Genomic DNA, 71,677 nt, shown 5'->3' with positions numbered 1-71,677 from the left:
CTAAGCAAGACTCTACTTTTGGAGATATCAGTGCAATTGATTTGATTTTGATTGGTGTCATGGGATTACACTCGGTTTATGCCAGAATGATTGAGAGGCAAATCACACCCCTGTCTCTCTTTGCATAGGTATTCTCTAGCATCATGACTTTGAAAATCTGGTGGCAAAAAAAAGTTTTAGACCTCTAACATCAAGTTCTGTGCAGTTAGTGTGTGCTGGTAGTTCAAGGACCATGCTTGAAGTTTAGTTGCACATGTTAAAAAAAGTTAGGGGACACTGAACATAACTTTAGAAATATTGGGTGCTCTTTGTAGATTCCAAGTTTCGTACAGTCGGGGTCCCATATGGGTTTGTGGAGGAGGACAACTTGTTTTAATGCATTATTCATTGATAACTAGCTAAACAGATTGGAGCTTTGGAAGTCAAACTTAGATTTCACATTTTCAACCACAGACAATGCGTTGCTCCGGAATCCTCTTTCAATGAGTTTTTTATTTGTTGTTTCAAACCAATTACCTTGGAAGAATAGTAAGTGAAGAAAATTAATATCCTGATGTGTGCAGGATGTGTGCATTCCTGCTCTGCCCCAGCTGAGTGACAAGTGGAATAAATATCAATTTCCCCTTGCACAGGTTGTTAGAGACATGCGCGCTGAACTGAACAATGACCGCTTCGATATCGTCGTGCTTGGGTTCAGACCTGGCAGTGTGGTTGTTGATTTTCTCTCCCTGTTGCCAAAAGAAGAGCCTGTGGATGTTTATTTTATATGGACCAGCCTGACTAAAATTATAAGGAACGAGTTTGGGAACCAAACTAAAGTAATGGTGCAACGTAAGCGATGCTGAAACAGCTTCTCTGTAATGGTGTGGGGACTAAAGGGTCAGATCTACTGCTTTTAAGATGATAAATTAACTTCTTTCTTTTAAGAAATTCAAATAGTTCAAGTAACCTACTTAAACATTCACTGAACACATAGTGATTTCATACAGATTATGGATCTATTTTAAAGAGTGATTACGTATACCCAATTCCAGATTCAAAGGATGGGTCCTCTTCACACTAAAGGATCTAAAGACTCTGAGATTCCATCAAGAAAATCCTCAGAGCAGCTGTTATGGGTGTCACCAAGAGATCACAAGAACCCTCAGAAAAGATTTCTAGTTAACAAATCTTCACTACATACAAAAACATTTTCAATATTATTCAAAAGTTTCAAAGCTGCCAAGCAGTAAAACACAGCTGTCACTTAGGGCTCCAGGATTTCTTACACCCACTTTTTACTGTTCCTAGCTAACATTTCTAAAATGTGTTTTGAATTTTCAGCTCTGTCTGTTCAGCCATCAACTGACAACTATTCCTCCTGGAGAGTAGCAGTGATTGTCCTTGGAGTTTTACTTGGAGTTGCATTAGTGCTGATTCTCTTGGCAATACTGTTTTACATCTATGTGAGGAGAAGATCAGGTAAATACTTGGTTGAACCCTCAGGACTCATGGGAATGTTTGTCTACAAGCACTTCTAGGACAAACCATCAGTTTCACTTAAGTATTTTGGGTAAGGCAGAAGATTAATATATTTGTCTTAAAATTCAATGTTAATTGTTTATATTAACTTAGGATAGTTCTACCCTCTCCTTTACAATGTCCATCATCAAATTCCTCAGCTTCTAACAACACCTAATGGATCTTCCTTTAAACAGGTATGGAATTTTTCACATTGTACATGTGGTAGAGTGAGAAACAGAGAAACTTCTCTTCAGCCTATCCCCTGTAGGTACTGCAATGCCTCCTAACACTGGAAATCTAAGAGAGACACGATCCAAACTACTCAATACTGTCTTGTATTTAGGTGACACTGAAAACAGGGTGGCTGAGCCTGGTAGCTGTGTCAGGTCACCTGAATGCCCAGCTGAGCCCAGAGTCATCCTGTTGGGCTTTGTGTACTTGGCCAAGGGTGATTCACCTCCCCCGAGACTTTTATCACCAAATAAAGATGCCTCTTTCTTTCCTGTGACTGCAGAATGGGCCCAGGGTAACTAGTGTTCTAGCATATACATCTTGGTTAGGAGCTTGGAGAAAAATGGGATACATCTCAGTTATGTGGGCTGGCTATAGAAGTCCAGTGGACCAGAAATATGATTTGGAGGCTTCTGAATTTGGAGTTTCCTTTAATTGTTGGGCTATGAAGAAATAACTGCTTATAGGTCAAAAGCATAGCATGCTAAACACAGATGTGGCTTCACAGCATGGCCTTAATATATTATGGGATGGGGGAAGGGAAACAATAGGTTAATTTGAACCAAAAGTATTTTTCTCACCTGTTTTTGCCTGTTAAAAATGGTTGGCTGAGCAAGGACGTGCCATATAGTGCAATTTTGTCCTGCCCTTGGTAATTCTAAAGTAGAGTAGAAGCAGCTCCTGTGGCATTGGAGCAGACCTTGCTTTAGATTTCTTAAGCAATTAGAAGAAACGACCTTTACCTTTTCCCACCACTCTTAGCTGCAGTCCTGGTGAAGTTGCAGTCTGTTTCTCCTAGTGTGTAGTTTTTCCTGCTTGGAATGTGCTGAACAGATGACAAAGGGCAGTTTACTGCTGTACACATTTGCAGCAGGATTTATGGGTTTCATTTCAAAGCAGCTCTCCCTGTATCTGTGTATTTTGTCAGTCTGCCTACGCTCGGAGTTCCTGTTGAGACACTGAGTACCCCGTGATGTTGAGGCCCTGGCTCATGCCCCCTGAGCAGCCCTGGGTTTTGGGGATTATGTTATAGTTATTTGGCACAGGTTAGAGTAAGGTGGTGCCAGAACTGCAGCACAGGGTGGGAGCTCAGCAGAGTGGTGGTGCACAAGCAGCTCTGCTCTGCTCCGTGTGCAGCCAGTGTTCATTCTTTTTATCCCTCCTTCCCTGTGCTATAGCACAGCTCCCTGCCAAGGACCCTGTCTGGAGTATTAATTTTAGTAGCAGGGACCTATGAAACAGGGTCTTGCATGCCTTGCTCTCCCTTTGCTTCCATGTAGTGTCAATTTGTCTGTCCTGCTTAGGTCTGAGGTGTGGAGTCACAGCCACCCCACTGATGGAAAGAGAGCGTGATTAGTATTTGGTAAACATATATTATGTGGCTTTTAAATATAGCTAGCTCTGGTGTTCCATTCACTGAGTAGTCACTCAACAATGTATTCTGTCAGTCAATACAAGTTCCCCAGGGAGCTCTGTTGAAAATACAAATGAGTGCTCTTGCTTATGTTAATACTCTTTTATTTGTTCTTTGAGGGATCTACTTTGAATAGCAAATCCTCATTGCCAGTAAAGCTTTCTGATGTCCTTGTAAATAGTGTTAAATAAAGACCATGTACAGCAGGCTTGTACTATAGAATCCTGGGATTGTTCATGCAAAATGTATTTAACATACCTGGAAAAAAAAAAAGTGGTATTTTAAACTATTTTCTCAAAGATGCTTTCCAAATAAAATCTTTATTTTTACAATTGTGCATTCTGAAGGAATCTGCTGTTCTTGTTTTGTCGTGTAAATTGGAGCCTCTTCTACCTGGGGGGGGGAGGGTGGCCAGTGCAGTCCACAACAGAGCTAACCTTGGTATGATTAAACAGAGGATGATGTCTTTGAGCTAGATTAAACAAGAGAGAAGATCTACTGAATCTAGTTTTTTTACCTTCTACTTCATTAAAAATCCCCCCTACCACCACAGTGTGTAGTCTAGACTCTGCCAACTCCCTGAAAATGAGAGCAAGAGAAGCCAGATCTGCCCTTTCCACAGAGGATCACTTCCTCCTTTCCAAACAGCATTGATGGGCTCCTCATGCATATTCCCTTCTCAGAGAGAGGCAGCAAGTGGGACAGAGAAATATATGGCTGAGGATAAGACACTCAAAAGCATCTAGTTATCCCACTCTGAATCCTGATATCAGTGGGATTTAAGCAATTCCTCCATTTTTGTGTGTCAGGATGTCTGTGACTGAGAAAGGGCATTTTGCCTGTATCAAACTCACTTTTTTTCCCCCTGGAACTGACTGACACTATGATCCAGAAAAACTTGAGCTACCTACCAATCCCTCCATGCACGCTGTGATCAAGGCCAAGGTCTTAGGAAATAGTGTTCTGTTCCTATTGGAACTGAGGAGATGAGACCCAAGTCTTCAGCTGATTTTTTTTTAACAATTGCACCTTTCCACAGTTTATTATTCCAGCTTCTGTCAATAACCAAAAGCTTTTGCTTCATGAGTATGAGAAAATCATGGTGCTCTGGAACCAGAACCACACCCAGCTGTTGAATGCATTCCCAAGGGCACAGGCAGTTTAAGACTGGATAAAGCCAAGCCTTGGTTGTGCAGTTGCCATCTCCTATCTAATTGGGATTATTTAGGCTATGCTAGGAATTTCCCTTAGTGCCCTTGTCGTTGGAGATTTGTGATGGAACAACACCTGGAAAGGAAGGAGAAAGCAATAGGACATGATCTCAGTCTTAACAAAACAGTCCTGGGAAACACTGGGAATGCCATGCCTGCCCTGCTGTCCCCCACCCTGTGACAAGCCAGGTGCCAAAGGAACAGAAGGAACTGGGGATTAATACAGGAGCAGAAGTTCCCTCTGCAGGGAGCTGGCTCTGCCATGTGCTGGAATAAAGACTGGAGTGAGAGACTAAAGGGTCTAGAGACACTCAAGTTACACAAATCAGCAACAAGAGGGGTCAGAGTCACAAATAACATAGCAATGTGCCTTCCCCAAACTTAGCTGCTTGCTTTTCTCGTCTCAAACAGCAAGAAAATGCTGTAGGACTTCAGGTCATCCTAAGTACACATTGACCTATAGCCTAAGGAGTGCATGGGTGCCCTCAGCATAGCCTGGAAAAAGGAACTGTGGGATTTGGGTCAGGCAGCTGGTGCCAGGAAATGGGCACGAGCTGCTGACACATCAGCCAGCCCCCTCCCCAGGCCCACATTCCCTGCACAGGATATTGCAGGGATCTACCACTGGCTGTGCTTAGTCCTCATCATTGACTTGGTAATAAAAAACCTGCTGGCATCAGCTTCCAAGTGTACTAATGTGGAAAAAATCCAGGAATAGAAATATTACTGTGGGTAATCCAACAATTTTGGACACTTTTATGGGAGCTGAGCTGTCCAATGCCATCACATTCTGGGGACCCAAATCAATAACATCCCTGTTTAGCTAGCATTAAATGCATCAAGCTGGTGTAGCTGCCTGCTGCAAACCCAGTTTCTCCTTTCTGAGCAGATGCAGGCTGTGCTGCTGCTGAAAAGGAGTAGGATTTAAACATTTTTGGTGTATAAACACACCAATCAGCCATTTGTTTCCAGAGTTAACTGGTTCTTTTAAGGACTCAGTTTCCAAAGAGTCAAAAAATGTAGGGCTGTGTGCAACTTCTGGTCAGAAAGCTTGCAGTGAAAAACTGGGATCTGTCCAGCTCACATTCACTTTGCTGTCACATGGCCCCAGTTAAAAGTCTGCCCTGAGGAAATGAAGTTCTTTTTGTGCTGTAGGTCACATCTCTCTCCAGTTGTCTTGATGTGGGGGACGCCTGAACTTTGCATGGTCAAATATATGTGAAATTGGGCTAGAAACTGTAGCAATAATTGATGTTTTAATTCAGGGAAATAGAAGCTGTTGGTGCTGGTGTTGTACACTCCCTGTTCTAAGCCCACCACGATCCTGTACTGGCAGCAACACAACACAGGTTAGGCAGGATTAGAAACCACTCAAAATGATTTTAGGATGGCTTGGTCCTGTCAGGTGTTTGAGGCATTTCCTACACCACCATTTGACTCACAGAAGACAAGTTCAGCTTCTTTTTCTGCACTTCAGGGCTCTCCCAGTTTGGGTGAATTGTTGCACAGTCAGCACAGGTGTGGGGTCCCACAGCAGATGTGCACAGTCAACCAAAAAATATTTAATGGATTAATTAGAAAAGGGGATGCATGTGTGTGGGCTGACTTCAAAGCCACTTCACTGCCTATTATTCCTTCTTCTTACCTTCCAGCTTCATAAACAAACCTTTTTTTCTTTGAAATTATTTTTAAATGTGAGGCTGAATGAATATAACACTACATCTGAGCCTCCATAAATCTTGTCAACACCTTGATTAGACATGGAAAACTCTCCATCCAGGAAGGAGTGGGGTCAGAAAGTCCTGCACTGTGTAGCTGGAGCCACCAGATAGCGCTCCCTGTACCGGCATCAGCTGCTCCAAGACCTGTTTGAACCAAAATCTTCAGTAATTCCCGAATTTTTAGCTCAGAACAGGGCAGCCTGGAAACTCACTTCCTTCCAGTGGATTTTACAATGCTTATGTGCACTTCAGTTCTCTCTTCAAGCCGTGCATTCTTTCCCAGCACATAAGATAGCCGGAGAGTTGGGAAATCAGTAAGTTTTACTTCTCTGGAGAGGTGACACGGAGCAAGGAGAGGCTGGGCAGGCAAGGGGAGCTGCACATCCTGCAGGTCACCTTGGCTGTGCCCTGGCAGCAGCTCTGGGGCCGTGCTGTCACAGGCATGAGGAGCCATGCAGCTCTCTAGTTACACATGCACTTAAGCTCCTGGGGGAATCACAGCCAAAAAAGGCAGGGATAAAGATGTCTGTGGGAATGATCCTACCTGTGTCCCTGAGCACCTAAATAGCAGCCTAAAGCAGAGCCCTGAACCCTCAGAAAATACTCAAAAAAAGGGTTTTTTTTGCTCCACAAACTTCTCTTCCACTTGCTTTTTTACATTCTGTGTTGGTGCACGGTGAAGTGAGGACATCACAACTCAGGGAGTCAGGGAGCCAGGAGCAGTCACCTGCCTGCCCCTGAGGCCCTGATGTGTTTGTTGGACACTGCCAAAGCCACCTCGTTGTCACTGTGGTCAGGTACTGACAGCATTTCCTAAACTTTTATTTGTCTCATTGCTACAATAAGCTACTCAACTCAGTAAAAGGCTAATTGTCTATCAAATACCTTTGAAATCTTTATTTGATTTCTCTTCTCATAATCAGAAAGCTTAAGCAGCCTACAGAGTCTTTACTTTTTCAGTTGTTCCTTGTGAAGATTTTCACATTGGATTCAGGGAAATTTAAGTAAATTAATATTTTTTTAAAAATATAATTTCATGAGCCAAATGGCCAAATAATCTGTGTAAAAAACACCCAATGAATCAAAAGCATAATTAAATATTAGCTTTTGGCTAATTAAAAAATGTGATATTCCAGCTGTCACTTTCCTTCTCTGTCAGTAAGGTAATTTCCCATGTCTAATCATTCCCCTTGTCTAAGGACAGGCATAGCTGCAGAGAGAAGCTATCAGTGAGCTTCCTCTTGAGTATCACATAAAAGAGACTGATTATTGTGCCATTAGTTATTAAATCCTAATTTGCATTTAAGGAAAAGACCCTTTTTTTCTTCACTTTTGCTGGACAGTGCCTAAATCCGTGCCTGGTACTTGCTGAATTCATGTCTGGAACAAGGAAATAAGAAGATGGGTTGGCAACAGATGGCAACAGGAGGTCATCAAGAACTGCTGTGCTGCTCAGCTTATAGGGCAAGTGATGTGCCATAACCCTACAGCCATGGGCTAGTGAACAGCCCTAAAGTGCCAAAGGGATGAGCAGAATAATCTCTCTTTTCTGTCTTTCCAGAAGAAATGGACTTGGGAATAGCAGCTCATCCTTGGCCTGGGGGCTGCCACCAGCAGGGCTGCCCAGGAGGAAGGAACTCCTTCTTGCAGGAATCAGAGCTTTGTCCCTTCCAGGGATGCAGCTGTGTTTGCTGTGTGATGCTGTGACAGGGGTGAGGCATCTGTCTCGCCTCGGGCTGGCCTCTGCTCTCAACAGAGAAAAATGAGCACCACCAGGACATGATTCATGTGCTCTGTGTCTACTTCAGATGAGATGAAATCACCCAGAAATGGCTGTTTCTCTCCACTGACTCCAAAGGGAACATAGAGCAACACGAATTCATAGACACCTCCATTATAACACAGCTACAGGGACTCAGGAAAAGACCCCCCTTCCCAAATTCCATCAGTTGGAAGAAGGTACCAGCCTTGTCTGTCATGCCAGCACCTGATGAGGTGGGTCCTCAAATCTGTGGCATTACAGGCCTGGGCAGGGCATTATTTTGGGTCATGAAGAAAGAGCAGGAGTTGTAGCAAGCGTGGGGAGTTGAGCAGCAGCAGCAGTACCTGGCAGGGACAAAGCTGGCACTAGAATTTTTCTCTGTTTTCCAGGATTTTGCCATAAGAGTCTATTTACCACAGCTCCTTTTATGAGTGGTGTTTCTCCTCTCCTCTTTGCTTTGAGTATCACAGAATCACAGAACCATTTAGGTTGGAAAAGACTTCTAAGGTCATTGAGTCCAATCTGTGCCCAATCCCCACCTTGTCACCCAGCCCAGAACACTGAGTGCCATGTCCAGTTGTTCCTTGAACACCTCCAGGGATGTTGACTCAACCACCTCCCTGGGCAGCTCATTCCAGTGCTTAACAATCCTTTCCATGAACAAATTGTGAGCAGCCTGAACCTCCCTTGCTACAGCTTGAGGCAATGTCCTCTAGTTCTGAATAACTGCATAAATGAGATGGGTCTTGCTAACAAGATTTTGGTCCTGTGTGGGACAGGATGTAGATCCCTCATGTCTTTCCATCCCATATCCCTCTCACCATGCCTGTTGAATTCATCTTTACCTCAAGACACACACATATTACAGAAAATGCACGCCTGCACGTGCCCTTGTCCCCCCTGCACACAGAGCTGCAGCCCGATCCTGTGTTTTGGCAAAGACTGGGCAACCCAGGAGCTAACAAAGGGAAGGGTGTGTGCAGATTATGCCGGAGGAGAGGGGAAGACAGAAAAAAAGGATTAAAGCAAGGATAAGCTGAAAAATTCTTTAATGCTAAATTACTGCATGCTGGTCAAGCTAAAAAAACTGAGGAGAGTTGTGAGGGCTTCCATCTTCATGGCAGGTCACTGCCCAGGCTCCTGCACGGAGCCCTCGGAGCAGAGAGGAAGCAGGGGTGTGTTCTGAGTGTGAAAGCCTGACAGGAGACACCTGCTCTGATTCTCACTGCCAGCAACCTGCCTGCCTCAAACAAGCAGCTGGCAGCAGCAGGTGGCTCAGCTGATACTGAGATGGAAACCAGATAAACCCCTCCTCCTCCTTTTTTTTTTTTTTAAATATATTTTGTCTAGGTACTAAGGTTTGTGGTTGGCCTGTTGGTTACAATGAGTGTGCTCATACTGCTCTGTGAAAAATTTCCTCACTTCTAGCAAAAAGTGCTGAAAAACCTAGTTAGAAAAGAGAATAAATTTGCAGGTTTATGCCATGCTTGAAAATTCCCTTTTCTTTGAGTTGTTCAGTCTCATGCTAGGAACTGGTTCCTGCTTTGCTGTAACACCTCTGTACTCGGGTTGTCCTTAATGCCTTTTGCAACACGAGGGTGCAAAGGCATGTGAGGTATTTACAGTTCTCTCAAAGGAAAATATGGTCTAGGCTGTCACTGCCAAAACAAAAACCCTAGCAAAGGAAGCTCTTGGGTCACTGTAAAGAGGAATCTGATTTTGTTCAGCTTGTGCAATGGTCAGAAGTGACTGATATGCTAAATATGAGGAAGCAGTGTTTTCTGCTTTGTCCTACAGCTTGTATTGCAATTGTCTCTGTCTCCTTCTCTTTTATTAAAAGATCTTTCCAAGGGTAGCCAGGAACAGTCGCCCTTTTCATTCTCTACATTGCACAATGCAGTCTGTAATTATTTCATTATGATTTTAATTAGTCTTTCTTTCATTAAGGTTACAATCACCACATATCATGATTGACTTATTTATTTAGTTGCCTACTAAGCTCTTAAAAGAGCTGAGAGAGTTGAGGGGCTTAAAAGAGAGTGAAATGGCTACTCAGTTTCAGAATTACCTCTGACACAGACTCAAGAGTACAAAACTAGTTCTCATTTTTTTTCAGGCCCAAAACTTTACATTGGAAAACTGCCAAATTCAAAGGCCCTGTAGGATCCTGCTTGATTTCCTGTCAGTTCAGACTGGCCAGGGAGACTGCAGGTGCCAGCCTTCAATCTGCTTCAAATAGGCTGGAGAGCTCGACAGTGAAAACTTCCAGCCATGACTTCCCTGAAGGCTCCTTCCTTCCCTATCCACCTTCTCCTCTTCCCCTTTGCTTCCCAACAAAAGGCTCTGCAAAAGTGGAAGAGTAACTTGAATAAAATGAAGATGTTTCCATCAGTCAGTGGGGTTGTCATAGTCATCTGGCCTGTCCTCTTCTACTCAAAAAAGTTATCTCAGCCAAGTCTGAGGAATTGCTGTATAAGGTTGGGATGCTCAGTGTGTGCTCCTGCCCTTAACAACACGCCCTGCTGTCATGGAGCATTTGTTACACCATGAGCACGTACATGACTGGTTGCAAGGAGCTTCTCACCACGGGTGCTACATCTGGAAACTCCAGATGTCCACAGAGCATGCACAGGTGAGGTGGAAAGTCGATCTAAATGGTTCAAAACAGAAAAGGGAAACAGCAGGATGCTTACTGTCCATGTGCTACACAGAGTGCACCTTGGTGGAAATAAAAGTAGAGAGATTTTAGCTGTATTCTGCAGCTGTCAGTGCTGAACCAGTGCTGGAATCTTTAAGAACTATTGACTTGGTAACTTGTAAAAACATTGTGATCAACACAGGGTAGCTGTGTGTTTTCTGTCTCACTGGACCAGAAGCCAGTGGCTGCTGAGGGACCACTGATGCTAGTTCTGTTCAGGAAAGAATAGAATAGAATTCTATTTAAATTTATATTCTATTTATTTTATAATTCTCTTCTATATAGATGGAATGGAATGGAATGGAATGGAATAGAATAGAATAGAATAGAATAGAATAGAATAGAATAGAGTAGGTTGAAAGGGGCCTTAAAAATCATCCAGTTCCAACCCCTTGCCATGGGCAGGGATACCTTCCTGTAGACCAGGTTGCTCAGAGCCCCATCCAACCTGGCCTTGATCTCTTCCAGGGACGGGGATTGCACAACTCAACATGTGATACAGCTACATTCTTGTGAGGTTTGACTTAGTATCCTATCCTAATCTGTCCAACACTGTACAGTATCACAAAAATAACATAAATAGTTTAGCAAGAGGTAAACTAACATCCCTCAAGGCATTTATCACTGGGAAAGCTGCTAATGGGCATGTTTTGATTAAGATTGCACTGGAAGTGGTGTTAGGCCTGAAGAGATTAAATATTTGAATCAGTGATTTGGAAGTAAATATAACTCCTCTGCTGATTAAGGTGTGTGACTTAAGCAGAATGGTAAACAAAGAGGCAAGAATGGCTGCAATGCAACGATCTTGACTTCTTGATAAGCTTGACTCACTTAAGGGAAAAGTATTTAAGCAGCTGACTGCCCAAATGCACTTTTAGGAATAAGGAATGAAGCCTCCAGAACAGGAGGCTGTATCCCAGCAGGAATGGATTCAGCAAAGGATTTGGCAGTGGAAGGATAAGCAGGTCAGCCTGAGCTCCCACAGTTACACCGTGGCCGAAAAAGGTTAATGGGATGCTTGGATTAACAGCGCACAAGCAGGGCAGGAGCAGGTGATGTTAACTCCGAACATGGCATTAGTGGGATCAACACTGAAATGCTACATCAGGTTTTGGCATCAACTGCTCTAAAGAAAGGCTGGGAAGATGCAAAAAAGGAGCCACAAATGATTGGATGGCAGCAGAAACTGCCACAAAGGGAGCCCTAAAGGGTTCAGTGCATTTAGTTTATACAAAAAAAAAAAAAAAAGATTGGACAGAACTTTATTATGTCTTTGCTGTTGTTTTGAGGTATTTTCCTTCTTGGGACTGGGAGAGGGGAAAGTACCAAGCTGCAAAGGGCTTTTACACCTGGTTAAATACACATGTAAACAAATGGTTGAAAATTGGGGTAGATATACAAATAATTTTACAGCAAATGACAAACTGGTGGGGAAAAACTATCAAAGGTAACCTTGCTCTCCTCTGATTTGATACCTTCAAATAAAGCCAGGAGAGCTGCCCAGAAGTGAGGTGACTCCCACAGAGAGGAACTGCTTGGCTGAAGGACTGGTGGGATTCCAGGGACCAGATTAGCAGATATGACCAGATATGATAGTGACATGTGCCAGCCTATCAGTGGTCAAATGTGCATGAATTAGGAACGGTTCATCATGAAAGGTTTTCATGTCAGGCCTGTGGACTGACTGAGGAAGTCAGACACTACTGAATTCTGGCTGTGAGGTTTGTAATGGTACCAATTAATTTGCAGGATTCCAAGCTCACCACTCTCAAGCCTGTTTGAGCTGTGCCAGGGACTCCAAGGAGCTCATCTCTCCAAACTGACAGACTGTCACTCTAATAACCATGACAAATCTGAGTGTAGTGCAGGGCCTGCAGTTTGGCTCCCTCGTGGGTAATGACAGCTCTGCCTCCTTGAGAACCTCCCTGGTGACCAAGCACCTTCTGCAGAGTGCATCACAGTCGAAAATCCCAAATTTTCTGTGCATCTGCTGCCAGTCATGTCCAAACCCACCTGGGGCAGACAGCTTGGGAAAAGGACTCTTTCCTCCTGACGTGGATGGTCAGAGTGCCCATCTGCCAGGCACAGTCACTGCTCCACCCAACCCGCAGCAGGTGGGGTTTTTCAGTGTCTCCTGCCCTTTGTAGAAGAGCTGAATATCCTGAGATGAAACTGTGGATTTCACGAAGCTGTTCTGCTTCATACAGGAAAAAAGAGGAAGGTGGTATTCACATCCCTTCCCCAGCTGGCATCTAGTTGCATTTTCAAAGCAGAACAACTGTGAGGGGAAAGGCACACAAAACTTTCCCCACAGAATACTTAACAGCAGTGACTCAGGCCTTGTCCTGTCCCATCAGGCATGCTCAAAACCTTTCTCGAAACAGAGCAGTGACTGAATTTGAAATTTACTTTTTTCAGCTCTGGGATGAGTGCTCAGGGGCAGGGCTGTTGGGTGCTGTGGGATAGGTGCTGTGGGATAGGTGCTGCTTGCAGCTTTCAGTGAGAAAAACATGAGTTTGGGTCATGGCTGAATCATGTTTGGGTCATGTTTCCCTTTGGAAACAGCTTTCAGGTACTAAGTCCAAGCCAAATCCTCCAGGCATGAATCTTTCCCTGGCATTTCCTTCTGCCTAACTTTTCCTGGTGATGCCTGTGTCCCCCTTTCCCAGGTGCTTGACTCTATCCCTTGGCACTGCACAGGGAAGCTGAGCTAAAGAATTTCAGGAGATTGGTGCCATGGCTTATTTTCACATTGCCCTGCGAATTGAGACCGCAGCCTTTTCATCAGACTGCAAGAATATTTTCACCTCATCTGCTCACAACAGGTTTGCTGAAGGTTTTCCCCTTGGCTATCACTGCATGAGTGCTATCACTTGCTTCCCTGTGCCCAGACCCTGAGGCTACACTATGGGAAAGTGCAGTTTAGGGAGATATGATGCTTAAAACCCATCTGTGGTTTCCAGTCATTAGTCTGAGCAATGCATACATGTCTGGTTATAACCAGGGCAGTATGATTTGAGGGGGACTGCACTGGAGGAATGCAGAAATATGCCCAAAATAGCCTCTGTGCTGGGCACCTTTTCCCTAGAGCCCTTGTCTTCTTCCAGCATGAAGAAAAAATTGCTATTTCTTCCTTCATGGTAACTGAGGGAAGGTAAATTTGGTGCGAGCGTGCTCTGTTTACACCAACTGGAAGCAGTAAGTCATATAAATTATGCCAAATCTCTGACAAAATAACTCTATTTGTTCGAGCAGGAAGCCTGGCAATGTGTTTTCTTGCTCTCTCCTAGCACACCTTGGGATCAGCTGGCTACTGAGTCCTACTTAGATCCAGACTAATGAACCTCTGCTCTTGCAGAGGTGAGCTAAGCCATTGTACCTATGATTTGTTCTTCCCGGTGCTACACCCCTTCAGTTTGCTTGATCCAAAAAAAATATAACCCCCTGTACACCTACTGATTGCCATGAGTGCCACAGGGAGCAGCCACAGAAATGAACTGCAGCTAAACTGGTCAGAAAAAGGTTGATGTTGTGCCCTTGAATTTCTTGCCTGTGCATCTCGGGAGAGGGACATTCCAGTACCCAGATGTAAAAATACAGATAAAATCTGGTGAGAAATGAGCATGTGAAACCTCTTGTGTTATTCCTGGAAATGGCAGTTGAAGACAAATGTGGTTTAAGACACAGCTCAGGTGGCATCCATCTCTGTAACACTGGCCATGGCTGTTCCAAGTGAAGTGTCTGGAGCCCTCCCCACCTGACAGAGATGCTAAGAGGGACCCAGAATCCCTCCCAAATCAAGGTCAATATTTAAGGAAAGCCTGAATTTTCTTTTGTGGGTGCCCATTTCTCTCCAATTTCTCCAAGATTCTCACTCTTTTGAAAGAGAATCCACATGACTAGCTCAGATACCAATTTTCCAGGCAGCTAAAATTAGACATGAATCCCACCCATTACACAGAGTATACCTAACCTGAAAGGAAGGACTGATTATGTTCTTCAATATTAAATAGATCTGAAGGCAGATCTGTTTAAACTGACTGATCGCATTCTTCTCAAATAGAATTATGTGAATGTTTCCAATATGGATAGGGAAGTATTAATGTCATGTACAGAAAGACATGACAAAATTCAGAGGGGTTATGACTGTTGTTCCAATAAATAGGGAAGGCAACCAACAGGAAGGACCACAGCTGTGAAATCAAATCTTCTGGGGAGGGTAACTTTGAAGTCAGAACCGAAGCATTCTCAGGGTAGACAGTGTCTTTGAGACATTAGAAGATTTTATGAAAAATATGTGAAATTATACCTTCCCCTCCCTTTTTTTTTACACCCTGAAAATCTGTAATTTGGCCAAACTGCCTTATTTGGCAAGAACTACAAGAGCCACACCCCAGATTATGCCTTAGACAGTTACTCAAATGATGGTTATAAAATATGGGGGGGGGGGGGGGGGAAATTACGGCTCTCCTTATATTTTGGTCTCCAATATGATTTTACCTTTTTTGCAGATTCTTTCCCTGCAAAACCCGAGAGAGAAAACTTCAGGTCTAGTGGCTGAAGTCGAGCAGGATCCAGGGAGTTTGGATCAGACACAACACAAGCCCTGAGCTTCCATGGGGCCCTGTCTGGATGCCAGGCACCCACCAAAGCCACTCTGTCACTGCCCTCCACAGCAGACAGAGGAGAGAAAATACAATGTTCATGAGTTAAGGGCACAGAGAAACCACTCACTAAATATCATATCCGTAAAACAGACTCATCTTGGGAATATTAATTGAATTTATTACCAACAAGATCAGAGCAGGATAACGAGAAGTAAAAACAGATCTTAAAAACCCATCCTCCCACCCCTCCCTCCTTCCCAGCTCTGCCTCCTCCCCCAGCGCTGCGGGGAGAGAGGAATGGGGGTTATGGTCAGTCCATCACACGCTGTTCCTGCCCCTCCTCAGGCAGGGGAGTCCTTCCCACGGGACAGGTTCTCCACGAACTTCTCCAATACGAGTCCCTCCCACGGGAGACAGTTCTCCAGGAATTCCTCCAGCCCGAGTCCATCCCACGGGCAACAGTTCTCCACAAACTGCTGCAGTGTGGGTCACTCTTCCGCGGGGTGCAGTCTCTCAAGGCCAGGCTGCTCCAACCCCGGTCCCCCATGGGGTCACAAGTCCCACCAGGAAACCTGCTCCAGCCTGGGCTCCTCTCTCCACGGGTCCTCTCGGAGTTGCCTGGGGGCCGTGCCACGGCAGCCACCTCCATCTGATGCCTTTTCCTGGTCTTAAAATCAAGACTCATACATGGTTAGAAGGGGGAAAGGGATTTTACCTTGGGATTTATTTTAAGGATCCTTAGGTGCACACGTCCAGGTCATGTGCATCGAGATGCACCCTGCCGAGTCTATCTCCCCAACATTGGGTATAACATTATGGGTTTTACTAATTGCAGATCTATCAAAGATTCCCCAATGAGAGGCTCGAGTGAGCCCCCCTCCCCAAGGAACCTTCCCCTGGATGGTTCTCTCTTGGTTTACAGAATGTGTTCTGGAGAGGACCTTGGGCTCTGGGGCACACTGATCCCTGGCTACGAAGCGTCTAAAATGTTGAGTCTCTCAGCTTGACAAACAAGTCTAAGAATGTAGGCAAAAAGCACTAGGAATACAGAAGTTGTAAAAAGGTATATCAGGGGTATAAAAGAAAAGGCAAAAAATCTTCATGGCATCACATCCCACACTTCCTTCGTCCCACAGGTGAAGCCGGGCACGGCTGCCCCGCCCGGGGAGCTGGCGGGACACCGGGGAACATCACACGAACGCACGAATCACGGCAGAGACAGCACACTGGGACACATCCCCCAAACGCAGGGCCTCCGGGAGAGGCGGGGCCGCGGGAATCACCACGCGAACGCAGCGGAGAGAAGCGGAGTAGAACGTTTGGCTCAGCGCGTTAGAACGCTGCGCTTGCAGCGGCCGCAGCGCGGGTTCGATCCCCGCTCCCCGCGGCTCTACCGGCCGGTTCATCTGAGCAGCGGCAGTGTCGGTGTGGCGCAGTGCGGCTCCGGTACAGCTCCCGCGGTGCCCACCCTCGCACCATCCCCGCCGGGGAAGTGACACGAGCGCGGACCGGACCCTCCGTCGTGTCGTGCAGCTGCCGAGATGCTCCTCGCTCCGTCCCGCCCCGCGCAAGACGCCGCGTACGGCGCTCCATAAGCGGCGAGCCCGCGGCCCCCCGGCACGGGGGTTCAGTAGAAGTAGTAGGATTAGATGTAGTAGTGAGCAGCGCAAGACTGCGAAGGAAAAATGAGTCTCTGCCGGAGAAGGAAGAAAGGAAAAGAAGGAAAAAAACCCGATCACCTCCTGCTTCGGAAGCACAACTAGCTGCAATACTGGGAGAAAAAAAATCTCCCTTTTCGTGAAAATTAATTATTCTCTGCCTCTAAAGCACTGAATTGTTTTCCCCTTCCCTGTTCTCTCCTTTCCTCTTGTCCCTTTTTCTCCAGTGGAGACTCACAGCTGCCAGAAAGCCAGGGGCTCAGAATCAAACCGTATTTTTTTTCTGCCTCACCTTTCAGCCTTTCAAACTTGTATTCTTTCCACTTTTTATTTCCCTAAACCTACAGAAATAACTGGGGCAGGGACTAAGAAGACAGGAAACATACTCCAGAAGCGATCCAAACCAGTATGTGTTTTCAAATGGCAAAATGATGCTCTGTCCACAGCAAACTGTTGTTGGGATTTAATTCCAGCAAATAATTGCATGAGCGTTTCACAGTGAGCAGTTTGGTTTTGCTCTCAGCTTGACTCTTTAGGAATATTTATCCTGAAATATTTTCCAGAAAACTCCTTAAACTCTGCCCTGAGCAGCTTAAATTAACGGCAAACTGCAAATTACTAAAGCTGAGGTATGGTTTTAATGACAATTCCATCTAAAATATTTTGCCTTTTCCCGTTCTAACTTTCCCTTTCTCATCTGCCTCCTCCACACTTCTCGCTGGGCTTTTCCCACATGTTGTATCCCAGCAGTGAAGTCCACAGCGGCCTTTGCATTTCCCAAGGCTGCAGCACTTCCATAGAGGAACTCGTTCTTGCAGAGACACCAGAGCTGCCAGTGCTGCACTAAAATGCCTCCCGTGCCTCTGCTGTTCCTCTGCCCTCTCTTGCCGTTGGTGCATTTCCACTTTTCCCTGCCCTTCCCAGTGCATTTCTGCTTGCAGTGTTCTTTTTCCTTCCTGTGGGCTGCACCAGTCTACACTCTGTAATGCTTATCCTGCTGGAAAGCCTGGAAGCTACTACTATTTCCTCATCTATTTTAGGAGTCAGATTTTTGTCCCTGCCTGCCTGTCCTCACCTTCACTTGTAACTTCCCTTTTTTTTTTTGTCCTCGATTTTTTTTTAACACGGTTTTATATCTCTTTTTTTTTTTTTTTTTCCCTTCACACACAGTTGTGTTCTTGATCTCTTTTGTCTGCAGGGACCAGGGGATCACCTGTAAAGTTAATGGAAGAGTTAATGAGGGAATGTAGGAATGCAGGAGACGGCTATTTTTAGCGTGCTTCATCTTATGTAATCTTTTTTTTTTCCTCCCCTGTGTGGTATCAAAATAGATACCAAAATACCAAATAGAACTCGGTTTCTGATAAACCTGTTTTAAGTCTCAGTGTTTTACAAGAAGCCCCTGTAGATACTGATACTGCAGCCACCATGATAAAAATAAATGCTGTGGATCTGGTCATGTACATTTGCTCAGGAAAAACTCACGTGGAAGGCAGCACCTTGGTACCACAAACTTGTTACGGACAGAGCTGAAACTTTGGTTTGTGCAGCAGATTTCAGTTTTTGTACATTTCAGTTTCGCTCCAGCCTTTATGTTGCTTTCCTTGCTTCTCTCTGAACCTTTAGGAAGTTAAAACAGAGGATAGCAAACATCGTGCTGGGTCTGTATCACACATTCACTAGGATCAGGGTATGGCTTCCTCTCTCTCTGTGTCTAGTTCCCCTTCAGAGTTAAAATGATGTTTTTAAGTATTTTGGTTTACCCTGTAAGTGCCTTAAACATACACATCAGTATTTCACAGCCCTTTTCAGGTCCTGTATGGAGATGATGAAGCTTTCACAATGTTCTAAGTGTAAATACAAGAGACAAGCTTGAATAAATTTTGGGTGCTACAGACACATGCTCCAAATCAAGTTAGCTAAAACCCTGGGATCCTCACTGGAAGAATGTGTCATAATTTCTCTTTATTCCTAATATTAGGAGATAATTGTCTTTAAAATGTCTACTCAAACACAGTTTAAGCCTTCAGTGAGGACTTCTGGATGGGCCCATCCAAGTTTGGTGTGGTATTCTCCAGCAGGTAGCTATTTCTTCCCTAATAAATGAGTTATGAGTAAATAACTTTCTGCAACATCTAAGGACTGAATCCAAGACTGAGCTTAGAGAGTCTCCACACTATTCCTTGACAATGGGTTGCAGTGCATGATAAATTTTGCATGTTTCCAAGGGGGAATCTTTCCTCATGGAAGAGATTCCTACTGAGGGTTGTTATTAGCACATTCAGGAGAGACAATCACATGAGGAAATCCTTGAGCCAAGAACAGCTGTGGGCTGGGAGAGCATCGGGCAGACATTTGGTAGAAGCCAACCCTGTGCTTAAGCGCTTGTTTGCACATGTAGCATGCATCTCCCTCTTGTCAGGAAGGAGGATACTGCAGGGCAGGGACCCCATCTGACCTGGCACAGATGTTCTGTGCAGCAGTTCCCTCCCTGCAGCGCTGCGCTGCCTGTGGTAAACACCCCTCCACAGCTCTGCAGGGATAAAATACTTACTTGCCTCCCAGGGGCTTTGTGAAGCTTATCCCGTGTCTGTACAATGCTACACGAGTTCCAGCCACGGTGGGAAGCTCCCTGATTAGAAGATTCCTCTCAGATTATGAGCTCCTGTATAAATGTTTGGTAGTTGCTTTGAATCCAGTTCTCAGATTCCTGCTATATTTTATCCCCTCTTTCTGCTGCTTCCAGAGGAATTGAGAGGGAGCCTCAGCACACACCTAAAACAGTCCCAGCAGGTATGGGAACGCTCAGATGGCTGGTGGGTTTTTCAGCATCTGGCTTCTTGGCAAACTGGTCAGGCAGAGCCTTCTGTCCCCAGGTAGCACAGGGAATAAATCTAACTCGAAGGCTAGACATGGATCAAGATTGAAGCCAGCAGTGCAGCACAGCCCCAATGCCATGTGAACACCACCCACTGCCTTTCATGTGCAGGACCTCAGTGTCAGCAGGGAGGTGTCAGAGGATGAACCAAGCTCTGCTCCATGGTGCCCAGAAACAGGACAAGAGGAATGGGCAGGAACTGATGCCCAGGAAGTTCCACCTGAACATGAGGAAGAGCTTCTGTCCCGTACAGAGACCGAGCACTGAACAGATTGTCCAGAAAGGGTATGGAGTCTCCCTCTTTGGAGATATTCCAGAACCATCTGGACACAATCCTGTGCCGTGTGCTCTGCGATGACCCTGCTTGAGCAGGGAGGTGGGACCAGGTGATCCACTGTGGTCTCTTCCAGCCTGACCATTCAGCGATTTAGTGATTGTGTGACCTCGCTGAAATTCAGGTCTTTGCTGTGAGGAGTAAATGAATGGAGAATGTAACTCAGTGACAAGTTTTCTTTCTCTCCATTCCTGACTACAATGGCTTGCTCATAAATCGGTGGGTAGCAGTCCCAGGGCCAGAAGAGCCGTCTCGTCCTCGTGAAGGCGGGATGGCAAGAGGCGAAATTAGATGGTGCTTCTACTCTCCGTTTCCTCAGGGAATGCCTCCGGAAGACCATCAGGAAGCCCATCCCTGCCCGGAGCGTGGGGACAGTGCTGGCAGCCCCTCTCATGACGTCCCGGCGAGCGACCTTCGGTGCCCCAGTCCCCGGGACAAGCATCTGCCGCGTGTTTCGGCAGAGCCACGGCCACCAGCGGGTTGGGGACACGCTGCCCACCTTCCCCAGTGCCGAGGGGTGCCCCAACCCCGCCGCTCCCCCTATCCCCGGAGGGGTGGGCCGGGGCGGGGGCGGCCCCAGCTGCATCCCTGCCCGCCCGCCTCCCGCAGCCAGTCGGGGCGGAGAGGCGGCACTCGAGGGCTCCTCCGCCAGCAGCCGGGCGGGCAGCGGTGCACATGGCATGTCTGATGGCGGCTTTCTCCCTGGGCAGCGCTTTGGTAAGGAGCGCCCTGCCTTCCCTCCCTGGGGCCGCGGCGAGCGCCGGGCGGGGGGCGAGGTGCGGGGCTGGGGGATGGAGATGGAGATGGAGCGAGGGCTCCGCGGGGAGCTCCCGAGACGCTTCCCGAGGGAAAAGCAGGGTCGGAGGGTGCGTCCGGGGCTACGTCCCGCCGCGGGGTGCAGGATGGAGGATGAGGGATGCGAGATGCGGGGTGAGGGATGCGAGTGTGCGAGCGGCCGGCGGCGCACGGCGGGACTTGACCGCTAGTTACCTCTGTCTGTAGCTAAGGCGGGGGGATTATCGCCGAGCATGCTCCCTGCGCCGCTGCGCCCCGCCGGCTTCCCAGCGGATTTGCGGAGGGACCGTAACCTTTGCATAACACCCGGGGCCGGCGGGGGACGGAGCGGGCAGAGCCCGCAGGACCCTCCTGCTGCTGCGACCGTGCGGGCGCTGCCGTCCCCGCCGGGCGCCGGGAGCGGCCCGGCTCCTCCGCGGCTCCATCAAACTACATGGGAAATACCCCAAACTGTCCAAAAGCAGCCGAGAGGTGAGCGCGGTGCTGCGGAGCGGCCGCTCGCGGTGCCCGGCGCGCAGGGCTCGGTGCGGGCACAGCTCGGCGTGCGGGGCTGGGCATCACTGCGGGGTGGCAGCGGAGAAGAGAGGGGGCCGCGGGTGTTGGGGCCTCCGGAGGGGGTTCAGGTGTGTCTGTGCCTTACACACGGCTTGGGTAAGTCCGTGGCTGTCGTAGCCACGGGGTTGCCCGGCTTTTTCCAAGCGAAGGTGATCCCAAGAGCGGGAGGCGTTTGGAGCGTGCCAGGTGCTCCGGGGGGATCCTCACCCGTAGCAGGTGGTCCCTGGAGGAGGCAGGTGTGTGAACAGGCAGCTCGGTGCACAGAGTGACTGAAATTGTTTAATGTCCCGGTAACAAAAGTCGTTGGCTTCATGCTTTCAGATAATTGAGTAGTCAGAGGCAAGGATCTTGTCCAAAGGGTATTTCTTTTTGAATCGATCTAAACTGGAGAAGCTCTGACTGTCACCTGAATAATCAAGGTGACCTGCTCATTGAGAGTTAGAGTTTGGCTATTCCCTCCGATGTGCGAAGGTGCTCAGTGGTTCCTCGGAACAAAACAGATGATGAGTGCCATAGTAAGCCTTGAAAACATTCAGGGAAGAATATTGTTAACTCACCTTCTCTTAGGTTTTAGGGAAGTTCCCCTGCCTTAATGTTGAGTTCTAAGATGTTTCACATTACTCTTGTTATGTTCAAATTACATACCATGGCAGTCAACTATTTAAGAATTTGACAGTAAGTGTTACTGGATACCAGACCTCTAAGTAAGTAGAGAGCACGATTAAAATCTCTTCCCTGAGAAAATGTGGTGAGCAGAGCTGCTTTTTTTCCCAGAACTTGGGGCTTGTGCACGAAGAATCTGAATACACCAGCTATGGAGTGGTTATGCAGGAGTACTTTTTTTTCATCAGTGATTATGTAGGACTGTGGTTTTCTTTAATGTTTTTGCCAGCATTCATGACAAATGACTGATCTGAGCTGTGCTGCTGTTATAGCAAAAATGGGAAGACCAGGAACCATGAGAGAGAGGATGGAAGTGGCACAGGGAAGAGGGGGCAGTGTCACTTCTTATCTGAATTGGACAAATGGAGGGAAACAGTGGCAGGACCCGCAGCTCTGTTTGCATTCATGCATTGAAAAGTAGTGCAGCACATCTGCTTTCCAAGAGATAACTTTGTATATCCTTGGGCAGATGCGTTAGCGTGGAAAGCCTGGCACTTAAGCCATCTACAGAAGTCCTTTCCTATACGAATCTGCATTAAAAATACGAAATTTCCTAATAGACAACTGTGCAGATGTTCAGCTCTGCTTATGACATCCACCAAACAGATGACAGCCAACAGCCTCTGAACTGTTCAAAATTCTGTTTAGCTGAAGAAAATTCATTACTGTTTTTTCTTTTGAGCTTACACACATCCTGTTCATATTGGTGCAAGGCACCTGTGCTGGTAAAAGGAATGGAAAAAAAATCCAGATTTTGTATGCATAATTTAAAAAAAGAAGAGGAAGGCTGTTGTCATGGTCAGGGGAGAAGGGGAAGGAGATGTAGTCCAAAAAGTGCCAAGTGGAATTGCACCGAATGCTGTGATAGGCAAATATAGCAAGAGGTATGGCTGTGAGCACAGAACTTTGACCTTACAGTGTCAGTGGTGCAAGAACTGGAGCAGGGTTTGTATGTTTATGGAGCTGATAAGATTGCCATTAGTTACCACTATTGAGCATGGAAAGAACTCAAGGATTTTGGGTGCAAAGCATTGTGCTTTCCTAAAAGACCTCCAGAAAAACCTTTTTTTTACTTTTACTGTTGTCCCAGGTTTCGAAGTCTCCAGAACTGTCAGTGCAGGAGAAAGGGAGGCAGGGAACAGTATATTTCAAAATTCTCAGAAATATCATTTCACCTTTACAGAAGCATAGGCTGATCCAGAGGAACGAGAGCTTTTGGACATTTTGAGTGGCTGTCTTTTGAAATGTCTGCACAAGTAATTGTTCAGCCAGCTCCCTTCCCCCTTCAGCTCTGTCCCAAGCTCTGGAATCAGAGTAACGAGAACCAAATTCCTGAAGTGCATGAGAAACCAAATACAATGGGGACTAAACTTATAAATATATTAATCTGGTGCAAGATCTGAAAGGAAAACTAGTGCTAAAGGGACTGTATGTGCTGCAAGAGCTCTTTAACCTCTTTTGTCAAGGCTCAGGCAGAATGAACAGAAGATTGCTTTATTTTACTCCTCTTCCACCTTTCAGCACATTACGGTGCCAGATTCTTGCATTGTCTACAGAATAATTCCTCTGATGCAGAAGGCTTTGCAACATGTTCCTAAACAAAAGTCTGTGAACTTTCTGCACTTCCCCTGCAGGGTGGCAGCAGTTCTGGTTGCACCATGGCCGAGCCAAAGTCCGTGTGTGTTTCGGTGGACGAGGTGGTCTCCAATGGCACAGACACCCAGGACATTCGACTCATGAATGGACACCTAAAAAAAGTGGACAATGCTCTGACAGAAGCTCACAGGTTCTCCTACCTGCCCCGTAGGCCAGCTGTGAACATCGAGTTTAAAGAACTGTCCTACTCTATCCAGGAAGGGCCATGGTGGAGAAAGAAAGGTGAGGAAAACAAGGTTTCATCCACGAGAAGCTGTAGATGCAGTAGTTCATACAACTGCTTATTTCTGCCTCCCAATTCTTAAGTATTTGATGTAAATATAGTATTGTTGTGCTGCCAAATATCTGTCCTGTGATCCTGCCTGTCTACAGTTTATTGTTGAGGGTGGGTAGAGCATGCAGGAGTTTAAAGATGGGGGTGGGGGAAATGAGGAGGCTTTGTTTTTTACTCCTGCAGTTGGCTGTTTTGTGAAATGGTTGTTTTTTCAGTACTCTTTCAGAACAGTGAGTATCTCAGAATTTCAGAAGGCATTAGACACCAGGATAAAAATTCTTTTCTTTAAAGGCTGTGTTTGGAAAGAAGTGCTGTGAGCTACAGGTCTCTCTGCAGCTTGGATGGGTCTCTCTAAGCTTATAATTTCTTTGATGAAATCACTGGCTCTTGCTGGGACTGAATCCTGTGGTTTAGTCAAGGACCAGGATGCTCTTTGGGTAGCTCCTTTGCTGGTACACACTGCAAAGAGTTCACAGCCTGCAACACAGGCCATACCAAAAGGTATTGGGCACTTCTTAAGGAAAGAGAAGTGTTGGGAGTAAGAACTCTCAACTCTCTTTTTTATATAGTCTTGGCTGATTCCAGTTCTGAAAGGTGGCTCTGTCCTTTCTCCTCTGCTTGGCATCTATTCCTTTAATACCTTCATTTGCTTTGTGTAACCGTGTGTTTCCTAGAGAGTTTTGGGGGTTTTTTGGGTGTGTGTGACTAGTCCTCTCTGAAAGGAAAACTAGGTCGTGCAGTAAATTCCTGCCAGCGAAAAGAAGTATGCCCAAGGGAAAATATTGAAATCTTCAGGAGGATTCTGTGTACTAAATGATATAATTGCTCTTCCTTGAGGAATTCTCTCTCAGTAATGTAAATTTGTATGGTTGTGTGCTTTAGATCTTTTATGAGATAAGGCCCTGCCAGTGCAGCGCTCACCTGAGCCGAACTTGATACCTGCACTGGCTCTGAAACTGTAAGTCCACTGGCTTAAAGGTTCCACTTGAAATTGTTTCACCAAGTAGTTGGCTGCTGTCTGTAAATTGTGTTATTATCACAACACCAAGGCTTCAGTAGTCTAAAAATGTGTGGTATGAAAAGAACTGGAGCTGTTGCCATGAAAGTGCTACTGTATGTGGACAGGCTGTGCATACAATTGAAAGATCTGCAGATTTCATGCTTTAATGGGCTTTTCAACATCAAAACTGAATGTGGACACACTGGCCTTCTTTTAATTATTTGCTAGAATTGCATGGAGCCACATTGTCCATAGGAGAACAACTTGGTTTGGCAGCAACTTTGGTACATTCAAAATTATTCTTTATCTTATCAGAACAAACACAAAACATTGAAGGTTTTTTGTCCTCCAAGAAATGGAGCTATGTCAAAATGTCTCATCTAAGATTTAGAAGCTTGAGATTTCTAACTGGATCTCTTTCTCACTGGCCAGAAGTGATTGAGGGGTTCTATACCAAAAACCTCTGTTCACATTTACTGACGTGCCTGGGTGACTTGGCTTGAACAAAACAATGTCCTGGCAAAAATGTCCTGCAGCTGAAAATGACCTGTGGAGGGATTTAGCTCTGGGGTATGGCTATGACTTGCTGTGACATTTGGATTTGAAAGAGGAGATTGAACTTTCCTGGCTGCCTGTTTGCAGGGGTTCAGATCCTCCTCACCTGGTCCCACACCTTGTGTCATTCCTGGGACCACCAAGGACAGCCTTGGAGTGGCTGAGCTGCTGTCTGCCAGCAGCACTTGGTTCTCTTCTGCTTGCCAAGGACCTATAACAGACCTGGGAGGTCTGCACTCAGTGCCAAGTGAGTGTGAGCCAAAGAGTGCTCTCACAGCCAGGAAGGTGAATCACACCGTGTGATTGAGGCCATGGCCAGCTGGAGGCAAGTCATTATCCTTCTCTTCATCAGTAAGAGCACAGCTGGAATATTAGATCGGTTTTGGGTGCCTCATACCAACAGAGATACTAGGAAGCTGGAAAGGGTCTGACAAAGGGGTAAAAAATTGTTCAGGGGACCTACAAAGAGCAGCTGAGGAGTCTGGGCTCATTCAGTGTAGTGAGGGGGAAGCTGGGGGATGGTCTCACTCTGGCATACAGCTGCCTAGAGGGTAGTTACCCTCTAGTAGAGGAGCCAAACTCCTGCCAGTGGTGCCAGGTGATACCTAACGAGAGCCCATGGCCACACACTGCAGTTTGGGTGGCTTATGGTGGACCCCAGGAAATAAATACCTGTTCCCCAGGTGCAGCTCTGGGATGTGTCACCCAGGGACAGTGGGGCTTTCTCCATGACCGGGGAGTGTGGAAGATTTGGCTGAGCAGCTGATCTGATCTGGAGTTGGTGATTGTCTTGCTTTGAGTCGAAGGCTGGCCCAAGTGACCTCTGAAGGTCTCTTGCTTCAGTGTTTCAGTGAGTTGCTGGTCAGATCACGGAAACCAAACTTTCCTCACAGCCACATTCCCTGCCCCAGAGACTGGCTCAATATATTGGTTTTAACAGAAAAGATTTTCCATTAGAGAAATGAAAAACCAAATTGCCTGAATAGTCTCCAATGAAGGCAGGAACCAAACAATTCAGATTCTTTGAATGTTTTAGCGGTTCTGCAAGTAGAATTTCATTTTGTGTGTAATTTGGGGTATCTCTGTTTAAACCTGATGGATTTGTAGCTGAGTGCATTACATGTAAAACTATTCTGACTGCCTTATACTGATTTCTGCTCCAGTGGGAAACTGGGACTTTGCAGTGCCCAAGAGAAGGGCAATGTTGTGCCTCCAAACACTGGTGGTGGCTGCAGTTCAGCACTCCTTGTGGATACCCTGTGCTAAAAGTCTCTTTCATTGCTGTAATATGAAATACTTGAATTCACTTTTTATGAGAAGAGTAGCGGAAAACATGCTGGGGAAAAAAAAGAAAGGAGATGTCTCTCAGTTCACATTGTTCTTGGGTGCTGGTTGTGGTAAGAAGCGATAAGGGATGCTGTTTCAAAAATACGCCTTTTAAATTAATGGTGTTTCTATTCTGAAATGGAGCTTGAAAAAGAAAATCTACTATTTCTACATCATTCTCTACGACTGTAATGAATTAGTTAAAACCTTTCAAGACTGTTGGATCACAAAGGCAGAAAGTATAGTTTCCTTGCAAAGACAATTTGTGCCAGCATGTTGGAGAGGAATTCAACTGAAGAGCAATTCCCTTCAGTTAAAATGGCATTGCAAAATAATGTTAAGGTTAGGTTGTAAATTAGCAGAAGGAGGAATAATTAGTAGTGCTGCCATTGTGTTCTGTACTTAGCTTGATTGTTCAGACAATGCAACTCATGGTATGTCATGTCTTTTACTTTTCATTAAAAGCCCAAAGAAAGGTGAATTTGTATTGCTTGTCAACAACAAAGAAGCTAAATAAGACATAGTAGACTTCAAATTGGAATTTTTCATTGATTTTTGTCTCAGCCTTAAACTGCCTAATTAAACTATTAAATATAATTTTCTCTTTAAATATAAGGAGGGGCATTTTGATTCTAAGTTTTATATGACAAATGCTTCTCTCCTTATGAGGCTTTATCAAATTCGTAGCAGAGATTGGTGTGACTCTGGAGTTGATTAATTCCTGGTGTAGTTTCCCCTGAGGTCAGTGGGATTAACGGGGAAGGAATATGGCAGGCCAGTCCTTGATCAAAGCAGCTGTATCTGACCCATTCCATTCTGTAGGAGTTGTTGCCAAAATGGGAATTTTGAAGAGGTTAAAGAGATACAAGTTTCAGAAGGTCTCAGTCGACTTTGGCCTTTTCCCTATAAAGCTTCTAGGGAATTGGTCAACGGGTAGAAACAACTGTTCCTTCAGTTTCGAAGTAAAGAGATTTTTGAGTGACTTGTGAGGTTAAGGATCTTCCAGAACTGAAAATGTGTCTCCGTCTTTGAATCCAGTCTATGTTTGAGCATGTCCTGGGGGTTTTCTGTGGGTCAGCAAGGTTCAAGATTTCAGAAAGCCCCAGGACTCCTGGAGGAACTGTTGTGAGGTTAACATGGACTGGCAAAGCTGGAAAAAGGGAACTTCAGCACACATAGAAATAATAGGGCTGCTTAGTCCCAGGATAGTTCCCCTTTCTTTTAGGATGAAGGACCCAGATAGCTTGGAGGGAAAGAGAAAGAGGAGAGTCCTGTGTTAGATCCAGTGTGGATCCTTAAATGTGAAAAAGCAAGATCTGCGGAGTTTAGAACAGAACGTGGCCGAAGTTTCACTGCCTTGTCACAAAGCCATTTATCTAAGGTTAGAGAAAGAGATGAAAGTGGGTCTTATCTTGGCTTCTGAGCTGTGTGTTTAAACTGCAGTTTGAAATGTAAATCACAGAAACACAGAGATTGGTTTTACCAGTTCATAGAAAGATTATAGATGTGTAGGTTTTCGTACTAGGACTGCCTGAAAACTGTTCGCAAGAGGATTTGTTAGAAAAGCCAGTGCCTCAGGATTCTGCCATTTCTGTTAAAAGCACCATGAAATAATCTGAATTGTGGTTTGGGGATGAATTATGTATAGTCTCCTATACAAAGGGGGCATGAAAAGTGCTTTGGAGCTTTCTGTCTAGGTCAAAGTCATTCAGCTTTACTTTAAAAAGATATATATATATACATTCTGTATATCCATGAAAAGACATTAGCTCTATTCTTTCTAGGTGGCTTTGCTATAATATAGGATGGAAATAGAAATATTCTGCCTATTTGATGGAGTGCATCCAGCAAGAAAGTAGTGATAAATTTGCTTTCAAAACACAACAACTCAGGGATTGCTTTTGCTTTTTTTTTTTTTTTCTTTCCTCTCACACTTCTCAGTATTCATGGTTAATTAGGCAGCGTTTTAGTTGGAAATTTCTCCGTTGTTATTTTTAGGACTGTAATGAGTCATTTGTGCCGCGTTCGAGTGTGAGTTCTGGTAGGATTTGGTCTCTAGTAACCTCTGAGGGAACGTGCTCCGGCCGGGCAGAATGCAGCCGGGGATTTTCGTGGAGTGGCTTAGGAGCAGTACAGAAATTCATGCTCAGCAGAAAACGCGGTATTTCTTGCTATTTTGGGTTTGTTCTGATGGCTCAGACATTTGGAAACAAACCGGAGAGGTGCTGTCTTTGCTGTCAAGGTTGTTGCTCCGCAGCTTTGAGCGGCAGCAGCGGGAGGAGAGGAAGGAAGGACCGGGCTCATTCCGGGGGGCTCCGAGGTGTCCGATGGGGAACGTGGAGTCTTTGGCAGGTTCTTTGGTATTCATGAAAGGCGAAAAGTGGCCGTCACAGCCCGAGATAGTGTCATCAGAACAGCGCGATCCCTGCCTTCCAGCTCCGAGGGCTGTATATTATGTTAATACCGTTCTCTGCAAAAGATGGAAACTTCAGCCGCTGTCAAACCATCAGCAGAGATTTAAACAGGCTGGGCTTTGCTCATTCTCGGTGCTGTCTTAGGAATTAGTTCTGGTACACACGCTCGCACAGACCCGTTTCTTTTATTTAGTTGGCCGCCCTTTCTTTCTTCCTTTCTTTTTTTTTTTGGCAGCATCCTTTCTACGACTTCATTTAAAAGATTCCCCCCCCCCCCACACTCCCCCTTCTCCCATCCCTTCCGGAGACATCCAAATGACACAGAGGAGGGGAGGATTTGGCCTGAGCGCCGTGCTGATCCGTGCTGGGGAGCCGGGGCAGGTGCAGTGCGGTGGAGGTGCCGCATGCCCGCCCGGCGCGGTTACTCGCGGCCGATGCACTGCAGTAACCCGGCGGGATGCGCTCCTGCCTGGTTGGCTGCTCCAGGCTCTGTTGCTAAGATGGGAAGGAGGGAGGGAAAGATGCAGAGCAGGAATGAGCAAAACCCACTTTCCGCGAGAGGTTTTAGTTTGTTGGGTTTGCTTTTTTTTTTTTTTAGTTTTTAGGTTTCTTCCCCCCCCCCCCCCCCCTCGCCTCTCTCTGACAGATGGGTTGCATTGTTCTCGACCATTTTTTGCCTGCTTTGTCTGAGAGCGTGTTTTCATCTCGGAGAGGAGGATGTGTGCGAATTAAGATCCATGTGTTAGGAAGAATAAACAAGTTAGGCCGGTTGCAACCAACTGCGATGCTGGTAAAAGGTTCTTTTTAGGCAAATATGGTAAAAGGTTCTTTTTAGGCAAATACTGTGTAGATTCGTTGGCAGCAGCTTAAAATGTTGGCAAAATCAATAAAAATGAGACATGATTTTTTAGCAGAGGGCTTCTAAGCACATGTTTTAACCTTGATAAAATCCGTGCAGTTTTTCTTTCAACACTTCGGCTGTGTCAAGATGGTAAAAATATACTGAGTAGTCACTGTTTCTGGAATAGTTCACAGTGTTTCATTAAGTGATAAATAACTCCCAGTGTCCTTTTGCATGTGTTCCATAAAACAGAGGTTATTGGGAACAGGTCTTGGTCAGCCCCTTTGTCTGATCCTTCTACTGTTTCCCAGCTGAGTATGACCTTAGTTCAGCATTACTTGTTTTTCTTCAAGCAGATCCCATTGTTACTGTGGGTTTGGTTTTGTTGGGGTTTGATTTTTGTTTGTTTGGGGTTTTTTTTTTGACCTGGAGCTTTTTTAGAAATGAGCCTTGAGTTTGACTCAGTGAGTTTTGGTCACTGAGTCTTTGTGTGAGCAGAACATCATCTTCTTCTTTCTCTTTGCTGTATTGTTTATTAAACCTAAACATTATGATCTCCTCACTATTTTTCATGCTAGCTAATGTTTTGATACAATACATTTTATTAACTGCTGCTGTGAAAACTTGTGACTGAGGAAGGAAGTTTTAGAGAGATACCAATTACAACATTTTTGAATTTATGTGCCAAGAAGTGGTCACAGTGAGTTGTTGGGAGTCTGAGCTCTGGTCTTTGTTGTTCCATCTCTCAGAGAATGTGTTGGGGTCTGGCTGCAATTCACCCTGACACCCTTCACTAGAACTTTCTGTATGCTGAGTGGGATTTGATGAAATGATTTATCCTCTGCACATATGTGGTCATGTCCTGCTTGAGGTGTTGAGGAGGTAGAGACAACGTGCACCATCATCTGGGTGTACTTCTGTCACATTTCAAAGTAGCTTTGGTTTCAGTGGTCTGAAGATCTGTCTGAAGGCTGAGGGAAGATGAAGCAAGAGGCATTTTGCAGTTGGAGGCTTCAGACATCACATGGTGGGTCAGGGTTTTCCACAACCTCACTAAAAGGAAAGAGAAATCACAAGAGCAGCCAAAAGTAGAAGCTAACTCGAGTAAAAGTGCTGTTAAAGTTCATTTTTTGTTGTGCACTTACATGCCACTTGGGAGAGTGCCTTCTGGAATTCCATGGGGTCTGAGCTTACCAGCTCACTCGGGCAGATTTTTGTTATCAGGGGTTTTAGTATCTCAGAGTTCGGCTTTGTATTCTCTAAAAAATTATTTGCTTCACTCTTCCCTCTAGCATTGTTCTTGTAGGTAAACTGGGGAGACAGAACATGATACTACTGAGAATGTGGCAGGCCCTGCCTCAACTGCTTTATAATTCACATCTGCACTGCTTTATGATTTACATCTGCACCCTTTAAACTGGTGGATGCTTTTGTCTTCTTCTAGAAAACAGTGTTCGGTCTTACTATTAAAATTAACATGTCAAGACTTACAAGAAACAACATGCAAGGAGAACCCCAGCAAGATTTACATGGTAGCTTAGCACGTGGGAATGAACTGATTTGAATTTAAAATTAAAGCGATGCAAACTGAAAGGTGGGTGTTCATTCTCAAAGTGAATGTCCTTGAGGCAAAACCTAAATGCAGCAGCCATGCTTTACCCCTAGAACCTGTGTGACTTGCAGAAGGATATGTGTCTTACATAAGACTGAGTTTTTGTCAGAAGTAAATTGGGAGTTTGGGTCATTGTGCCCAGAGTGCCTTCCTTTGCAGCAGGCAGCTGAGAGAACTGGCCACCTACCTTCTTGTGGGATTATTTTATTTTGGAACTCCAATAAAAGACCCTGCTGAAACATGGCATCCATGCCAGATGACAAAATGCCCCTCTTTTTTTTAGGTATTCCTTCCAAAAGACATCACATACAATTAATGTTGCCAAATCTTTTATCAGAAACTTCTGGACAAGATCTTCTCTCTCTTACCAAAAGCCTTGGGACAGTAAGAAGCTGAGGTGTTGGTGGTTCAGATTGCCTGACCACTGTGCCAGCTTTGAACCCAGCAGCCACCGATTTTTGGTTAACACCACTGGTACAGGGGACAACAAATCCACAAGTTCTTACCATGTGGAAAATTTAGTTTTCTTCTGTGAAAGAAATTTATAGTCAGAGCTTCAGTCCCTAGGACTGGCAGAGTGTTCCTTCTCAAGCCCAGGACCAAGCTTTAACAGCAATCTTCTTCCTGATATCAAAGCCTATGTTAATCAGGAAATAGAAAGACTGAGGGTCCCCAAATTGTCCAAATGTAGTCACTTTTTCACCAACTTTGTGAGAAGAATACATAATAAAATATGTATGGAAGAATTACTGCCCTCTTCAACCAGTTCTTGAAGTTGTTCATCCCCAAGTGTGATGGAAAAGGGCAACAGCACAGACAGAGAAGGCCAAACAGTTTTGGTTGTTTTCAGTAACTTTGAACCTCAGTAGCTTCCTACAAGTAACTAAGGAGGCCTGCTGAAATATCCCCATGAATGATTGTTTTGAAAGTGTCTCCCTTGTGAATTCTGTGCTTTAGTGCAGACGTTTTGAGTTTAATTTGGCCTTTGAACACTTTGTCTCTTAGAAAAGTAGACTTTGGAGTGAATATTTAATCAGGATGTGAGTGGTGGCATAAAATACAGCAGGACTGGTCCTGTGTAGGTGTCTCTGGAACGAGGACAAATCAATTCTGTCTAGGAAGTGGTGTGGCTGGGGACGTGTGCTGCAGTATGGCTCGAGTCATGCCGTGGGAACCCGTGGGACTGCGTTTCCTTATTGGACCTTCTTGTCACTGCTGGGCTTCTATTCCCATTTACAGCTCATTTAGACTTTGCTGATTTGTGAGGGAAACAGGTGCATTCTGAGGACTTAATTTTCTTCAGAAGGTACAGGGATAAAGCCATCCAGATTCTCACCAGGCAAAACTATAATAGCCAAAGAGATGACCGCTTGTTTGTTCAGGTTTTTTTGTTATGTATCTGTTCCAGATAAAAATAAATGGCAGAGACCTTGGCTTTACAAGCTAATTTCACATCCACCTCTCATCTGGTACGTACAGCCTGCATCTTTTGTGTAAGAATCATATTTCTTCCAGCTTCACGTGTTTAGGGTAATGACAAATGTTTATAATTGCAGCGCTTCTGCTGCAAAAGAGAGAAGATAGAATATACAGTGATCAGGTTCCTGGGTGAATGAGAATGGACCCATGCTCTGTCTCTTGCTGAGCTTTAGAGGGTAAGCTTTTATGCCAGACAGAACAAAGAAGTTTCAAATGAAGTGGTGCACCTGGTTAATATGAAATTTAAAGGAAAAGAACCCCAGAAACTGAAGCTTTTAATACTCTTGTTAAGCGATGGAGTTAAATTCTGCCCTGTTGCATCTGTTCTGTGCTTTTGAAGCAGTCAAGTGGATGGGGCTGCACCAGCAGAGCATGGCCACTGTAATTTTTTTTTAGTCATGATGTTATTACCTCAAGTGCTTTGAATATTTAGCACTCTAATAACACCAGCATGGCAGGGCTAGAATGGGTAAATGAGTACCCAATTAAAAGAAAGGGGATTGAAGCTAAATATTTGCAATTAGAGGAAGAGCATCTTCTTTTTCTGGGTCAAAAAGCCACAAACTGCAGCCAGCTTATTGCATATGAATATCAAGGCCTGACTGCCTAAAATGCTATTTGAGTCTCATAAAGCTGAAGCCTGTGAGTGGCTGTCTGGGACTGAGTTCCTCTTCCTTCTCCACTTGTAGAGGTGAAGGTCTTATGCTGTCAACAGAGAAACGTGAGTCAGAAAGGCAAGGACAGTGCAGAGGGGCACATCTGTGCACAGCTGGCAGTGAAAGTTACTCCCCTGGGTTTTCATTTTGACCCTGAGTCTTGAAGAATTACTTGAAGAAGAATTTGCCCCAGAGGAACAAATTGACAGTACATAGATACAAAGATGATTGATGGGAAACTTTTTGGAAAACGAGTTGGGTCAGTCTGTTTTGTAGCCAGAACTGCTGTGTCCTTCACAAGGAGTGTGCAAGAGTGTCCAATGATAATGATTGTAAAAATCACACTGTTAGTAGTGGCTGGAGCTGGTGGGGCTTTGAGACATAAGGGGATTCCTCCTGCCCTGGTGTGTGGCAGCCTTGCTTCTGTAACTCCGAGCCCAGTTAGTGGTGAGGCAGGGCACCCAGCCAGCTCTATGGACCAGCAGGAGGACAGAGGGCTTTTCCAGCACCCTCCTAAACACAGATGGGCAAACCTGAGCAGCCCTGGTGTCTCGCTGGCATTCCTCCTGGCTGGGTGATTGTGGATTCCACACACAAGCACACACAAAAGGTCTCTCCCCCAGTGGGTTTTGGACCCTGTCCATCCAATCAGGTCCTCAGACTCTGGTCTCCTTCAGTTGTTGTTGGCACCTGGACCTACAACCCCTCAGATTTGCAGCCTCTTGCTCCAGCAGCTGAAAAACTTCTGCTGCTCACACTGAGACCATGGTGGCATCTCTGCACATGAACTCACAGTGGTGAGGGCATTCCCACGTGAGAAAGCTGGGAACAGTGTTTATCAGGAGTGCCATTAGGATCCCTGTCAGACAGCTGTAGTTGCCTCCTTACATGCTTCTGGCCCCTTTAATCCCCATTTCCATCTACTTTCTCAGGCCTGTTCCTCCTCAGTCCTTGATCCATTCCTTTCCCTGCCTTTTGCAATTCTCCTAAATGTCCTGTGATGGGTAGTTCTCACTCTATAATTCCCATAGCCACCCCTTTGGCTGGTTTTACAGCATCCCAAATTTCTGTTCCCCCTGCATGACATGGTAAAGTACAGCATTCCAGGGAGAGAATGTCCCTGTGGACACATCTTGGTGGGCTTTCCTCCAGGAACAGTAGTCCTGGCCCTTTCATCTTAACATCTTCAGAGTGGCCAATTCAGGGAGGGGGCTGTGTCCTCTGAACCTCAGCTCAGTCTCTGTGCTCACTCTGACTGGCCTTTTATCACATAACTGAGCACAGACCATTTTTAGACCTTCTTGGCTGGTTTGATTTTTCTAAGCTTTGTATTTAAAAATAAATGAAATAATATGGCTGGCCAGTTGTTTGTTTAAGCCCATGGAAAGTTTCCCTGTGGTGTAAATCATCACTGAAGTGGAACTCGCATTAGGCACATTTTTACCCTCTCATGTGAAAGTTTCAGGAAAGTTGTGACTGCAAATAGGGAATGGAGCTGCTGCACTTGTGATTATAATAAATCAGGTTCTGCTGTCTTAAAGGCTGAGTTATGACAATATGTGTGAGCTGCTATATCACAAACAGTCAGAGGAGCTTGACAGACATCCCTGAAGGAGGTTGACTATTTGATTTCTTGCCTGGGAGAATGATGATGTAAACCTGAAGGAGAAATACATAACCTGAAGTACTCACAAGTCCGTAAACCCTGGGGTTACTGTAAGACTTGGTGTTCATGGAGCATGATTGTGTCTTGTGCAGTAGTGTGACATCTGGGGACACCAAAAGAAAGATGAAACTTCAGAATATGCATGATAATACTTAACAGATTTACTCTTTAGTCTCCAAGCAGAGGTATGGGCATCAGTCTCCTGAATCCCATATATTCTATTCACATTATAAAATCAACCAAACACATAAAAATAAAGCAGGCTTTCCCATATAGGGCATGGCTGTGACATTTCAGCGCTCATCTTTTGATTCTTATTGACAGGAAGTAAAAATAAACTCCCCAAGCAAAGTGAATTGGGACAAAAGGTGGCACATATTTTACAGTAAACAAAAATAACTTCAAAGTCAACTTACAATTCTTCTCAGATGTTCATACTGTTCTGCTCTAAAAGTACAGGCCCAAATGAACCTTGGAATCACTGCAATGACAAATTGGACAGAGTTTAGCCAAGAACAGGTATCAGCATTCTGCCAGGGCTGCTGTCTTAGGATAGAACATTCTGGACCAAATTAACAGAAATTAATAAAGTCTGATGAAGGAAGGGTATGGCCTAATACCCAGAAGAAACTTTTCCACTTATTTGTATGTTTCACTGCTAAAACTGCATTCTAAAAAATACAGAAGCCCATGTAATTAATTTTAAATGTCAGTGTTGAATGTCACCAATATTCAAGGCCTGTTTATATGGTGGTGGAATGTGTCAGCAGACATCATGCAATATAGGTGTGTCTGAAAGCATCAGAGGATCTCCTTTCAGAGTGCTAAGAGAAATGTGTTACAAGTATATTGTATGTGCATTGTCTTTTTATATATAAATATGTTCAGTATATATCCACTTAATATATCTACATAGATACCTGTAAATATGAGTGAGTATATATATACACACACACAGGCTATATATATATATATATATATATATATATATATATAGGTTATATGTAGATATTTATAGGTTATCTCTGTTTCCTTATTTAGATGTATGTATGCACATACACTCAGGTATATTTATTTATGTACAAAAACTGCCTGTGTATCACTGCAACAAACACTTTGAAGATAACATTTTTATCGAGGTGTATATTCCTCCTCCTCCTTTGTAGTGACAAGATGATGTAATTATGGGAAAGCAGCGGCAGCCTGATTTTTTTTTTTTTTTAAATGAAAAGCAAGAGAGTATCGGTTGCTTAGAAGTGGTTCAGGTCTGTTGCTATTGGATTAACTGCATAACAGGCTAAAATAGCAGGAAAAATGAGTGTAAAATGGAAGCTGTTTTATCTGAGTGCCAGTGGTGTAAAGAATAGCAGGAAGAAAAGGCAGCATTTTGCAGATGCTTTTCAATAGGGACTTACTACTTTGCATAAGTTGAGTAATTTTCTGCTCCCAGTCATTTCTCTTGTAATCAGATTGTTTGTGCTTTGTTCTTGTTTCCTTTAGAAGTTGTAAGAATTGGTTGGAGCTCTCATGTGTAGCAGTGGTGGGTCCAATTCAGACCTGTTTGGGCAATTTTGCTGTTTACAGCTGCCGACGTCATTGTCTGAATTTCCTCATTAGCTGAACATTTTTGCAGCTTGCTTTCCTGCTGGGTGTAAAGGAGAGTATGTTTACGTGCCAGATAAATGTCTGCTACTTCTGTTTGTTTGAACAGTGGTTTGCTGGTGAAAACTGGGGGGAGTTGTGTATCTTGGAGGGCAGAAGGAAAATACGGAGGTTTTAAGTAGAATAATGTGCTTCGATTTGCAAGAGACACTGAGAGAGGGGTGCAGAGAACAGGGATATGGTAGAGATGTTCTTCTGACTGATTTTTTTGGGGACTAGAAATGTTCCTTAACTGCACCAGGAAGGCAAATAAGAGCGCTGCAGGTCCACAGCTGGAGGGCACTTCCCAGGAAGAGCTCTCTGCACACGGTGGGTGTCCACGTTCCCTTGTGGCTGCATTTGCCTTCCCTGAGCACCTCCTATGTGGGAAAGGGAGTGGGCTAGGGAGGCTATTGCCTGCTTGTGGTCAGCCTGGAGGGGATCCACACTGTACCCCTTACACATCTCCGAGCTGTGAGCAGGAGTGCTCCGTGGTCTCTTCATCACAGCGGTGAGGCAAGTGAGATAAAGGTGACAAGAGCTGTACTGAGCTGTCTTTTCTGCTGGCCACCCTGGCACTCCCGAACCTCAGGATTTGTGTGAATTGCCCAGTGTCTTTTAAAAGATGGTCCCACCTATCTCCCCTCCTCCAGCTCCCCCATCCCCAGTGGCAGCCATTCTGTGCGGGTGCTGACACTAAAACCAGAGGAAGAAGTGGCTCCAAATGCTTCCAGGGTGTTTACAACTGTACACAAGGAAAGGAGATTGGGGATATAGTGAAGATTAACCCCTCCTTTTGTATTGCAGTATTATTATCTAATGAGATCAGAAGCAAAGCCCAGCAGCTTAGTCAGTATTAGAGCGTAGGCACCCATTTCAGGAGGAAGCCTTTGAGAAGAGCAATCTTGAGCCGTCCACCTACACCATTTTCTTTGCGGCTTTGCAAGATGGAAAAAGTGACAGATGTAAACCTCCCCAAAGGCAGTGGCATGTTCTCCTTATGCTCATTGCCTTCAGACACTCCTGCCCCCCCCCCTGCACCCCCGGCTCATGGGCGATCTCCATGGGTGACCCCTGCCTTTGCTGTTCCTGGACTGCTGGGACAGAAACAACAGCTCTCTTGGATTCATGAGGAGATGGTCTGGTTTTGAGTCATCCATCAGCTATTTCCACCAGACCAGGTCCCATTCTTGGGGTTTAAGTACTTTGGGAGTCAAGCCCTGTTCTCTGCCCTTGCTTCTTCCTCAGTTCTAAAAGCACTTTCTGGTTTAAGTTCAGCAAACACCCCTCCACAAGAGCATGCCTTGTGCAGCTTGCCCAGGCATTATTCTAACATAACAGACAGTGGGATTTTTGTGGGCAAAGCCCGATTTAAATTTTTATTATGTTTTGAATAAACCACTCTGTGTGAAACTAATCCTGGTGTGACCTTCGCTTTACTGACACATGAGGGTCTTAAGAGCAGTGCTGTAGGAACTGTAGCAAACCCTTCAGTTGTATAAGGACAATTTATCAACAGCAAACAAATGGAGAGTGTGGGAGACAGGAATTGAGTGGGTAAGATGCTGTTCCTGCTCCAAGATCTTGAGCTTAATATTTGATGTCAGTAGACTAAGAATATGGGACCAGGGCATGTGGAGGCTGCTGTGCTAACAGTAATACCAGCTGTAAATACACAAGAACTGTTACAAATATTACAAGTACAGAAGTAGAAACTCATCCGCTGGGGGCAGATAGCAGAGCTTAAAAGCAGCGTGTTGGGTTTCACTCAGGTCGTCGTTGGAAGTGGAGCAGTGACTCAGTTTTAACACATACACACAGGAATTTAAAAACATGGCAATATTTTGAAAATGTTGTGATCTGGTAACAGAGCAATGTTCTGTACTTGTGCCATTACCCAGATTGCTGCAGCCCCTGTCAGGATAAGGTAATCTCACCTGTTGGCACAAGGACAAAAAAAGACACAGGTGGTGCATTCATCACTTGCACATAATGATCAGAAGCATTTAGCCAGCACTGAAATGAAAACCAACAATATTAGAGGTGCTTATTTTTCCATTTGCACACAGGCTATGGCTGCTATTACTGTGCCTTGTTCTGTCACATGCACTTAGAAAAAATTGCTTCAAAACTTTGAACTTGTGCATTGCCCATATGGCACTGAACACGCTGCCCTGAGAACTGTCTGTAGCCTGGCAGACCACAATTGTTTTATCACTGTGTGTAATTCATGTCACAACGAGATTTTAAAATATTTTAAGGTATTACTTATTTTTATGGTATTTTTAAAAACATGGATTGCATGAGCTGTTGTACCTAATAGGCAGTAGACCAAATTTTTCCTCAGGTGTCTCACAGCAGTGAGAAACAGGGCTGGACACATACCTAGAATCATAGAATGGTTTGGGTTGGAAGGGAACTGAGAGATCATCTTGTTCCAATCCCCTGCCATGGGCAGGGACACCTTCCACCAGACCAGGCTGTTCCAAACCCCATCCAACCTGGCCTTGGACACTTCCAGGGATCCAGGGGCAGCCACAGTTTTTCTGGGCAACCTGTGCCAGGGCCTCCCCACCCTCACAGGGGAGAATTTCTTTCTGGTATCTAATCTGAATCTACTCAGTTTGAAGCCATTCCTCCTTGTCCTGTCACTCCATCCCTTGTAAATAGTCCCTCTCCATCTTTCTTGTCAGCTCCCTTCAGGCACTGGAAGGCCACAGTTAGGTGGCTAAAAGCTTCTCCTTTCCAGGCTGAATAATCCCAATTCTCCAGTCCTTTCCTCATAGCAGAGGTGCTACTCCTTCAAATCCATGTTGGTTCCTACTGTGTAAGAGCATGTGTACAAATTAGTCAGCAACCTAGGCTCCCTTTATTGACAGAAGGTTTCACTGATGGTCAGTGGACTGTAAGTTACTATGAGTTTCATCCAAACGATGCCAGAAAAGTGAATCTCCACATTCCCACGGGGAAATAGCTGTGGTGGGGTGGCCCTGGCCAGTGGCTGAGCATCCACACAGCCACTCCCTCAGTGTCTCTTCCACATCCCCAGAACAGGAGAGAGAAGAGCAAAAGCTGAAAACTCGTGGATGAAGATCAGGGCAGTTTAATTAGTGAAGCCAAGCTGCCTGTGCCCCCTCCCAGCTTCTGGCACACCCAGGGCTACTCTAAAAAAAGCAAACCTTGACTTTGTGCAAGCCCTGCCCAGCGTGTTATCAATAGTGCCCCAGAGCTGCTCCATGGGGGCTGCTCTGCAGGAAAATCCTCTCTGTCCCTGCCAGGCCCAGTAGAACAGCTCACATTTAATGTTTACATTATAGATGTTGGCAGCTGGTTAAAATAAGCCCCATCTTGAGATTCTGAGCTCCCGATACATCGGTGTTCCGACGTGGAAGGTTTCTGTCTTCCACTCTTTGGAGTCCTGCAGTATTGCCTTGTGTCTAGGCTGTCATGAATCCCTGCTTTTGATCCCTGAGTCTGTGGCAGCTTCTGAACCAACACAAGCCTGTGCCACTGTATTGATTTTAGTGGTGCTGCGTTGTTTGGCAGGAGCTGGGTGTGTTGAGTGCCTGTGAATTTTAGGATCAAAGCGTGGTTTGAGGTGACATGGATATTCTTCTAACTGTGTCCCTTCATTATTTCATTTAAAGTGACAGTATTTATGGAGAAAAGAGTGTAACACCCTGGACTCTTTATCTCCTCTTTATTTCCTGTGTGTACTGGTGTGTTAATAGGTAGCAGAGATAAATGACTTACAGAAGTAATAAAGTTTAGGTAGACCAGTGATATAAAGTCCTATAATAAGGGAATAAAGAAACCTCACGTGACAGGTCAAGTTGAATTTTTGGGTAATGTATCCAAACAACTTGTTTTTGAAATGTTCTTGTCAGTTTAGTTGGTGGACAAGAAGAAATGGAAACGTGTTGTCTTGACTTAGGGAGAAAAGATGTGTTGTGGAATATGGTTTACAGAGACATCTAATTAGAAAGTTATGAGAAGACCAACATTTTTTATGTATGTCTCTCTTACTAATGATATACATGAGTCTTCAGGCCATTAAAATAGCTCATTTCTTTTGATGGACTTCCAGTTTGTGGAGGAAGCAGCTGCTTTTACTACCAAATTTCTCCTGTCTAATTAGACCAGTTGAACCAGCCAGCTTAAATCAGTCCATAGCTTACCCTTTGCCTTTTCATTGAAGAGCTGAATAACCTAATTGTAAAGGAGGACAGAAAACGTCAAAAGAAGTTACAGTTGTTACTGGGAAATGAACCAATGCAGAGTAAAAAATACAAGGGAAAAGGCTGTTAGCACAGAGGGCCTCCTGAAGAGCCTGTAACGAAAATCCCTCTGAAAATCCTTAATATCCTCTCCTTGTTGAAAAATGACAGTGCATCAGAGTAGAAACATGTTGTTTCTTCACTATATTTTCTTCTGACTATATTTTAATGCAGGAGATTTGTTAGGTCGAGGACTTTATAGTTAGGAAGAGGAAAAACCCAGCCAAGTGGATGACCAGGGCTCTTGAAACTCTAAGAGACCCAAGCTGGAGTTCTTGATCTGACTCAAGGACTTAAGACTTGGATCATCCTCACCTCAGGAGTTCCACTGGCCTCTGGAGTGACTTGCTGCTGGTTTGCCAAGAACATAACCGAGCAAAAAAATCCACCTCCAAAACTCAAAGTTGAATTTTCTCTCAGAATAAAGTGGAAAACCTGTAGTGGAAGTCATGCTTTTGTGATACGAGTTACTGCTTCCCACCTTGCTTCAAAAATAATTCTGCAGATAATTCCAAAAAGACAGGATTTCCAAAATGCAGAGTGACTCTGATGCCTTATTTTAGTATGTCCTGAAAATGTGAATCAAGGTTCATCCTTTTTTTAAAACTTCAAATCATTTTAATGTGTACATTTGAATTTTTTTAGTCTGTGAAATCAAAATTAATCAAATTGATGATATTTATACTGCAATTAAAATGCATATATCAAATGATTTTTTTTCTGTTTTGTGTGCGAAATGTTGAAGAGTTTTGCTCTTGAAAACTTGATTTTTACGTGGGACATAATATTGATGAAACGTTTAATTGCTTAGGATATGTGGTTAGCAGCAAGACTCCTGCTTTGCTGATGCTACTCTATAAGCTTCAACTAATCCATAACATAAAATGTAGGTCAGCTGGAGCTTTCAAAAACAGATGGAAATTTAGGAGTTTATGGTAGTGCAATGGATATATGTCCCTGTGAGGCTGCCAACTTCTCCAAATGCAAAAAAAAAGCAGAAATCAGAGTCCTGAAAGGTGCTTGTTCTACCTCATTTCCATTCCAGAAGCAGCAATGCCGTGTGCAGTGGCTTTTGTTTGTAACATATTCAGCACTGACATGCTGCCGAAGATGATAATTATTTCAGTGGTGTTTAGAGGATTGTGTATTTAGTTTGCTGACCACTAAAAGTATTTTAATTTGGGCAACTTCCTTAGTGTAAATATTCTAGAAGGGAGAGATAAAAACACAGTTGTTCTAAGTAAAATGAGAGAAGTGGAGGTAATGGAGGGTTTATTTCTGCACACACTTCAGGTTTTCCTTTAATTTTGCATTCAGGATCATAGGTTGTATCTTTTACTCGATTAGTGCTGAAATAAATACGTTATCCCATGTTTCTACTTCATTAAAGTCTTGACAGTTTGGAGGAGAAGTGATCAGAATCAGCGTGGCTATTTCTGAAAATAGAAGTCTCCCAGGACACGTGCTCCAGCTGTCCATATGGCCAGGAGCAGGGATGTCCTGCTGCCATCGGAGCTGCTTCAGCCCCAGCAGCTCTCCCAAACACGACTCCTGTTCCCTCTGACAGCTTTTCCAGGTTTGAAGGCCCATCAGGAAGTTTCTGTCCGTGTCTCTGCTCCTGGGTGTGTATAGTAGGGTTAAAGACTCAGTGCATGAGCTTAAAATTTACTTTGTAAAACACCTATTTGCCCCCGATCGTGTTTCAAAGGGTCCTCCGGGCTCCAAGGGTTCTTCACCTTCTTGTGGGAGAGAATGGGGCAGGAGCAGTGGGAATGTGGGGGGATGGAAGTGTGTCTTGCAGTTTGCAGTGCAGAATTGCTTTGAGAGGGTGGGCAGAGGCAGGGCAGGGATGTGCAGGAGTTGTTCAGAGGGTTGGATGGCCGAGATTGCCTGTTCCTCAGGGAAACTTCCTGTCATCACTAATGCGGCTGAGTTAGACTGATGTGAAGAAATGGAATTTGTTTGGAGTCAAATGTAACATTTGGAGTTTCCAAAGCTGACTAATGAGCTGTGATTTTTTTTCTTGACATCAGACACTCTGGCAGCTTTTAAATTGCAGTAGCCACGACTGGAAACATTTTTCAAAATACAAGAAATGTCTCTCCTCATGTCTGTAAGGGCTGGGGACAAAGTGTTGTCTTGTGAGCATGTGAACCATGGAAGAAGTCTGTTTTAGACAAAACTCTGTTTCTAGGAGTCTGAGAAAAGGGTTTTTTCCAATGCAGTTTACAGGAGACATGTCATCACATTCCAGTTTAACCTGGAGTTTGGGATGAAGATCACAGAAGGCTTTTCTTTGTGCACCAAGCTCTTCGGACCAGATATTGCCACGAGGCCAAATTTGGAGTAAAGAGATGCTAAATAACTTCAGCTGCTTCTGCTGTAACTCTAGAAAGCCCCAGGGCTCCCTTCTAACCCTCACACAGCTGGGTAGGAGGAAAGAGCCAAAGTTTTACTTTTGCTTTTTTCCCTGCCCACCTTCTTGCTCTGGGTGCACGTGAGTGGGGAGGCTGGGAGGAGGGAGGGGGAGATTCACAGTGAAGGGGGACTCTGAACATCAGCACAGGAGAGCCAGAGCAGTGTTCTCTGAGGGAGGAAGGCTTTTTCTTTCACTCTGCTGCAGAATGACCCAGCTGGATCCATGCTTGGCAGGGAAGGCAGATGGGGCAGTTCAGTTCAGAACAGCTGCTGGGATATTTCAGAATATCTCCTACTTGAAGATTTTTCTTTTTTTTTTTTTTCCCCAAAAGGAAGGGGCTGTTGGGAAAGGTTCTGGTTTTGTTTGTTTGGAAGACTGTGAATAACACTATTTGTACCTTGATGTATGAAGGTACTGCAATTATAAGAAATTGCTTTCTGCCTGATTGTCACACGTAAACAGCTTTCATCTCACAGTGTATCAGGCTCGTGACTTCGGTTTGTCATTCGAGGGAATGTGTCAGCCTTTCATTTCGAATTGGGCTGGTTCTTTTGTCAGGAAAGACCTTTCCTGTGGGCTTAAGTAACAGAAACAAAGGCAATTAAAAAAAAAAAAAGGCAGCAAAAGCAATTATCAAACAAAGATGAGGCTATGGATATTACTTGGAAAGGACAATTCTACTAGATTCAGAAGAAAGATGAAGCTGTGCGTCATTCATATTTTTTTTCCTCCTTTCATATTTCCTAAGGGTTGAAGATAAATTAGGGTAGCTATTTTCTGTGCAGGCAAAGTACAAGCTATGCCCCAGATCTCCAAAATGCTTCAACATGTAAATACTGCTTCTGGAGGCATCAGGTCCTGCTGCAAGTAGAGATTTATTTGCATTCATGTTTGAAGGTTACTTTCGTTCATTGACCTATTTAATTGTCGTTCTCTATCCCTGGCTGCAGGCATATGGCTCCATGTGCCTGTGGAAGGAAGAGCAGCAGCTTTAACTCTCTCAGGCAGAAACATTCAACAGAAAAAACAACAAGAACTGAATCTTAACATGGATGGAACATGATAATAATAAAATAATAACAATAATAAAAATAATAACAAGAATGACAATAACAAGAATAATACGCCTGGACCCACATGTAATGGTAATCACACTGTAAACCCCAGTGGAAGGCTGGAACTGTGCTGCAGGACCAAATAAAGGGAGACACAAAAGGTGAATACAAGGAAACACAGGTTACTTAGATGCTTCTGCTCTGGTCATAACCATAAAAACCACAGAATTAAATGGGGCTGGCACAAACCCAGCATGGCTGGGAGGTGTGACCAGTAGTAGCAGGAGCACGGAGGTTTGCCACAGTATTGGTGACACTCTGTTCCTCTCTTCTGTTGGAGGAACATGTCTCAAGAAAATCTGTGAATTCTGTGTCCACCTGCAGACACTTCAGTTTTCTGTCCCTTGGAGGTGTGGGTTCTCCAAACAAGGGGAGCGGGGTTGTGTAGTCTGTTAAACCTTCAAACTCAAAATCAGGGGGTTGCAGAGCTTGCAAGCCTAACAGGGTGTCGCATCTAATTAGTTATTCTGAGGAAGAGCAGCATTCAGATACTAAAATAATGTGATGAGCAGCCAGGATAATAGAGAAAGAGCACGGTGCACGTAACTCTTACTGCAGAGTTTCAAAGGAGTGGAATCTCTACTTAGTCAGGGCTTTTTTGGTTTGACTGCACAATGTGAACTGTCACATCCAGTGTCTTGCATAAGTTTAATATCTAGTCCGGGGATCTGAGGGAACAATGAAATTAAAGGACTTTTCAGATTCTTTATAACCTACAGCTTGGTTTAAGATTCTCCCCGTGCTAGAACTCAGTATCTTGCCTGGTGTGCCATCTTCTCATCCTTCTCTTTTATTATACAACATGACCTACAGTTGCTGGGGATTTTGTGTCATGAATCTTGGCTTGGGGGTTTACAGTTGCCCTTTAGGCTCCAGTTTGCTGTGTCTTTTTCTGACTTGCCACAGAAGGAAGTTACTGCTCAGCACAAATGAAGTATACTGGTGTCAAACGTTAGGCATTCACACAAACAAAATTCAAAATCTGCTTTTAAGTTTGTCCTCAAACGTTTAGTTTTGATTAACATCTCATCTTCCAGAGCACATTTGGATTTTTCAGGCTCTGAGATGGGTTAAGTTTGAACCCAGTGCTACCAGTACTGCACTGTGTACTGGAGCTAGTGGATAGCTTGAAGAAAAAATGTGTGAACTGTCCCCAGTTATCAGGGTGCAAAGTAAGGCATTAAAGACAGAGTTAAAACACAGTATCTGATACCTTTGAACAGCCTGAACATGGCCAGGCTGCTCTTCTTGATGAGTTCCCAGGGAGCATCTGAAGGTGTGGAGTTCCAACCCAGCCTGAAGATTGCGACTGTGCAGTTGCTGTGCTCAGTTGCTGCAATTGTGCAAGCAAATGAGGGACCATGATCAAACTGACATTTAAACCCACAGAAAAGATCCTAAAGTCAGTCATCATTTCTTTGGCAGCGGATGGGATTTCTCACAGCATCGAGAGGCTGGATGTCTCACCTAAGCTAATTGTCCTAAACTCCCACTGTAGTTAAGAGAGAGGCTCTTCCAGAGGGTTTTTTATCCCTTCCCAGAACAGGAATTGCAAATGAATGGAATTAATCACCAGTTTGGTGTGCCAGTTCCTATCCACTGATAATTTATGGGCCCTAGAAATGAATTTAGGTTAAGCATCAAACATTTAGATGTGTCAAATTAGGTAGATTGAACACTCCAAGCCTTGCTGTGAGCACGGGCTAAGCCCTGCATCTGAGTTACGACTAATCCACCCCATGACCACTAAGTGGGAAATCGGCTGTGGATCAAGAGCAAAATGTTTAAGAAGGCCTGCCTGTGGGCTATATTAAGAAATGCCATTTAGTCCACTACAAAGAAAGAGCTTTGCTGCCCACAGGGGGTTTTCTTTTTGGTTTTTTTTTCATAAATCTTGAAACACTTATTATTTTAGGTTGTGAGGAATGAATTCCTCACTTCTGAATTGGAGTGAACTGTGAGGCAGAGGAACTTGATTTGGTTACTTCAAGTACTCGCTTGGCTTTTCTGCCCTTTCTGTCCTGATGTTTTGGTGCCTGGCATGCTGTTTTATAGACATTTACATAACGAAGGTCGTTTCTCTGAGGCAAGGTACAAGAATACATTACAATTGCAAATTCCCTTAATTGTCCTAAAGCAGGACTCAGAGCTTAAACAATGGAAAATCCTATTGTTCAGTGTCCCTGAGAGACTGTGAACAGAACAGAAATATGTGGATGTGTTGATTCTAAAACTAGAGTGAGAAAATGACTGGTAAAAAGGCTTATTCACTTGTGATGCACAAGGGATGGCAGAAGTCATGAGCCAATGACATATGAGTTCACATGTAGGTTTTATTTGGTAGGCTTAAACATGTTTATTATTTCTCGTGTGAGTTTGCCCCTCCAGGCTTTACAGAGGTATAGTTCAAGCCAGTATAAAATTAGGAAGGTGCCTGTTATTAAAGCAAATATATTTTTTCACTCTGTCAGGAAGGCTGTTTCTGTCCCCCGGATTTTCTGGGAATTAAAAGATGCCATTTTTCTTCCCAAGTACCTGTACCTGTAATTCACTTTAAGTTAAGCTTGTTTGAACTCAGTGTGGAGCTTGGGAAAGAAACCTCCATTTAAATAATCCCCATCAAGAGGGTTTTTAAAATTCAAATTATTTAAATAATCATCAGCTGATACAGATAATCCCTTTCACCTGAGAATTTACAAACTGAAACATCTACAAACCCTGTTGATAGCAGGGAGAGGAAAGTGTTCTGTACTCAAGTAGTGGGTGGGGAACAGGGTGCTCTGGTTGGTTAAAGCAGAATTTGAAATATATGGGAAACATCTCCCATACTGAGATATCTCTGACTGTATTCCAGTTTAAGGAAACACCCTGCCTTTGATCCAACACTGGTTTAGGTGAAAAGCCCCAAATTATTTCATTTTATCATGGGATGAAGCAGATTGGTGTAGTCCGTTCTAGTAAACACGAAGATGCTTTTCTGTGAAAATGGCTTCATAGGAGTGAAAAAAGGGCTGAGATGCAGAAAGTGAGTAATAGATTGAGAAGGAGCAGGCAAGAGAATTTTTTTCTGGCGTATTTATGCCTGGGTGTATGGAAAAGGATGATGTAGCAATGATAAAGAAAAATGTGTACTAGCTAATGTTTTATTACATCTCCAAATGTAAATCTGGCCTTGGGCTGTTTCCTCTTTGTGAGTGTGTTTCTCATCTTGTGCCCCTCTGTAGAGTTTCTGCCAGTATTCCCAGCTGTTCAGTTTTGTGATAGAAATCTAAAGAGTGTACAAATGAAATGTCTGACAGGTCACATGAGGATGTTTTCAACATCTGGGTGGACTTCTGCAAGGTCTTTCTCTCAGCCAGAAGTCACTAACTCTCCCTTCAGTATGATATGGGACCAAGTTACCCTGTTCTTCCCTTACTTGTGCAGTTGTTGTCCAGTTCATAATCCAGGGGATGGCCTTTGGCCATCAAGGTGTGACTCTGGTGAATCTCAGAGGCAGAAGCAAAGTCATTAATTTTCTAGGAGCATTTTTCCTTACTCCTGCCTCAAGGGGAAAGATGCAGATGTCACACCTTTATTCCACTTTCCCTTATTTCAGTTTTGGGTTGGAGAATTCCCCTGGACTTCTGCATAAGTTTGGGGATTTCTTAATTGATACAAGAGGAGGTGAGATGAGGGCTGAGCCTATAAACTTTAGAATAGGAAAGTACAATGGGGATTCTTTAATGGGTCAATATACAGTGCCAAGAAATTGCTGCAGTTTCTCGCCGTGATTTAAGAAACAATTTGGCTGATGGTACAGTAAGAGAACAAATTTGTGTATTGAAATTTAAACTGCTGTTTAAAAAGTATGTTTCTTGTTGAAAGCATTAAAGTAAGGCATGGTAGCAATACAGTACTTGCCAGAGATGTCTTCTGTATTTCCAACAGGATACTTCTCAGAAGGAATACATCTGATCTTAAAACAGCACCACAAAAAGATGCAGAAATATAGTCCTTGTAGAATTATTTTATTTTTGATAAAGGAATGCTTCATTTCTGCCTGGCTGGGAGTGTGGAAAGAGCAGGTTATGATGTCTCTGGTTTTGATTTTTAAGTGCCAAATGCCGATTTCTTTGTGGCTCAGTTTCCAGTTGTTTATAGTTTTGCCAAACTCGTGCTGTTTGAGTTGAAATTTCCTGTGTTACCTTTTACTTCAGTAAATGTTCTGAGAAACCTTTGAGCCGTTTCAGACCAGTGGTGCTTGCAGGGCACCAGCAGCGATTTCTTGCCACCAGAAGAGCTTGTGATGAAAGAGAAACAGTTCAAATACATTGGGAAGGGCAAATCTTGCTCTAATTGCCTGCTGTGCTCACCCGGGACCCGAGACGGGGTCTGGGTGCCTATTGATGGGAGGCAGAAGTAGGTTACAACACCTAGAAACTTCCAGGAGTCTGTGTGACATTTCTCTGAGTAACAAATGAGTATTACTGACAACGGAATGCAAATGAATGAAGCATTTCAGTCAAAAACCTAGAGGTGGTATTTACCTGAGGAAATTCACTGTGAGGTAGGAGTGAGTTTTGGTTATGTTTTTATTGGTGCTGATTCAGACACATCCTGAAGCGTGTACTCTTACCCTGAGGATAAGGAGGGGATAGCTTGCTTCTTTCCAGATTAATCGTGATTTCTGTGGGAATGGTAAAACCAGATCACTCCGTAAATCTCTGTAAAGTCTATGAGGAAGCAGATAAAACCATCGACACATTTCTCCCATGCTCATTCCAGTAGTAAAAATTTTGTTGGCTTGAGCAAGGAGAGCTCCCTTAGAATCTTCATCAGAGACACAAGGTCACCTCTGTCCACTCACTGGAAAAGGGGCTGCCATGGGCTCTGTGCTGCTTCCAGGCAAGGAGGGAATTCCAGTTCTGGAACGGGGTCTGGTCAGCCCAGGCAGGTGGTTCAGCTGTGAAACTGATCAAGTATCACTGTGCCTCATGTTTGATTGAATGGGAAATCCTAACATGGAAAAACAGAACACGTTCTGCTTCTCTGGAGAAGCATTTGTGCTCTGCAATGTAATGTGAGGCAAAATTAAGACCCAGAAGTTTCGTACCGCTAGAATTTTCTGTTTCAGTTTTGATTTCTTTCTGCTGCGTTCTGTTTTTAGGGGGTTGGGCTGAGAAATCTGCTGAGGGGTTGTTCTGGTTCGTTACGGCGTGTTAATGTCAAAGCCGTATTTTAAGTAGTTCTTGAAAACTGATGTTAAGATTCCCACGGGTATCAGCCCTTAAATACATACTTTTAAAGGTTATGTCACGGTAACTTCAGGAGGGGACACTGGAAAACTGAAAGATCCATGCTGATGAAATTGAAAGTTTCAGGAGAAGTGAAAAATGAGAAAGTGACAATGCTGAACTTGTTCTTGGTGTAAGTCCGGTCCAAAGGGAGAGTGCTGCTGTGGTGCTGGAACTGAATGGCTCATGATGTGCCTCCACCTTGGGGTGAGTTGGCCTTGAGATCCAGTCTTCCATTAAACTCTGCTGTATCCAAACTCATTGCTGCAGGGACTGAGGAAAACAAGGTGGGCTGGGATTGAAAGTAGTGAGAAATTCCTGATATATGGCAGATGGACGTGAAACAGTCCCTGTACTGTGAGAATACAATCCCCTCCAAATGCATAATCTGTTCCTTGTGAAAGACATGTGGCCCAATATAGAAGTTTTAGGTCAACTGATTCAGTTGAAGATTAGCCTCAATATTCTGAAAGAGAAGACTGTGGTTACTTAGGGACTTTAATTCCTCATAAAGGATTATACTGGGGCACCACACTACTGCCACGGTGTCAAATCTTTTTGTGGGTTTGCTAAATTAACCTTTGTAATAGAAAAACTTATTATGCACTTCCAGTCAAAGGAAGAGACGGGTTTGAGTTTGTAGCAACTTAAAATGCCAGTGATTGGGATCCTAATCTAAGATTCCTAAGTTTGGGCCTTTTATTTCTTCTTAAAGCTATTTCTCTACTGTATTGCAAATGACTTGCTGAGAATTTTAGGAAGAATTTTTTCATGGAAAGGGTGGTCAAGCATTGGAACAGGCTGCCCAGGGAGGTGGTAGAGTCCCCATCCCTGGAGGTGTTCAAGGAACGACTGGATATGGCACTCAGTGCTCTGTGCTGGTTGACAGGGTGGTGATCAGTCAAAGCTTGGACTTGACGATCTTGGAGGTCTTTTTCAAGCTGATTCTGTCTCTTTGTGGTGATCCCTGCTCTGGTTTAACACAGTGTGCAGGATACTCAAAATGGAATCCTCCATCAGAGAGGCTGAAACACGTGCAGGTCATGAGGGGGAAGGTACTGCACTTAAAGGTAAACTGATCATCATTCGTGAAACTGTTTGGAAAAGTGGCTTTAATGTGTGTAGTGTTAAATCTCACAGTCATACATAGGGAGGTTTCAGTTTTAGGTAATGATACCTATGTTACCATGTGTTTGCAGCTGCTGAGTTTGTGTTTTAGGTTGCATGTCCCTCGTGGATGGCAGTACACATTTTTTTATCCTCCCTTGAGAGTTCGTGCAACATTTACTGCCTGGGTGCATAATGCAAGTAATTGGTGTTACATTCTAGTACTGGAGTCCCTTCCAGGTTTAACAGGCTTGGGAGGGGGCTGGTTCTCATTACACCGAAGGGGTAGAATAAAGGACTTTGTCCCTACAGATCCTGTTTGTTAAAATATTGCTGTGTCTGAAGGATCTGATTGTTCCTTGCACTTTCCCTTCAGATGCTGATGTGGGTGGTGGCTTTGGTGTGAAGGACAAGCCGGCTGACCTTGTGGGGGTGCCATGGATTTCTCTCTCCAAAGTCGCTGTTGCTTTTGATGGATTGTCCTTGCTTTTGTTTTCAGGACTTGTGCCATAAACAGGCAACGTGGATACTCTGCTATTTTCATACCCATGTTGCCTCGTGGCTTCAAAACCTGTTGTTTCCTTTAGATCCAGGGCAAGATTTAGAGTGAAAAATTATTGGCCCGTTTAGAAAAAGGTGCTCGAGAAATTGGCTATTTTGATGCATTTAGTCAATTCCATTTTCTTGGACATTTGCCATGAAAACAGTAGGATCAGATAATTCTAGAGAGTTTTTGTGGCTACTGCATTCCCCCTGGGCTGGGGTGTGCTCAGGGAAGAGGGTTTGCTGTGGATTTGGGAGGTCCCACAGCAGCGTGACAATGGTTTTTGGTGCAAAGTTTGCTCTCTTGTGGCATAGGAGGAGTGTGAACCGAGAATGGAGACAAGAAGAAAATTTAAAGAGAGTAAGTGGAGACGAAAACAAATTACCAAGTTAGGAAGAAATAGAAATCAGAAGAAGATAACCCACAATTCTTTTTTTTTTCTAGGAGCTTGCAGACAATATGATTTTTTTAGAGCATTTCCATGTTCCAGCTACAGCCTGTGCTGATGATCAGAGGTCTGGCATTGTTTACATGTGGAATGTACATTCTGCCTGCACATCCACCAGTGTGGCAAAATGGATTGCCAAATCCTGACTCAGCATGTAAATGGATTTTCCACCCTTCTGTTTTGGTTTTAATTGAACTACATAAACATTGTCAATATATGAGATTGTTTTTGGCACCCTACTTAGCATTTTTTATTATTAAATGCTTTAATTAGAAGCACCGATAATTATAATAAAGTAAGCGAGCTAAAAAGCCAAAAGGGAAAGATCCTGAAAATTTTAAATGCTGGTCAGGCCTCTCTCCACCTTCCCCACACAGTTTTCATGCCTTTATGTGGAAATCCTGCAGGGCAAGGTGGATGCAACTGGTGCAAGTCTGTAATTTTCATTGGAGCCCAGTTTGCTTACACCTAGAGTAACATGGAGTTTAGGCTTTTAATAAAGGTTTACTGGCAAAGATAATTAACTCAGAAATACGTTGAAATACTTGAAGGAGATGATGATGTCACTCTAGAACATCCTTACCTGAGGATGTAATTACAGTGGCATGATATTTTGAAATGGATTAATCTGAAAAGAGAAAAAAGAAAACCCTGCATGTTCTTAATCTGGAATAAGTATTTCCCTAGAAATTGTTTTTACAGAGTTATTGTGGTCAGTCTCCCTGTCTAGGCAGGCCTTTAGAGTTCCTCTGGTTAGAGAGTCCTTGTGCTAAGAGAATGAAGTAGTTTGTGTGTCTCCTTTTGCTGTCTTTCTTGTCAAACCTCTTTTAGTGGGGAATGGACAAAGGAAAGGGGATTTGAGATCTCAGCTATTGCTCTCTCTATAAGAAGTTGTTATTTTGGTGAGAGGGCGAATTTTGGCACTTTTAAGTGCAGTGATTGGAGGGCAGCCTGCTCCAGGACTGTGGCGTCATGTTTGCTGTGGAGTATTGGGTATTTTAACAGCATCCTAGTAAAATACTTTGAGAGGACACTTAGGGAATGGTAGCAAGACTTCATAGCCCTGTTCAAAAATCATCCTGCTGTGAAACAAAAGTGTGAGACCCTGTCATCCCACTGTACCATTTGTGTCATGGGAGGAAGCTGCTGTTTCCACTCACAATTTGGCTTCTGATAGTTATTGCATTATTGCAGAGTGCTGATGTTGGCATCAGCCTCCCAGGAGGCTCCTGTTAACGCCTGCTCGTCATCAATGTTCGGTGGAAATGAACTCCCATTGCTCCCCAGATGTGATTGTTAAGAGTTCAGTGAACTTTTCTTTTTTCTTCCAGGCTATAAGACCCTTTTGAAAGGAATTTCAGGGAAGTTCAGCAGTGGAGAACTCGTTGCAATTATGGGTCCTTCAGGAGCTGGGAAGTCAACGCTTATGAATATTCTGGCAGGATACAGGTCAGTACCAATGAAAATCCCAGGTTAAGATAAGATCACCGAGCCTGAGGGCTCCTTGGAGACAACAGCAGAAGAAAGTTTAGCCTAGAGTTTGTTGAAAGCAGGCACTTCAGAGATTTTGAATTATTCTTATTGCTTTTATTTTTTTCTCTGTGTCATGTTTTGGTCACTTGGGATTTATCTCTTAACAGGTCTGATCCAAAAATAAGAAGCAATTTAAAATCCAAAAAACACACATAAAGAAAATCTCCTTTTTTGGCTGTGTAACAAATCTGACTCAGTGTCTTCTGTTTGTGATATTTTTTAAATCACATAAACACTTGAAAAATCTACTCACCACTTCATAATGTTGATGTCTTCTTGACCAAACTGCAATGACTGAAGTAACTGTGCTTCATCTTTCTAAATCCCCTCTTGTATGGCCAAATACAAAGTGTCTCTGTCTTGCTGTCATTTGGGGCATAAGGAACATCATAGAGAAACCTAAAAAACCCCCTACTTCAATGTCTTGATATTTTTTCAGATATTTCTACGAGACAGCACACATTTTGAGTAAAATTTTCAGCCACGTGGCACGAAGCTTTGTATGAAAGAGAACATAATCATGAAATAAGTTAATTTCTGTCCAGTCTACCAAATCTGCTTCGTAGTGGCAATAACAGCCTAAGACTTCCACATGCTCAGTCACGTGGCAGCACAGGGGAAGGCAGGGTTCACCTCTGGTTATTTTGTTGTTTGGTTTCAGAGAGACGGGAATGAAAGGAGAAATCCTCATCAACGGGCAGCCCCGTGACCTGCGCTCTTTCCGCAAAGTCTCCTGCTACATCATGCAGGATGACATGCTCCTTCCTCACCTCACTGTCCAGGAAGCCATGATGGTGAGCTTTGTTTCTTGCTCTAATTTATCTGAGCAGGGGAAAATGGAAAATGGTTTGTGTTGTGCCCTCGTTCTTAACTCCTGGCAGTGCCACAAGCTGTTATCTCTGTCTGATCCCGCTCAACGAAAGTTCTTGGAATTTGATGATGCCTTGAATTCCATTTCTGGCTCATCCTTCTAGGGATTCTTTAGCTCTATAATTTCCAATTTGTGCCCAGCATTATGATTTGGAAGGAGATCTAAGTGTCTGCTCCTTAGATCTCCTAGAGAATGGAACCTGAAATTCTTCACAAACAAGCCTTTGTAGGGACCATCTGTTTGCTTGGGTGGTGGATGAGTAACCTCATCCCTCTCTCTCTTTCTCCCCATCTTTCATGTTCTGACTGAAAACTGTTATTTACGCTTCAATGTGATCTCTCTGCCACTTCTGCTCTTTTGTGCCTTTTTTAAAATAAAGTCATTTTATAAAATCTCTTTCATTTCTTCAGGGAAAAAAAGCCAGGAACACAATAAGTGCAAGATGTACAGGGAATGTAAATTGTTCTCACTGGTTTTCATAGCATCAAGAGGTTTATGAATTGCCAACTTGACCAGTTAGTCTGGAAGTGTCTGTAGCTCAACTTGAGAAATGAGCCAGTTTTTCTCAGAGGTTATTATCAAAATAAGGCTTAGGTTGCTCACACTGTGCCAGCTAAATTCACAAATTTCATGGCAATAAGAAATCACTCCAGTGTTTATATGGCTAATTTTCTGCAAAGATTCCTTTCTGTGGGGAAGTTTTTCTTCTCTTTTGTTTACTTGAGTGTTTCTGTCAGAATCCCACGGGACCACTTTTGCAGAATTGGGCCCAGATTATAGTTGCTGTCTAAAATTAATCAATCAAGGCTCTGACAAAAAATAACTACTTAACAGTTTAATTGCTTTTAATAAAGGTTAATCATGATGTTTTGTGGAGCCGCCTCTCAGGATAGCAGATGACATCTTTCACAAGATTATTTATTTCTGTGCTCACTTGTTTGCATCCTGGAGAATGGCAGAGCTCAGTTATCCGTATAGTGGGAATGAAGCACAGATAAACTGTGTTTCTAGCATTGCCTGGGAAGTTCTTGGGTGTGCAAATTCTGCCACTCTCCCATCTTCCTCTCAAGCTCTTTGACTTTCAGAATGGCCTTTTTTTCTAATACACTTTTTGTCAGATGCTTTGCCTAAGTCAAATTAGAGTCAGTTATTTACTGTACAGAAAAATGTGATGCTTGTGACTGGAACATTATAGGTCTACTTCAGATTTTCTGACTGGCTTGAAAGAAGCTGTTTAAATGGTGCCTTGGAGTGTTGTGCCTGAGACATCTGCTGTAACCGGTGGTTGTGCTTCAGACCAGATTAAAATCAAACTCTGTTGTTCTGCATTCCAGGTATCTGCTCATCTGAAACTTCAAGAGAAAGATGAAGGGAGGAGAGAAATGGTATGTACACTGCCCATCAAACTAGAATTTTGGGGGATGCCAAAGAGCCGTGGAGTGAGCTCTGTAAAGCAGACGTATTTTATCTAATACTGAATTGCACTGGACCTGTAATGACAGAATAAATCATAACCTCAAGGCTGACATGTGTCACTAGGAGGGAATGTTCACTGCAGTCTCCATGAAAGCTGCTTTCGCTACGAGACTGCAAAATTGTGAAAGATTTACTAAAATAAACTCACAGGTTTTGCAGGATTCCTGTTAATGCACCTTAGCATCTTGAATTCTCTTCCGTGCGTGTCTGAGGGCTCAGGCATCTCATGTGGGGTGAGATAAATCACCCAGCTGGACCTGCATGAGGAACTGTGCTCCTCTCATCCATCCATGGGGAAAAGTACAACTTCTCCTAAAATGTGAAAACTATGGCAACTTCCTAGGTAGAGCAGCTGGTTTTGTGATTATCCTTTGTGTTTATTTTGAAATTGAAGCAACTGGCATTTCTTCAGACTCAAAAGAATCCTTGAAAATCAGAAGGGAAGCTTACAGGAATCAACTTGTGTTTGGTAAACACAGGTTGTTTTTTAATTGGAAAATAAATTTATATAGAAACAGCTGTTGATTTCGTTGTACTTTGGAAGCCTTGGTTCATTTACACATTGGTGAAGTTAGGCCAAGCAAGTTAATTCCCTTGTTCACACTGTCACTGTAATTACAAGCAGCTCTTTGAGGAAAATACTGTGCTGTGTTTATTCAACACATGTTAGAAGGATTTTCTGGTTAGTGTTAGAGGCCTGTGCAGGAGGAGATAATTCATTTTATTGTTGTAAATTGCAGTGTAAATGTTTATCACAGATAAATGTTATGAATTTATACACTCATGCTAGCAGGATTACAGACTCTTGTTTAAAGCAGGGGCAAGTGAAAATCCTCCAGTGAACCACAGTTTGTGTTTCTAGTTGACCTTGCTTGTGCTGCCTAGGCCCTGTTTACCCTTCCTAGAGATCAAGGGAATGAGGGAATCAGGCTTTTTTCTCTGAGAACAAGGGTTAGTGCGGGTTTTTTTTTTTTTTTACTCCCTCTTAGTGGGAGAGGGAACTGCTGGAAATCAAAATCAGGACAAGCAAAGGGTCAGGCCCTGGTTGGTCTCACCAGTTTTTACCAGCTCAGAAACTCTTTCTGGAAAACTCCCTCCATCCAAGCAGTTGGTACTTTGAGAAATGGTGGGCTCTGTTTCCTGAACTTAGGTGAAGTATTAAATGTCTGGGCTGCTTTCTGCCTTTGAAGTGGTAGATTTTGTTACTTGCATGAGCAGCGTAGCTCATGGATTCACTCATTTTTGTGTCCATGATTTTACTGATGCCAAAAAGCTATTCCCCTTATATAGGGCTACCAGACCAGATCTACAGTCGCTGAAACAGAAAAAATCATAGTGCCTGGGATTGTTCTGCTTTTGCTCCAAAAACCCAGGGACGAGCTGTGCCCTTCCTGGGGCCGTGCCTTGAGGAAATCCCGAACATCTGAGAGTACCTGTGACAAATGAACTGACTCTGAGGGGAATGAAAACACTTGAAATCAATGACTGCACTTTAAAGAGGAGACTGTGGAGAACAGATGAGATAAAGGAGGTCACTGCTCTATAGAAACCACTGGTTTTTGTTATAGAGTCCCTTATAGAGACAACCCCAGAGTTCTGTTGAAAGAAGCTTCTTGGTTTCACTGTGCAATTACCCCTCAAATGCTGCAAAGCTCTTCTGATGTCAGTGTCATATCCATAAATATACAGCTATTGAAGAACCCATTTCCACTTCTTTTTCACCTCTTTACTGAGTGAGGTCATGTAGGACAAACAAGCAGAATTTGGGTCGAAACAGTAAGTGGTGGACTCTTAACACTGAGTCTAATAAATACTACATTTGATGGAAAAAGGCTTTAAGTGTGTGGGTGATGAAACAAAGTCATGAGCTGGTTCACAATCTCCATGAAAATCAGTGAAGAGGCTGGAGGTTTTTTATGTTCTAACAACGTGGAATGTTCTGTTCCCTGCAGGTAAAGGAAATCCTGACAGCCCTTGGTTTGCTGACATGTGCTAACACGAGGACTGGGAGTCTTTCTGGAGGCCAGAGAAAGCGTCTTGCCATTGCTTTGGAGCTGGTGAACAACCCTCCTGTCATGTTCTTCGATGAGCCAACCAGGTACTTCAAGGCCAAAAATTAAAGACAGACAAATATGGTTTTACAGAGTAGAACAGCACTGCAGAAAAGTTATTCACCTCTAACTCCTTGGAAAAGGCTCATTTTGTGTTGCCTGCAGGCACTGAATAAGGCCAAGAAATAATTTGCTTTGGGTACTTAGTGCCTTGGGTCACTGCTGCAACTGCTGGACTGTGGGGCTATAAATAATATTTAAAGCAGACACAAACTGCAGCAGGAAGGAAGAGAGAGAGGAAAATATTGTGGCATGGATTTCTTTTTCAAGCAAAGACAGCTTGAATATAAACATTTTAAAATGTGACTTTTGGTAATGAATGTGATCAGTCTGGGAGGAGGCTGGGAAAGCTATGAATATGTATCTATTCATTAAAGTTGGGAGCATTTACATCTGCAGCCCTAAGATGTAGAAGTCCCTTAAGGCAGCTTTGAGAATATTCTTTTTCATTCTCAGGCATGCTTCCAACATAATTAAAAGCCTGATGGAGAAATACAAGCGTAAGGTTGGCATATGATAAAATTAAACTGCTACAGAGAAAAGTTGTAAAAGGACAATAATGAGAGACCAAGTAGCAAATGCGTGTGCCAGTTTTGAGTGGTGCCTGTGGATAACAAACTTCTCTTTGGTTTTTTTTCTCAGTGGCTTGGATAGTGCATCATGTTTTCAGGTGGTGTCTCTGATGAAGGCTTTGGCCCAGGGTGGCAGGTCCATCATCTGCACCATTCACCAGCCCAGTGCAAAACTGTTCGAGCTCTTTGACCAGGTATTGCTCTCAAACTTCCTCTTGATGTGTAGTTTAGGTAGGTTGTGCTTTCAAGGCTACATTCTTTGATCAAAAACATGAATAATTCCAGTTGGTGGCTACAAATCAGATAAAGAAGTTAAAGAAATAAGAGCAAAACATACTTTTTGATTATGGTTTTCTCCTTCTTATCTGCATGTTTCCTTTATTTATGTGTCATCTTTGTGAAGAATCTGGCTGTTAGGTTTGTGAAATCGTGATTTTTGCACGGCTGATTGTCATGCCTTCACCCAGCACTGCTCCTGTGTACAGGGCTGTCACTGAAGTACCTTAGAGCAATATAAAAGCAGGAGAGCTGCAGAGTCAATGTGTGCAATGTTGCAAGTACATGTTCTCAGCCTAGATACACAGGTGTAGATTGAGAAGAGGTAGTTCACATGAAATAATAATAATAATCGAATTTAGTATTGAAAATTAATTGAAATTAAGTCAGTTGGAGAACTTTTCTCCAACCTAACAATGGGATGTGGACTGTGTGTGTTTAGATTAGATAAAAATGTACTTCAGTCGTGTTAGAGGATTTAGATTAATCCTGTGAGAGCTGAGAGAAAACCTCCACCACCACAGGTGAACAAACTCTTGCAGATTGCCAGTCTGGCAGGGAGGTTTATTTAAAGTCAACAGTGTGGCTAAAAATGAGAGTGATCGAGCTGTTTGCTGTTGCTGTGCTGTCCCAGCTCTCCTTCCATTCCTGCAGTCACCAGCCTCGTCTCCCAGCCCAAAATATCCATAATGTGTGGAAATTAGATGGCTTGGCTCTCCAGCTCCTTGCCTATTTTCAGCGTGTGCCAAAGGCTGGAATTAGTGTGTTTCTGTGCTAATGTGTTCCACGTCCTGGAGGCAACGTGTGCAGAATTCAAACCTCAGGCATTCAATTTTCTGTTAGTCGTGATTCCATGCAGAGTTCATTTCAAGTGGTGACAGATCTTCCCAAGGTGTTCTTCCCACATGGACAAGGAGATGTTATTAGGCAACAGGTTCAAATATTTTGGTACTATTTCAGTTTTTTTCTTATTTCTTTTCTTTTTCTTTCTTTTCTTCTCGTTTTCCAGCTCTATGTTCTAAGTCAAGGTCAATGCATTTACCGTGGGAAGGTAACAAACCTCGTCCCTTACTTGAGAGATTTGGGGTTGAATTGCCCAACCTACCACAACCCAGCAGATTTTGGTAAGGACAACTTGAATAGTTTATTGCATTTATTTTGTATTTTGTCAGCACCCTCAGGGTAATGGGGACCATGGTGTGATTTATACTTCTGTACATATATTCTTTTGTGTGTGTGTTCATATATGTACCAAAATTCAAAATAAAATTAATCAGATTTTTTTTTTTCCTAAGTAATTTGAATGCCATCTAGTGGTACAGTTCAGTGAATATTTCTGTGTGATGGAAGTCAAAGTTCAGGAAATGAAAGATAAAGCATATTCTTCAGTGCTTCATAGTAACTAATGTTAATGGCTTTTTTAAGTGGGCCCAGTATTCTGCTTGGTTTTTTTTTATCTTGAGCAGTACCACTGTGGTATTGTACAGATAAGAGCATTGAGGGGTTTTCAGTGTTGTTTCTTAATTCCAAAAAAGCGGAAAGTGCCACAAAAATAGGCTTTTGTCATTTTTTGTTAACCTGTATTCACTGCCTTTCCTCTGAAATGGTTCCTTTAACTTCCAGGATGAAGAGACCTCCCTGAAGATTTGTGGAAAGATGCATTTAAATGTTGTTTGTATAGATAAGAATTTGCACGTGGCATTTTTAAAGCCTGTACTGAAAAAACTCTGGTTTTTTCAGTGCTGCAGCATCAGTGGGGTTTAATAACAAGGCTTGTACCTGGTGAGCAGTGCAAAGCAGTAACTTAAACCCTCTGTTTTTGTAGTTATGGAAGTGGCCTCGGGTGAGTACGGGGACCAGAACAGCCGCCTGGTCAGGGCCGTGAGGGAGAGGATTTGTGACACGGACTACAAGAGAGACGTGGGTGGGGAGAACGAGCTGAACCCCTTCCTCTGGCACCGGCCCTCTGAAGAGGTATTTTGTGCATCACAGCTCTGGGGCAAGGCTTGGGGCTGCAGGGGGAGGGAGGGAATTCAAATCCCCGGTCAGTGGAGGAGTCTCTGGGCACACTCAGCTGATGTGAGTGGGCTTTTGTGAATGAAAACCAAACGAGATATGTGAAGGAAGGAGTTTATTCTGTGATGTGTTTCTGCAGGACTCCTCCTCCACAGAAGGCTGCCACAGCTTCTCTGCCAGCTGCCTAACCCAGTTCTGCATCCTCTTCAAAAGAACTTTCCTCACCATCATGAGGGACTCGGTAAGAATGGCTTTATAATAACTTTTGTAGCCAAAAGGTCTGTTCAGCTGGGTGTGAGGCAGTGTAATACACTTCAAAGGTCCTGTCCAGCAGCCCATCTGTGAACATTGTCACAGAATTTCAAAGGGAAGAGACTGATCTTCCAGTCTTGCTGTTAACTGTATCACCTTCATTGTGAGCTACACCTTTCTACACAGCACTCAGAAGCACCTGGCCTAAAAACCTAAAGTTTAAATCCCCTCTGTGCTGGCAGGTCCCTTATACAGTTATTAATCCTACTGAAAAGTGACTGAGAAGTTGTACTGCTGTGTCACAAAACTAGGTTTTCCAGAAAATTCAGGATGGCGGAGATAATAATTTCAGTGTGGTGGAAAGTTACTACTTAAAGTCTTCATTTTTGGAAATAGAAAACTGGTGGATAAAAAGTTTGCTTCTTTGCCATAACTTGTTCTCCCTTGCTGCTTTTTGTAAGTGCATTTGTCAACAAGGACTAATTAAGTTAATGAGTTAAGATCAGGGGAAACTGTAACTGATTTGCTGATACACAGATTGAAGGCCAATGTTGTTTTCAAGGTATTTTTTTCCTGCTTGGCTCTAAAGGCTTGCAGTTGTTCCCAATGTTATTATTTCTTCTGTTCTTCCAAGCCTCTTGTGGGAATACTGTGTTGTAGAGAAGGCACAGAAAGCTAATTTATTCCTGATGAAGTTACTTTGGTCTATAGAAGCCTGAAATGCCTTTTCTGCTTCTCTTCTGCTCTGGGGAAATTTCTCTTTTAGTCAGGAAGTCTCTTTCCCCTGATGAATAAGAGCCAGTGGCTCCATGATATTGTCAGACAGTGAGATTTCGGGTTGCAGCATTGCAGTTCCTGCCTGTATTTACTGGAAGAAATTTTCGTGGGAAGCTCATAATTTTTCTTAGCCAGTAGGAAATTAACATTTCTCACGGCAGGGGGTGTGAACTAGATGATCTTTAAGGTCCCTTCCAACCCAAACCATTCAATGATTTCTATATAAGATTTTCTGGGCATAAGTGCTCCTTTCCTGCAGTCTTTCCATCTGATTTCAGCCACGCTGTCATGGTTTTTGAGCCCAGACTTTCTGATAAATGCTGCTCTTTGCTTGTCACAGGTCCTGACACACTTGCGGATCACCTCACACATTGGCATTGGGCTGCTCATTGGATTGCTCTACCTGGGCATTGGCAATGAGGCCAAGAAAGTGCTCAGCAACTCGGGATTCCTCTTTTTTTCCATGTTGTTCCTCATGTTTGCTGCGCTCATGCCGACTGTCCTCACCTGTGAGTACGGGGCACTGTGTCACAGCACAGGGGAGGGGATTGCAGGGAGGTGGGAGGGTGTTGGGATGTCTCTGGTTTGTATAAGGTAACATTTGAGTTGTGATTCTACTTCTAAGAGAGGTGGTGGGATGAATCTTGCACCCACAGAAGCACTGCTGTGCAAGCAGAAACAGGCTTGGCCAGAGGCACTTCTCCCTCCCCTGTTTTGCCAGGGTTTTTCAGCACAGACAGTTCAGTGTTACAGTCCTGGACCGGAATTTCTCTTTATCCCAGAGCATCTAAACCATGCCCTGAGCTGATGGTTGGACTTAAGGAGGATGTAATACTTTCTCTGGAGCTTCCAAGTCATGACTCCTGCATAAAATCAGCTTATTCATGTGGTATCAGAAGCAAATGCCTGTGGAATAGACTGTTTTGTACTCCCTTTGGGAGTGCTGCTACCTTAAAGTCCCTGTTGGACCAAAAGGAAGAACCAATTTCTTTAAGTTTTCACATCACTTTTAATTGAAAAATCCTCTTCAAGGGAGGTTCGTACCATCTGAGTAGACTAGTCCATAGTCTCAACAGTGAGCAGCTCTTGGGGCTGACTTTTTATATTTCATTACAAATCACTGAAACTTTTGCTGCTCTGTCAAAGACCTGAGAGTTCCAGTCCCACCCTGGGACTGCAGCAGTGCAGGATTAGGTATGGACAAACTGTGTTGTTATTATGTGAAGCAACACTACACCCTGCCAATCTAACTGAACCATCTGTGTTCTCTGCAGTTCCCCTTGAGATGGGAGTGTTTCTCAGAGAGCATCTGAACTACTGGTACAGCCTCAAAGCCTATTACCTCGCCAAAACCATGGCTGATGTTCCTTTTCAGGTAAATGCTCTACTCTTCAATAAAAGAGAATCCTTAAATTCATGAGTGACAAGCCCACTTGTCCAGAAGATAAGTACTGGTATTTTGTCCATTGGAATAGTGGGGAAAACTGTGTCTGCTGAAGTTTCAGGGCTGAATCAGCAGCACCCTGAAGAGTGCAGGACTTGACAAAAGCAACGACCTGACCCAACATTCTTTTAATAAACGGATGACAAGTTTTGCTTATTTGCAGAAGGGGAACTGTGAAGGGCTGTGAGTGGAATCTGTTTTGAAATGCCCAAGCAGAAAGGCAGGTATCACACCTGTCCTGTAATGGAAAGGCTGAGAGCTGTGGATTAATTAGACCCCCATCATGTTTTTGTCTTACTCAGAGTAACAGTCAGTGTTCAGCTGTAAGGGATAACCCCCAGTGCCTGTCCTTGCAGATCATGTTCCCTGTGGCTTACTGCAGCATCGTGTACTGGATGACTTCCCAGCCCTCCGACGCTCTCCGCTTCGTCCTCTTCGCAGCCCTGGGGACCATGACATCCCTGGTGGCTCAATCGCTGGGCCTGCTCATAGGTGCAGCCTCCACATCCCTCCAGGTACACTGATGGTGTTTCGTGGTCTCACAGGAGCTCTGCTGTCTCCTGACTCTGCTCCCTGTCACTGCTGCTGTGTCCCCAGGATGTTTGTTGAGAGGTGACAGGCAGAAAGTTGTCCTGCTGTGATAGAGCTCCTGATGCTCCCCACCCACATCAGTGTAAGGGGCACAGACCTGCCCTGGATGTGAGGCTCTGAAGTTCCTGCCTCACCTGAAGGGGCTGTGCCTGCCCTTGCTTGGGTGGATTGTCACTTGCTGTTCATCCCAGACTGAGCAGGTCCTGGGGACTGCAGGACTGATGCGTTTCTGTGTCCCTACAAACTGGAAATTTTCCACAGTAGCTCAGGAGCAGGGTTTTTTTTGGTTTAATAAAGCTGTAGAAGGAAAGGTAGGAAAAGGCTTGTCCAAAAACCAAACTTCTAGAAATGGAGGGAGAGAGGCAGCTGTTGGCATGACTGGAAGCTGGTCAGGTAATTCCTGGCAGGAGATGGGCTGAGGTGACCATTGCGCAGCAGAACTGCTCTGTGATGCTGGTGGTAACTGATGATTCTGACCTCAATATGCATTGATACTGTCAAGATTTCTGCAGTAGAACACTTGATTCCCTCTCTGTGCCACCCTGTGGAGACCAGCATAACCTTACTGCGTGATCCCTGTGCTTCTGCTCTTCCCCTCACAAGAAATCTCACCAAAAAAAGAAAAAAAACCAAAAAGCCAGCAATTTTCTAGTATTTCAAAATGTGATGACTTTCGGGAGTAGAATTACTCTGAAGAATAACAGAAAAGTAAGTCAGTTTTTATTTTTTTCTCTGTCTTTCTGACAAGAGACTCTCTATTCCTTGTATTCACAGGTGGCAACATTTGTGGGCCCAGTTACTGCCATCCCAGTCCTTCTGTTCTCTGGGTTTTTTGTCAGCTTTGATACCATCCCAACATACCTCCAGTGGATGTCCTACATTTCCTATGTCAGGTACTGCTGTGGAAGCCTTCAGCCTCCCATCTGGAAATGCTGTTTGTTTGCCTTTGGTTGCTTGGTTATTTTGGGTGCCAAAGAGACTGTTCACAGCATGTTCTTTTGTAGTATAAACATATGTGTGTAAACCACATTATCTCACTGCATTTTAAGTTGTTTTGTGTTGTGAAATAAACAGGAACAGGTTACAGGCCACAAGACCATGCCAGTCCCTTTGAATTCGGTGGGATTGCACAGCATGAAAATCCTCCTGGATTTTGCAATATAAATAGGGATTTCTGAAATAACAGTGACATCCCCAGCTGAGAAATTGATGCCAGCACCTCATTTTGAAAGAAAAAGTAGTGTAATTCATTGCTGTATGCTAGATAGGTTTGTTGGATAAAGGCCTGTTTTTAAGTTTTCCAGGCGCACTGCCACAAGAGGCACGGGATTTGTGTCACCTCTAATTTAAACTGCTGCTTTAAGATCCATAGGCACCTTCTATGCTGTCTGTGTCTTGACACAGCTGTCTTAAGATGGGACAACTCCCATCAGGAAATCTCTGGAGGGATAGTTTAGACTAGACACTGAAATGTTTATAGCTGAAATTAGGAGAGGAGAATTTTCCCGTTCCCCATTTCCCTACCCTGCCCAAGCTGCACTATTACTGAGAAACCCCAGGCAAAAAAAATCCTCTTTGCTGCCAAGTGAGGTCTTACACAGATTCCTATCAAAGATAACGAGACTGCACCCTCTGAATTAATACCTGGAATTCAAGGTGAGGCCTTAAACCATTGGCAGGCCTGTGTGGGGTCTCCTGAAGCCAGAGAAAGCTGTCCTATGCATGGGATATCCCGTGTGCATGGGACCCATGATGTTTATCTGCTTGCAAAATCAAATGCCTGGGAGCACTGTCAGTGAAACCATTAGTACACAGAGGGAAGGAGAAGGGATGTTCTAGATTGATGCTGGTTTTAATATATTTCTGACTTCAAGCCATAATTGCATCCCTGCTGCTTCTTAAAAAAAAAAAAAAAAAGCAAAATTATGTTGTCATTTTTAAATGGGGAATTCCTGCATATGAGCTGAAATGATGCTGCTTTCTGATTTAATGTTTTTCTGTGCACTAACTGGAAGTCAAAGGCAAAACTCCTGCCCTTGTTCCCTCTTACGCAAAATGCCCGTGACATGTGATGTTCCTGATTGTAACAGGGACAGAACTGTGCCCCGAGACAGATGTGTCAGAACAATATTGAACCCCTCAGAGTTTCAGCTGAGCTCTCACAGGGATTGTACTGCACTTCTGACCAGATCATCAGGATTTTCCTTGTAATTCCTCCTTCTTCTTCCCAGGTATGGGTTCGAAGGGGTCATCCTCTCCATCTATGGACTGGATCGAGAAGATCTGCATTGTGACAAAGACGACACCTGCCATTTTCAAAAATCAGAGGCCATCCTGAGAGAACTGGATGTAGAAAATGCCAAACTTTACCTGGACTTCATTGTTCTTGGGATTTTCTTCTTCTCTCTGCGCCTGATTGCCTATTTTGTCCTCAGATACAAAATCCGAGCGGAGAGGTAAAGGAAGAGCAGCTAAACCAATGCAGTAGGAGAACTTTAGACATGCAATAGAGGGCACTTGACATTGTCTCACTGTGGCAGGCTGGTCCCCAGTGCCCAGCCCAATGCTGTCCTGACCGAGCCCATGGAGAGCCACAATGGGATAGTGGACATACAGTGTTAAGCCAATCAGTCCAGTTGGGTTGGGTCATGTTTTCATTACACTTTCTAGCTTTAACTAGGAAGAAGAACTAGAAGGGAATTTTGTACCACAGAATATCAATACCGAGGCAGTGTAGCTGTAACAAGAAACCTGGCTGCAGGAGCTTTCCTTTTGAAAACCAATTTTGGGATAAGGTCACCAGGATCAGTTCTGGTAGCCAGAATAGTGTAATGTCATCTCTAGTTGACAAGGTAATGAGATGCAAAATGAGGAATGCAAAGAAAATAGGATTCTCTCATATTTTTAAATTCAGAATTTCATCTTCGCAGTTTTCTATGTATTATTTTGCAATTCTTTTCCACAGAATTACCCCTTCTGGCTAAAAGCCTGTAAATGTATTAACAAGGTAAAGACATCTTTTTAATATGGATACTTTTTAAAAAGAAACCTGAAGTGATTCAAGTAATTATTTTTGTTTCTGTCTGAATTTAGAATTCTGGTGCTTTACTTGTCGAGCTGGTCTCATATCTGAAAACTGTAATGATAGGAGGAAAAGGCAGATTCTGAATCTGCACTAAACCTCTGGTCCTATTTGGAAGCAGCACTGGATAGCACATGCAGTTAGACATGGTCAAGCTGTCACTGAATGGTTGAAAAAATATTCTTTTGCAGTGTCTTTAAATCCTTAGTATTTGTAATATTTTGAGGTACTAACTCTGCTCATTATCTGTTTGATCTACCTCCTGCGAATGAAAAAAATCGAAGCACTCCAAGGCTCATTTTTAATTAAATTGTGAAAGCAGGATCTATCCCTAAAGTGGTTGTTAAAGGAGTGCAAGAGCTGTCCACAGATCAAAGCTTGGGCTACTGTGTTAAAACACCTGTGACTGCCTCATCCAGAGGTGTTCATTATATCTGCAACACACTCTGTGTAGGACTCCCCTCCAAATACACAAATGACCTTGTAGGGCTGCAGGTCTAATTATGCCAGGCAGTTTTGTTCTCATCCCAAAGTCTACATGCACAACATGGGAATCAAGTGATCTGAACATTGATGAAACTGTTATTTTGAGTTACTTTGTAAATTTGGCAGGGGGAATTTGGGTTCCAAGTTGATGTGAATTTTGTCACTGATTTTCATGGGTTTGGATTTTCAACCCAAAATGAATCCACCATACTCACGCTGGACACCGTGGCGAGCTTTGGTGCAAACTGCACAACCTTCTGCCGTGGCTGTGAATTTATCTTGGTGTCCCAGACCCCCTGAGTGAGGCCTGCAGGTTCTGTAAATGTGTTATTCCCATCAGGATGCTGAAGTCTTGTAGGTTGGAAGCAGCTCAATGTCAGCAGACCCTTGAGGAGCCCAACAGCTCATGGCAGCAGAGCAGATAAGAGAGACCTGGTTGCATCTGCTGGCCCCAGTAGTCAAAAATTCACAAACTTTTCCGAGACTCACTTATTTCCTAGTGAAATAAATAGTGCTAGGGCCAGCTCTGTTAGTCCTCAGACACCTGGGGCTATTAGGAATGGCCCCTGTACTGACTTCTAAACAGCCCAAACACTGTCTGGAAAAGCTCTGTCTGTGCTGGGATGAAGGTCTGCCATTTAGCAGGGAAGACAATTCTTTCCCAGTTTTCCTGGCCCGTGCCCAGGCTCTGTTTGATTTACCAATACAGACATAGACTGTGTGTATCTGTTTAACTCAGGACATTTGAATTAAGCCTGTGGTCTGGAAGGCTTTAAATCAAGTCACATATTTTAGGAAAGCTAGCTGAACTTTCCCTGAAAATAAGGTTGACCTGTGAAAGTAAAAAATCAATCTTTACTGTAGAAGAAAAAACAAATTCCTTGGATAGCCTCTTTGCATAATTTTTGTTGCTGTTTTTTCTCAAAAAGCTTTTGTACATCTCTGCAGCTTTTCCAGGCATAATCATGAGCAGGTACAAACCCATATGGCTGTCAGATTTGAGAAATTAAGAATTTGAGCTATTCTAAATAATACTTGTGGCTATGAACAGTTTTTAAATAAGGCACAAGCTGAAATCCCTTTGGCACAACGTGCCTTGATTATTTCATGACTCTCAAAGTATTTGTGAGTATTACAAGCGGTTCAAACACTTTTTGCAAGCAGACAAAGGACTACACTTGCCAAATTACTCTTGGGTTGCAGACATCTGCTCCAAGCTGAGGTCGAAGAGTGTGACATCCCTGGCATTGAATACCTTCAGGGTTCATGTTTTGTGTTTACCAACACCATTTACCAAATACCACCCTGACAATCCCTTGCAGAGTTCCAGATGAGGTGACTTTGCTGGCACTTCAACACTGGTAACTTACAGGATGCTGTTCTCTCCCATCTAGACCAGTTTTGCAGTGTGAGTTCCTTGGATACTGTCTTGTTATCTGTGCCTGTTCCTCTGTTTTTAGACTTTCTCATTTTATGTTTTCGGCCTGCAGCATGTCCTCCTGTACTGTAACTTTGTGTTGTGTTATAGAAGCCAAAAATCTGGTCCTCTACGGGTGTTCCTGAGAAAATTCCTGCTCTGGGATAATTTTTGTCACTCTTTTTTTAAGATATGCTTTTTCCAGCCTTCTGCTGGCAGCATTTAGCTGGAAGTTACTATTCTAAGGAATGCTTCCAGACTGTAGTATCCCAGTAAAGAAGTAATTCTCTGGAAACTCAGTGATACACATAGATAAGATAATAATATTTTCCCTCCCTAGCTCACAAATTAACTAATGATCTCTCTTTTGTCACTGCTCTGGGACAGAAGCATTTAAAATCCATCCCAGTTATGTTTTCATGTACTGCAAAGATTTTTAATGTAGTCTCAGGTTGGCTTTTTTTCTCTTTATGATAAATTCTAACAGGCTGGTATAAATCACATTCCCAGGTTAATGGGCTGAGCATTCATGTGCTGTTGTGTTGAGCAGCACTTTGTGAAGCTCTGGAGGCTTCACTTGAAGGAATAACAAGGCCAGCAAGATTCTGAAGACTTCAAATCCCCAATTTTCAAATCCTCAGTTTTATAGCCATATATGAAGAGCCATAACCTGTTTGAAATCAATGCCACTGTTACCATTTGAACCACTCACAGTCTGGCTAAAAGTTGTGTAAGAGGCTAGAGGTTTCTAAAGGTCACTCTAAAACTGAATGTATGATTTTTGTTGGGATTGTAGGAAGACTTTAGTGTCCTGTTGGCCTCCTTGTTATATTTTGACTTGTTTTGACACTTTGCTTTGGTTACTGTGTGCATTAGTTAAGACTGTAGGTCCTTCACCCTTCTTTTGTTGTTTTTCTTCGTGGAAACTTGCCTATAATCTGAAAAACCCTGAAGGTTGTTAAAAATAACTTGAAGCATCATTATTTGCAATTAAATAAAAGATTTGGAAAGCAGATTCTACTCACAGGAAATTTAGAAGATTCCATTGTTACAGGCCAAAGGGAGTAATAGAAGACTGACTGGTGCTGAGATGCTCTTCAGCTCTTAGCATTTAGAGCACAAAGTCCCTATTTTCATTAAAAGAGAGGAATATGTGCACATGTAACAGGGAGAGCTGGTTATGTAAGTGGGAGATAATGAACTTGAGTCCAAGTACTGGATGTCTCAGGTGATTGACAGTTCCATCCACACTTTTGTGTCAAAGTCTGTGTTCTCAGCAGAAAGGAATGTTTTATTGAACCCTTGTTCCTGCAAGGACGTGTGGTACATACTGACCTGTGCCACCCCAGTGATCCTCACAGAGGATCTTCCCTGTCCTAATTACACAATGCTGGGTGGATTTTTGGGTTCTAAGAAGCAGATATCCTGGTGGGAGTCTGTTACAGACCACCCAACCAGGATGAAGAGGCAGATGAAATATTCCATGGGAAGTCTTGTGATCAATCCCCCTTGTTCCTGTGGGAGAGTTTAACTTGCCAAATGTCTGCTGGAGATACAACACAGCAGTGAGGGAACAGTCCAAGAGGTTCCTTGGGTGTGTGGGAGGTAATTCCTGACACAGCTGGTGAGGGAACCAACCAGGGGTGGTGCCCACTGGACCTGTTGGGGACAGAGGACTGGTGGGTGATGTGATAGTTGGAGATCCTCTTGGGCACAGTGGTCATGAAATGGTGGAGTTTTTGGTTCTCAGGCAGATGGAGGGGTGGCAGCAGAACTGCTGCCTTGGACTTCCAGAGGGCAGACTGTGTTTGGGAGCTGGGTTGGCAGAGTCCCTTGGGAGGCAGCCCTGAAGGGCTGAGAAGTCCAGGAAGGCTGGGGTTCCTTGAGAAGGAAATCCTAAAGGCACAGCAAGGAGCAGCCCATCCATCCCCATGTGCCAAAGGATGAGCCATGGGGGGAAGAAGGACCAGCCTGGTTAAGCAGAGAGCTTTGGCTGGAACTCAGGGAGCAAAACAGGGTGTATGACCTTTGGAAGAAGGGGCAGGCAACCCAGCAGGATTACAAGGATGTTGTGAGGTTATGTAAGGAGAAATTAGAAGGTCCAAAGCCCAACTAGAACCTAATCTCGCTAGTGCTATAAGAGACAATAAAAAACAGCTCTGTAAGTACAGCACTAAGGAGAGTATCCATCCTTCATTGGATACCATCCTTTATTTCCTACCAGAACAGCCCCATAGGGTGCAATTGCTCAGGAATTTGTGTGTGGAGATCCATTTTTAAAGTATGATCATGTGAAAAGCTGTTGGGAGCTAGAAGCAGGCAGAAAATGACACCTTGTCATGTCCTCTATGACAGCTTGTGGCAGGCTGCTCACTGCAGTGCCACACAGCACTGGTGAGTGCATAAATTAAGTGCTGAGTGCCACTGGAGTTAATCA

General features: G+C 43.9%; 1 protein-coding gene across 2 annotated transcripts; it reads left to right on the top strand.

Annotated features, from left to right (window-relative positions):
- Positions 1-20,692: 20,692 nt before the first annotated feature.
- On the top strand, positions 20,693-66,715 carry ABCG1 (ATP binding cassette subfamily G member 1; the record flags this gene model as incomplete). 2 transcript variants are annotated; one of them, XM_082278088.1, is made up of 16 exons in its annotated part: positions 20,693-20,734; positions 23,665-23,908; positions 34,010-34,051; positions 53,668-53,785; positions 54,531-54,663; positions 56,075-56,125; positions 58,169-58,314; positions 58,970-59,093; positions 60,185-60,299; positions 61,001-61,149; positions 61,331-61,432; positions 62,561-62,729; positions 63,495-63,595; positions 64,021-64,179; positions 65,030-65,148; positions 66,487-66,715. In XM_082278088.1, 16 exons carry the CDS (start codon positions 20,693-20,695, stop codon positions 66,713-66,715), a joined length of 2,043 nt encoding a protein of 680 aa, XP_082134214.1. The 2 variants fall into 2 exon arrangements, with proteins under 2 accessions (XP_082134214.1, XP_082134215.1); XM_082278089.1 differs by lacking the exon at positions 34,010-34,051.
- Positions 66,716-71,677: the final 4,962 nt, after the last annotated feature.

The sequence above is a fragment of the Coloeus monedula genome (genome assembly GCF_965178545.1).
Source record: "Coloeus monedula genome assembly, chromosome: 3".
Taxonomy (NCBI): Eukaryota; Metazoa; Chordata; class Aves; order Passeriformes; family Corvidae; genus Coloeus; species Coloeus monedula.
This window is presented reverse-complemented; position numbering and strand designations above follow the sequence as displayed.